The 72,089-nt window shown below is 38.2% G+C and overlaps 1 protein-coding gene across 1 annotated transcript; it reads left to right on the plus strand.

Annotated features, from left to right (window-relative positions):
• The first annotated feature begins 11,123 nt into the window (after nt 1-11,123).
• LOC126463444 (translocating chain-associated membrane protein 1) lies at nt 11,124-23,942 on the plus strand. The gene is made up of 7 exons (XM_050096157.1): nt 11,124-11,383; nt 11,744-12,045; nt 13,864-14,079; nt 14,165-14,274; nt 14,357-14,504; nt 19,919-20,079; nt 23,683-23,942. The coding sequence occupies exons 1-7, from the start codon at nt 11,255-11,257 to the stop codon at nt 23,775-23,777; spliced, it is 1,161 nt and encodes a 386-aa protein (XP_049952114.1). The 5' UTR covers nt 11,124-11,254; the 3' UTR covers nt 23,778-23,942.
• Nucleotides 23,943-72,089: the final 48,147 nt, after the last annotated feature.

Raw genomic sequence — 72,089 nt, forward strand, 5'->3', positions numbered from 1 at the left:
CTTGAGAGGTTAGGTTCACTCACTTGGTTATCGTCTTTATTGTTTACAGTAATAACACATACCTTTGGCTTTCCAACATTTCTCCTTTTCTTAAAAGCCTTCAGAGGATTTCTAATAACTTTACTTTTACTCATTATTATACTTCAACAAAACAGAGACTCAAGAAACAGAATTAATTACGAATATTTTCGAGATAACGACAGAGTAAATAAACATGAAACAATCGACAATCACACCAGCAATATATATTGAACCATCACAGGTTAGCCACAACACATACTTTATCTCACATCACTAAAATGTACCTGATGAACACGGACGTTAATAATAACACCATTTGACAGCAGTTTAACAGCGCCACAGTGGGTCACGCCCATGTAGAACACATTTCAAAAAAAAATTTAAAAATAGTTGTAGTCTTCGGAATTGAATAAATTATATATCTATTAAAAGGTAATAGTCTGCAGATTCAGAAAACGCAAAAAAGTAAAAATTGAACTTTTCATGATTTTGAGCCTTTCCGGAGCCCCTTAATAAAACAGCAGAATCCTGTGGAATAAACAACACATTGTATCATATGCCACCAGGCACTAGCTTCCAAGACTATTCTTGAATGCCCAAATAATACAATGCAGTTGGCCATAAATGTGGTTAATGTTCTCAAATGCAGTGCCTTAAATAAACGCATTTAAAAAAAAAATCCTTACACTGAAATAGGTCCAGTCACGAGACCCTTCTATTTCATATGGGAGTTTCTTGACTGTCAAAAGGTAACATGCTTGGAAGATTATACAAAGTCAGAGGAAAGTCTGAGTTGTTGCTAAGTGGGTAAAAAATAAGAAAGTTACTAGAGCATTTTTCTGATTTGACATCTCAGATGCATTTGGCTTACTTCTGGATATTTTCACACACATGAATAAGTTGAGCTTTCAATTACAAGGTTCCATAAAGATACAATTAAAAGGCACTGCAATTATATTTTTCTTTGAAGATAAATTTGGAGTCTTTGTTTGCAGAGTTCAGTTATGGATAGGTAAAAAATAAGCAAAAACAATTATTCTGTTTTCACGATATTAAAATAACTGGTTGATGATAAAATGAATGAAACAATTAGGGAAAACATAGATGAAAACTTCAAGAGTCATCTGCATATAATGGCTGATGAATTAAGTCATTCATTCAGTAAAACAAACTGCAGTTGGCCAAAAACTGAATCATAACCTTCTTAGCACTTGAGAAGTTTCAATAGAAGTCCAGGAAGAATCTTGTTTTTAGGGTTCCATACCTCAGTCATCAAAAACAGAATGCTAATAGGATCATTTTGATGTCCATCTGTCTGTCCAACTGTAAAAAACAATATTTTCAGAAATGGTTAGATGTATCAAGTTGTAATTTATGTTATATACTGAGGTCTGTGGATCTCATATTTTATTATTAACAAACGTACTCATCAAAACCTATAGATTACTTACTTCCTGTTGGCCTAGAATCATGCAATTTGGCAATAAGTAACGTTTCAAACTACCAAAAGAAAAAATCGGAAAATTGTTAATTTGTAATTATGTCACCCAAAAAATATTTCTTTTGTTATTTATTATCTGACATCAAACTTGAAAGTAAAACAATCAGTAGTTCTCCATTCAGGCTGACTGGGTCAAACATCAGGCAGGTATTGACTTCATTGTTTACATGATGTATTTCAGAATTATCCAGCATCAGAGGTTGCTAAGCTATTACTGTATGCAAATATGATGTTTCATATACAACTTGAAATGCCATATCTATGAGCAGTAGGACTAAGTCTGCAAATGTTTGTTTCACACACAACTTGAAATGCAGTATCTATGTACAGTAATTGGTACTAGATATCTGATGATGTATAAATTCCAAAATGTGCCATCTGAGAAATCAAGTGTTTTCCTGCTGAGGTTTGACTTTTAGCATTGTGACCCAGTCTGTCTGATTGAAGAACTGCTGATTATTATGATAATAGCCACCTGCCTCCTACTTGACTTTATGTCACATTATATATTGAAACTAAAAAGTCTCGAAATCTTGAAATCCCTGGTACCGATATCTTGCCAGTATCAATGTCAATAACAGGCAAAAATAGTAGACATTCTCGATTCCTGGAAGGGACAAACTGTCTATATACACAATTCAATATGTATGGAACCCTCAGTGCATGAGTCCCACTCGTACCGGGCCAATTTTTTCTCACTTAATTAAAAAATGACAGAAACTGTATGGAAGCATTTGAATCTGATTCACTTGAGCCGTTTTGGTGTAAAAAAGCAATTGAATGCACTAAAATTCGAGAAAACATACTGTCTTATGCTTTTCTCTACAACTTATTAATGTAAACAAGAGTTTTATGTTTTGCTAGTAATTAAAAACATGTCCAGTAATCGACTTACAGTAAGTGATGATATCCATGTGGTTTTCAGCTATAATATTTATCCCAGGATTGCCAAGTTTGTACAGAAGATGCAAGGTTAAAAATCGCATTGATGCAAACTGATTTTAATTTTCTATTAAATGTTGTGTTTTCTATTATAATAGCACTGCTGATACATATTGCTTTTGAGTTCAATGAATATGTTAAAAGTTTTGATTAAAGTCAGTTTTCCTCGTGTAACAGTTTATTTTTCTGGAACCTAGTGATCCCTGCTAACAACAAAGAAATCAAAGTGGTCCTAGTTAAAAAATGTTTGGGAACCACTTATATAAGTAATATTAGAATTCATCAGATGATGCCTAAGGAACTGGACATTGCCTATCTATGAGACACAAATGGTTAATATTGTAGTTCATCAAAAAGTATCCCAAAATCAGTAATCCAAAAGTAACCACTCAAATACTCAAAAGCAATGTACAAGTAAAGAGAGATGAGTGAGGATCAGAAGACTATCATGAGTAGATGACTAAGAAGAAGGTATTAGTCATACTTATTGGAAGAATTAATCACCACACATTAAAGCAATGGTGAGAACTTATGATATAGGTTTATTCAGAGTGATAAAAGCAGGGCTAACATCTTTGGATCTTGTGGAATGGACACAATGATGTGCAAGAAGAATATGGGTCTGCTAACAATACATTTAATACCAATTCCATTACAAAGAGGTACATCAGTTGTCGCTTAGTGTTTCATGAATTCGCCCAGAACCGAGAATTCTCCATGTCATTGAAGGAGTTATGACATATATTGACACACTGAGGGTAAACATGCATCAAGTGCAAGAAATGTAATTCTAGAAAGCAAGTGTGTCTTTCAATGGGTTAATGGCGCTAGTCACAGTGATCTTAATGCTAAGATGCGTTGTAGAACACTGAAGGGTCCTCCCACAGTCTCCTAGTTTGAATTCAACTTATGAGAAAGGTGGTGCAAAAGTTAAAATACTAGGTTCTCATTTGAGAGGGTAGCCATTCAAATCCCGATTTGACCATGCAGGTTACTGTTTCTTTGAGAGGGAATTTGTCAGTTTCCTTTCCTTATTCAAGACTGGGATCTATCTCTAACAATCTAATCATTGATATGAAATTAAAATCAATATTCCTTCGTCTCAGTGCCTCTCAATGTAGTTGTTTTAAAGGGTTCATAATATGTAATTCGACAGCTATCCAACAGAGGGTGCTAATATGAAAGCTGCTGAAAGATCACCAGTCAAACCATTGCACAAAGTTGGGAACTACCATAAGGTACTAGAAAACGTCACCTCACTGAGGCTAGAAATCTTTCATGTCATAGAAAATGTAGACTACCACGAGAAACACCACATGTTTTAGGCAAGGCTACTTAACATCATTTCCCATCTATCAACTGGTACCTCAAATATTAATGAACATAGATGACAAAAAAGTGTGACTGTTTGTTGCTGAAACTGTCACATTCATTTCAGAACAATTGATGAACAATTACGTAACTGGAAACTTATGGTTTCAGAATAATAGGTAAAAGTATTTCACAGTTGTATCTACAAGACTGATATCAAGTTACACAATGTGTACAAAAAGCTTCTGAAATTAGTAAGAAGTATAATTATAGACCAGGTGTTCTGTGCCCCAAGGGTCATTTCTGAGGCTCTTATTCTTAAAATTTTACAGGGTGTTTCAAAAATACTTTTACAAATTTTGGGAACTGGTTCCTTACACCAAAACTAGAAAAAAGGTACATATGAATGTATGTCAGAAAATCGTTCTTTTTTGAGCTATTGATCAAAGTTTTCATTCAATGGCCTTTCAGGTACAGCCCAACAATTTGACTTTTATATGCACCTGTTTGACTCATTGTATCCCAGATGGGGTTGTGTTGCTAGGGAGACTTGTCTACATTCGTCACTTGTCTGTCTTCAGTGTGTCCATTGTGTTCATGTACTGCAGGTAGTGAGCTAGCTGAAAGTGCTGCGTTCAGACAGGTAAGACATTCATTTCATGAGCAAGCAGACATGACTTTAATGTGTGGCTGCAAGAATGATTATAGATATGAGACTGCACCGCTGTAGGCCTATTGGACAGTGTTTCCGGATCAGAAAGAGCCTAGTCATCCACCTTTGTTGCTCTATACCATCGCATTACCAAGAGAGGGTCCATAGTACCACAAACTATAGATCATGGAAGACTGCATGGTGTTTGTATGCCTCACCAACAAAAGCTTATTTTACAGGCTGTCGAAGAACAGCCAGGTATTGGCGGATGACAAGTGGCTTTGGTGTACAATGCACCTCAGTGTTCAACATGGAGGACATTTCATGAGCAGCTCGTATTTCCATATCACCCTCAACATGTGGAGGGCTTTATGCCTCCTGATCACCTACCACAAGAGAACTTTTGTTAATGGATTGTTGCACAAACTGCTATTCCATTGTTTGTCTCTTCAGTTTTATTTAGAGATGAGGCAACATTTGGAAAAGCTGGAATAACAAATTTTCACAATCAATACTTAAGTACCGATAGTGGTGGCAACAGAAGTAAAGTAATTCACATATACAGTTGCCTTAGCTTATATTAGGGTAGGTTAGCTTAGCTTAGCTTAAGTTAGGACATTTACAGACTTACAGGTCTAGTATAATAAGGATGGGACAGATAGCTGCCAGTGGCCTAATAAGAGGAACCATCCAACCATTTGCCTGAAGTAATTTAGGGAAATCATGGAAAAGCTAAATCAGGATGGCTGGATGAAGATTGGAGCCTTCACCCTATCAGATACAACCCCGCTCTGTTTAAGACTGCTGCCTCATTCGGATTACCTCTAGTTTGCTATAGTGTTTTACAAATAATTTACACTCCTGGAAATTGAAATAAGAACACTGTGAATTCATTGTCCCAGGAAGGGGAAACTTTATTGACACATTCCTGGGGTCAGATACATCACATGATCACACTGACAGAACCACAGGCACATAGGCACAGGTAACAGAGCATGCACAATGTCGGCACTAGTACAGTGTATATCCACCTTTCGCAGCAGTGCAGGCTGCTATTCTCCCATGGAGACGATCGTAGAGATGCTGGATGTAGTCCTGTGGAACGGCTTGCCATGCCATTTCCACCTGGCGCCTCAGTTGGACCAGCGTTCGTGCTGGACGTGAAAACCGCGTGAGACGACGCTTCATCCAGTCCCAAACATGCTCAATGGGGGACAGATCCGGAGATCTTGCTGGCCAGGGTAGTTGACTTACACCTTCTAGAGCACGTTGGGTGGCACGGGATACATGTGGAGGTGCATTGTCCTGTTGGAACAGCAAGTTCCCTTGCCGGTCTAGGAATGGTAGAACGATGGGTTCGATGACGGTTTGGATGTACCGTGCACTATTCAGTGTCCCCTCGACGATCACAAGTGGTGTACGGCCAGTGTAGGAGATCGCTCCCCACACCATGATGCCGGGTGTTGGCCCTATGTGCCTCGGTCGTATGCAGTCCTGATTGTGGCGCTCACCTGCACGGCGCCAAACACGCATACGACCATCATTGGCACCAAGGCAGAAGCGACTCTCATCGCTGAAGACGACACGTCTCCATTCGTCCCTCCATTCACGCCTGTCGCGACACCACTGGAGGCGGGCTGCACGATGTTGGGGCGTGAGCGGAAGACGGCCTAACGGTGTGCGGGACCGTAGCCCAGCTTCATGGAGACGGTTGCGAATGGTCCTCGCCGATACCCCAGGAGCAACAGTGTCCCTAATTTGCTGGGAAGTGGCGGTGTGGTCCCCTACGGCACTGCGTAGGATCCTACGGTCTTGGCGTGCATCCGTGCGTCGCTGCGGTCCGGTCCCAGGTCGACGGGCACGTGCACCTTCCGCCGACCACTGGTGACAACATCGATGTACTGTGGAGACCTCACGCCCCACGTGTTGAGCAATTCGGCGGTACGTCCACCCGGCCTCCCGCATGCCCATTATAAGCCCTCGCTCAAAGTCCGTCAACTGCACATACGGTTCACGTCCACGCTGTCGCGGCATGCTACCAGTGTTAAAGACTGCGATAGAGCACCGTATGCCACGGCAAACTGGCTGACACTGACGGCGGCGGTGCACAAATGCTGCGCAGCTAGCGCCATTCGACGGCCAACACCGCGGTTCCTGGTGTGTCTGCTGTGCCGTGCGTGTGATCATTACTTGTACAGCCCTCTCGCAGTGTCCGGAGCAAGTATGGTGGGTCTGACACACCGGTGTCAATGTGTTCTTTTTTCCATTTCCAGGAGTGTATTTAGTAATGCAAAGGTTAGTCCTACACTATTCGTTCACTTCTCATTCCCAGTCACTGCACACAACACACACTTTACTTCCACACACTATCAGCTGATGACAGGACCGTTTTGTGCAACACAACTTTTCATTTGCTAGACTAAATACTGAGTCAGCATCCCTCTATAATGAGTGACATACTGATATCAGAAAGAGGATGCATTACTTAGCTTTGGGAGTAACTTTTTCCAGGAAAGGAGAAAAGAAGGGAAAAATATAATTTGAAAGTGGAATGTTAGATGTTTTATTACTATTATTATCAGTTATTTGTGTTATACTTCTTTACCTACTCTGTGTTATCTGAGTAATCCTCCAGTGTGAAGAATGGATTCCTTGACAGATTTTTTAACTGTTTTTTAAATAAGTTTGCTTTAGCAAATTTATTTAACCTCCTACATTAATTTATTGTAGTTTTATTCCTTGATGGAAAATGTTTTTTGAGTCTTATATTTATATTTCAGTGCCACAGACAGAGCTGTTTGTGCAGTAATTATCAGTGTTCTTTTTTGCTGTGTACAGCTGAATGGTACATGTACTTACACAGTGAATCCCCAGTGATTTGAACACATCTTCAAAATGAGCTCAACTACTATTATAGATTATCATCCTTACAGCCATTTCGTGCAGTCTGAAAACTGTGCTCGTATTTTCTGCATTTGTTGCCCAGAAAAGAATACAACAGCTAAGAACTGATATACATAATTTTATGAATAGTGTGTCATTAAAAGACATTAGCTGTTTCACTCTGATGATAGGACTCATGCTAATAACGTTCTGGTTGCAAGTATGCTTGTGTGTTCACACTGCTTCAGCTGAGAATCAATATTTATTCCTAGAAAGTCTGCATTTGTTACATTATCAGATTTTCACTCGCCAGCAGAGTGTGTGCTGATATGAAACTTCCTCACAGATTAAAACTGTGTGCTGGACCGAGACTCGAACTCGAGACCTTTACCTTTCGCGGGCTGGTGCTCTACCATCTGAGCTACCCAAGCACGACTCACGCCCAGTCCTCCCAGCTTTACTTCTGCCAGTACCTCATCTCCTTCCTTCCAAACTTTACAGAAGCTCTCCTGCGAACCTTGCAGAACTAGCACTCATGAAAGAAAGGATACTGCGGAGACATGGCTTAGCCACAGCCTAGGGAATGTTTCCAGAATGAGATTTTCACTCTGCAGCGAAGTGTGTGCTGATATGAAACTTCCTGGGAGATTAAAACGGTGTGCCAGACTGAGACTCGAACTCGGGACCTTTGCCTTTCACGGGCAAGTGCTCTACCAATTGCCCGCACTTGCCGGCACTTGGACTTGCCCTTGCCGGCACTTGCTCACGAAAGGCAAAGGTCCTGAGTTCGAGTCTCTGTCCAGCACACAGTTTTAATCTGCCAGGAAGTTTCGTTTGTTACATTGTCTGTGGGTGTGCCTTCTACATTTAATATGACAGTGTCATTTTCCCTCTTCAAATTAAATTAATGTCATCTGTTTTCTTTATGTTCAATGTTACTTTATTGTTTATTGATTAATTGTAAAGTTCCTTGGGCATATAATTTGCTTCATCTGGTCTTGTTTTCTCAGTGACGATCAAGGCCAGTTCACACTGACTACCACAGCGCCATCATGTCACAGCATTGTCATACCAGGGTATATTTGACTGTCCATCACATCATGTCAAATCAGTTCAGATCATGAGATCTCAACTTGCATGGCTGTTCTCAACTGTTTTCTGTCTATAAAAAAACGAGAAAAAATAACAAAGAACGAATTGCAAAATTGTTTAATACCAACTGATATTGACCACAAAAACGAAGACCTAACGAAAGCACTATGAAAAAAATATGTCTATGAGGAGGAAATGAGCATCGTTGTCACATGATCAACAATAGACAATGACATCATCCATCAAAACTTTGTTCCTGAAACACCCTGATGGTGCCATGATGTGAAGTGATGGCTAGGGTGGATGAGACCATTCTATATTAGCATATTTTGGTACTGATAGGGGGTTTATTAAAAGGAATTATTTTAGATATGTGTTAACTCTACTCTTTGTACCCTACCATTTGGGTTTATTAAAAGTAATTATTTTAGATATGTTGTAACTCTACTCTTTGTACCCTATCTGCTACCGATCCAGGTGGCGCAGTGGTTAGCACACTGGACTCGCATTCGGGAGGACGACGGTTCAATCCCACGTCTAGCCATCCTGATTTAGGTTTTCCGTGATTTCCCTAAATCGCTCCAGGCAAATGCTGGGATGGTTCCTCTGAAAGGGCACGGCCGACTTCCTTCCCTGTCCTTCCCTAATCCAATGAGACCGATGACCTCGCTGTTTGGTCTCTTCCCCCAAAAAACCAACCAACCAACCCTATCTGCTAGATATGAAAAGTGACCTGTTGTTAGTGCTCTCCCCCTATTATTAATGCTTCTGTGATACATTCATTTTGTCAAGAGAACTGAGTGTCACTTTTGTGAATTCCACTATGGTAATTTTCTGTTTCTTCTGTGTTAGCATTCTTTTGTTGAGGAACACCTCATGCCTGTTTTAAATACTCTGGAAATTACCCTGATGTGAAGGATTCGATTATTATGTTCGTTAAGGGAGCTTGTATTCTTCCTATACATTGTTGCAGTAGACACATTAGTACCTCAACTAAGTCTACTGAATTTTTACTTTTTAGTTTTTCTACGGGTTCACAGACTTCGTGCTCTACTCTGCAGTTGGTAGTAACATTATTGTATGTAGCACATAATTATTTACAGGTACTATACTTGCTTTGGGAATTTTTGCAGTAATTTCTTTGTAATACTTGAAAAATTCTAGTTCACATAGTTTCTAGGTAGTATGGATCATCTGTTATTTTATCCTGCTTCCTTCTCTGTATGTTATTATTCCCCTGTTTGTCTCTCCCTGTTTCCGTTCTTTATGAGATCTGAGACTGATTTGCTTTTATTCTGTGCATATTATTTTATCATTAAATGACCTTTTTGCAGCAATTAGCATCTTCCTATAAATGTTTTATACCTATGACAAAAATTTAAGAATTCTGGCTCACTATGACTCTTTCCCATCCAATGGAGGTACTTGAAAGTTTGGGAGGACCTCTTAGTAAGCACCGTTAAGCATTTATTTTTATGAGACACTGATACTCATTCGGGTACTTTTGGAAATGCCTGTTCAAAGTTCAGTTCAAATAATTTTGAGAATTTAGAGTATCTCACATTTGCATTTCTTGCTTGCACTTCATCCCAGTGTTAGTTTGCTGGTTTTGAAACATCAACATTTATTTTCTAGTGAAACTATACATAGCAACATATTAAATAATATTTATAAGGGAAAAATAAAGGCTGTTTATCTTTTCTATTACTTTCTTCTTACATAAATAATGTCATAAACAGCTGCATTTTTCTCCTTCATTATAACTGACTTTTTCACTTGGGGTAGAGGGAGACCAAGAGATGAATACACTAAGCAGATTCAGAAGGATGTAGGTTGCAGTAGGTACTGGGAGATGAAGGAGCTTGCACAGGATAGATTAGCGTGGAGAGCTGCATCAAACCAGTCTCAGGACTGAAGACCACAACAACAACAACAACAACATGGGCATCAACTTTGTTCTATTAATGTAAAACCGAAACAATTATTCGCTTCCAGATACCTGTCATCGCTTTTGGTAGAATACTCAATAGAGAAGAAATGTCCAAGTCTTCATGGAACATTTGCAAGTTCCGACGAAAGCAAAGCATAGTAATGAAGTAAATATGAAGAAGAAACAAAAGCACAAAATCCACTACTATAACTCGAGCGATTGCGGGAAAAATAGGTTACCTCCTTATGTTAGCAGACGACAACACAGTCAAAACTTTTTTCTCGAAAATCTTCACGTGACGTGACGTTACATGACGGTACGTTGACGGCCTGCTTGAATGTTAACATTTGAAAAGCATTGTCAAATATTTTGACGTGACGTGACGCGACAAACCTAATACTTTAATATTCAAAAATGCTAGTGGAATGATTACTAAGGATATCGTAAATTCTGTTTATAGGCATAAAGTAGGTATTTCTATTTTATGGTTATAACAACACCAAGCTAGTACTGTTAGTTATAGGCAGAGGGTTTTGGTATTCATATAATATCATAGATACAATATTTTTTTTTTTTACGTCGACTATCGATACGTCACTCACGTTGACAAACCAATAGTGTTGAAAACTTTTGAGGTGCTTTACCATTGTTGATCTTCTTAAATTGTCTATTAGCCAGCACAAATTAATTTCAGAATTCCAGCCTACAAACTCCGTAACATTGTAAACTGGGACACTCATTTATCTACAGCAGTGCCAACACAACATCCGGTACTGACAACTCGTAAGCTGCGTGGTGTGTGGGGGGGACAACACACAGCTTCTGTTCAGGGGCAGACTGCTACTTCCTTTTGCTGGACGTGCGCTTTGCACAGCTGTTTGGCTGTTAACCAGCTGCGAGTACTGGGTACGCAAACTCGAAGATGGGACTTAAACCAAGAAAATCGTCGTCAAAAAATCCACCAATCTTTAGTCATGAATTTTTCATTCAAAATCACGCAGATATTGTATCTTGCGTTGCAATGGTGTTCATTATTGGTCTTATGATACAGGTAAGTTGTGCTGATTCAAAGTGTTCTTGCTTGTGTTGTAGATCAGTGTGGTATCAGCATTTTACACTCTTTTTGATTGAACTGTTTTACACATTAAGCGTTGTTGGCATAAATATTTTGACTTTTGTCCATAAAAACTCTTGACAGTCGCTGTACATACGTAGCTAGTAGGCACCGATGAAGAATGTTGCAGTAAACAAATGTTGAGAAATTACGCTGTTGTATCTCAATTTAAATTATTTTGGAGCCTGGGAACACAATGAAATGCTGATGTTTTTTTTTATTTATTTAAGAGATATGCAGTTGTCATATATTTCATGCATAACAGAAATACCAAAATTATTTCTTTCTTTGTTATAGGTGACATCACCGTTTGCATATATGTTCATTGCTGTTCATCATAATGTAACGCAGGAGACCGAAACCCCACCTGGTGAAATACCTGTGGTGCATTATACATATGGCTTGAAAGATTTGTGTGCTGTTTTCTTTTACTTCCTTATCTGCATTGTAATGCATGCTATAATTCAAGAATATGTACTGGACAAAATAAGCCGCAAATTACACCTGTCTAAAGTGAAACACAGGGAATTCAATGAGTCAGGGCAATTGATAATATTCTATCTCCTCTCAGTGCTGTGGGGTGGAGATGTGATATTCAGGTTAGTAGTGACAAGTTACTATCTAGTAGTCTGTAGCCAAAATTGTTGTAATGTTACACACTTGTTAACAGTAGATATGCATTTTGCCCTTCAATGTACAATTTATTCTTAAGTGGTCTGAATTGCTTTTGTATTCATCACTTGTGTGTTTCGTATTCCTTTGTAGACTTCATTTGTCCAAGGTGAGAATTGTGTAATTACCCTGCAGATAGAAATAAAGTGAAGCGACCTTACTTGTTTGTAACATAATTTTCAACAGACTTTATTAGCTTGTTGACAGTTTTGAAATCACAGCAGACCTAAGAATGTGAACCTAAAAGAGGTGCGATAAAGAGAGAACTCAAATTGTTGAGGTGTGTTTAAGTAATTGGAGTAGTTAGTCAGTGTAGATACAGAAGAGAGCTTATTTTATTTGAAATATTAATCATTTTAAATTCTTTTTCTTTGATGTTGCAGTATACATAACGAAGCATTTTTCCGTGAGGAAATGTTGATGATGTAATACTGTTGACTTACTTTTGGGCATTTTAAATATGAATGATTGCCCTACCAAATCAGTAATCATTTATGAGATACAACATAATGTTATCAGTAAAAAAACATGGCAAGAGAAGTTCTTGCTTAGCACTCATAGAACTTAAATAGAGTACAGTTCCAATTGTGTGCATTATCTGTTTGGACTTGATTTTACAATCAGCTGGCTATTTGCTTGTCATTGTTTTGGGCAGTTCACATTCGAGGAAAATGTGATATGGTTAATGTTTGTCATTGAGTGTATATGCTTCTCTTATTCCCAAACCACTTGCTTTATTAACTTTTAGCCACTAGTTATATATGTGTTGTAACTAACTGAACGCAGTTAATTTCTTACGTGTATTTGTTACATTGCAGACACGTTGGAAAATTTAGTAGTTTGTATTCATTACTGTTAGCAGTGATGAGAGGAATGTTGTGTTAAATATATAATGGAGTATTTATTCATAATGCCATTTATTATTATGTGGAGGGTGGTGTAAAACCAAGTACCTTACATTACATCAAGCTAGGATGATACAACTGTGGCAACCATTCATTGGTCTTCAGATTAAAGATGCAGGTAAATTTGAAGAAAATATTTTATGAACAAGACATTCTAACCGTGCTGAACTATGGCTCTGAGATTGAACGTTCAGAAAAAGTTGATGGTGCAATGGAATGTCTGTTCAGACACACACATCCAGAGTGTCTTTGGAATCAGCTGGCAGGGAGCAGCCCAAGATCATGCCAGCTAATGAGAACTGCTGAAAGCCTACCTCAACATGTTACGTGAAGAGGCCTCATTGTTTTGTGTCAGAAATGGGTGTTGTGTGACAAGATAGAATTTGTCAGTGGGATATATTTTAAATGAACTTATTGGGGACGGTGGTGTTATGAAATCCATATTGTAATCGAGCCTTGTGGGTAAATTGCCAGAAATGTGCATTATTCAATATAAATGTTGCTCAAAGTACAGAAAATAAAATAAAGTCGAATAAACAAGGTACTAGTGCCACTATATTGACTGTATTCTCAAATCTGGAGCACCAATACTCCAAAAGTAAGATAATGGATTCACATTTGAAAAATGTGAATGGATTTTCTCCATTTAGCAAAATATATTTGTCACATCATTACTGTTCTACCAGAAGGTGCTCAAAATGGAACAGATGTGTGCCCAAGCTAAAAAATTTTTTTTTCATTTTATCATGTTTAAAGATCCAGTGTTTGAAAAATTGGTTAATTTGCTTTGAACGCCTTCCCATTTTTTATACTTTACCTGAAAATTTTGTTTTTTTTTAGGGAGGAGTATTTCATGAATATATCCTTGCTGTGGGATGGATACCCACACAACACGATGATATTCATGTTCAAGTTTTTTTACATTATACAACTTTCCTACTGGCTCCACTGTTTTCCAGAGCTATACTTGCAAAAAACAAAAAGAGAAGATATGCCAGCCCGTATTAGACTGGCAAGCATTTCTCTTGTTTACATTCTTGCAGCATACTTACTAAAGTAAGTTTTTAAATGAGATAATATTTATTTTTTATTTGTGTATGATTTCTGTCTAATTTCTAATGACCACTGTTATTGATTTCAGCTTCTCTCGTGTTGGAATTTGTCTGTTAGTTCTACATTACAGTTCTGAGGGCATGTCACATGCTGCCAAACTCTTGCATTTCATTGACAAAAGTGAAAATGACAACACAGGTAACTATTATTTCGTAGTGTTAACTTTTGTATCACTAATATAATTTGTTGGATTTTAATAACATGTTCATTATTCTTACAGTTGGTTTCATGGTTGCAAATGTGATGTTTGTTATTGTGAGACTGGGTTCCATAATTTTATCGGTCCTGACGTTTTGGTATGGCCTGGCACTCAGTGACAATCAAGGACTCGATATTGCGACAGGAAATTTCAACATACCAGTGATTAGGCAAGTATAAAACAATAAAAGACATATTAAAGATTTGTACTTGGGGATGTGAAGAGCTCATGTCTGTTAGAGAGACAGAAGTGGGTGGTATTTGGAAAACCAGTAAATACGTCTACTGTAAGTGCTTTGTGCTTTTTTTGTTTATTTTATTGCAAAGTAAATTTGATTATCATTGATTGTTCTTGTTTGTATGTTCAATTCATTTTTGTACTTACATTGTGGTGTAGAACACTATTGACATATTTGAATCTGAAGCAGTTGGGATAAGTCTGTTGAATGTTACATTTGAGACTATTTGCTTCACTATCGAATCTCTTTGACACCTACATCAAAAACCTCTGCAAGGCTTTTCTCTCCTACTAAATCGGCACAACTTATATTCAGAAACAAATCTTCCAGGTAGGGTCCTTCACTCATCCTCTGATTACACTCAGCCATTGAAAATCTCTGTGCATTACTCAACCAAGGCTATAACTTTCTAGAGGTGAAATGAGTTTCTCTCTCCATGATACATACGTCAGACTCCACCCACTCTCATCTTCCTAGCCACAGCAACATTCTTCTCAAGCCTTGTGCTTTTATATTAAAGGAGACCACTAACTGAAAAGCAGAAGTGGTGAGTCATTGGTAGGCACACAAGACGAAAGGAAACTTGCTAGCTTTCAGAGTGATCTTTTTTTGAGGTAGAGTGAAATGCAGCTCCAGGGACTGGCAGCAGGGAACGGGTGTGTAGTGGCTTGAAGGGAGGCAGCCAGTTTGCTAACTAGTAATGTGGGATGGAGGGGTGCCAAGTACACAGGCTAGGTATGTGATACATGGTTTTTGGAGCCAGTGGAGAGTGCCACATGCTGAAGGTGATATCAGGATTGAATTAGGTGGGGGACAGGACAGACGAAGGGGAAACTGTTGAGTGGATGGTGTAAGGATAGTGTGTTACCAGAGGTGGAGGACAGTATGATTATTGGAGCAAAGGAAGTGTTGCAAGGTTAACTCCCATCTTCATAGTTCAGAGAAGCAGGCGGCGGAGGAAGAATCCAGATGGCCGGGGGTGTGAAGCAAACATTGAAACTGAGCATCTTGTGCCCAGTTGCACATTGTGCCACTGGATGGTCAGCTTTGTTCTTGGCAACAGTTGGCAGTGGACATTCATCCTGGTGGGCAGCTGGTTGGCAGTCATACCAACAAAGCTGAGTTGTGTTTGCAGTAGAGTTGATATATGACATGGCTACTTTTAAAGTCATCCTGGCCTCCATTGGAATCTGGAGGACATTGGGAGAGGTAGATATGATAGTGGCAAGGCCATGGACATCTGGGATTTGGTCTTGCTTGGGGGGGGGGGGGGGGTTGGTAACATGAACAGTAACCTGTAGGTATACAGAAAGTAAATGGATGGTGATGGTGGAGAGACGGTAAAGGAAGTGGAGTCAGCGAAGGAAGTGGTTGATATCTTTGATGTGGGATGCTAGGTTTTGTGCAGTTGGTCAGAGGTGTTGTCAACACGATCAGAAATTGGTTCAGTTGGAGCCCAATAGCCAGCTAGAATGAGACATCCAAGATTGTTGGGTGTGTGGATTTTGGGGAGGTTGTAGATGATGGATGTGTGGGGTGTTGTTGGTGTGAGAAGGGAAATGGACTTGGGAGAGGCTCTGAGAAGGGCCAAGGATTTCAGTAGAAGGTGGCAGGTGGAGGTTATGCTGGGCTTCTGGGATGGGATCACTGTGGCAGCACTTCTAGACGGTGAAGCCAGCCTGTTAGCGGAGGCCTTCTGTGAAGAAGTCACTGTGTCTCATCACAATAGTAGTCTGCATGGAGGATGCCTTTATCATCTTTGCCACTGTTGAACATGATTTCTCCGAACGTCCTTCAGACTCCAAACCCACCACCTCACTCATTATATAACTTAACAATTATATCCTGACTCTCAACTATTTTTCATTGGAAAGGAAGGTATACAAACAAGTCCACAGCACCCTCCTATGCCAAATGGTTTATGGGCCATCTAGAGGAAACCTTCTTAGCCTCCAAAAACTCCCAACCCCCAGTTTAGTTCAGGTTCAGTGATGATGTCCTCATTGCTTCACAACCTCAACACCACCTCTCCCATCCACTTCCCCAGGTCCTCCTCAGCCCAATGTGCCACGTTCTTGGATGCTGACGTCAACCTCTCCAGTGGCCCCATCACCACCCCTATTCACATTAAACCCACTAACAACCAACAGTCCCTGCATTTTAACAGGTCTTCCCTTCCACACCAAAAAAAATCCCCTCATAGAGCCCAGCCACCTATGCAAGACGTATCTGCAGTAAGGAGAACCAGTATGCTGAACATCTCATGAAGGCCTTCACAGACAGGTGTTAACCCCCTACCCCCCCTCCCTTGCGACCTCCCCCCTCCCACAGGCCTAAGCCACAGATTTCCCATGCCATATCCTTACACAACCTAAATGCGGCCACACCACCACTACCATAAATCAGCTACAAACGAGCAACCCTTCTCCCTCCGAATCACCCAATGTCTCCTTCAACTGGAACAAGTGAACCATATGCCACATCAGGACTTTGATTATCTGTTATCATGCCTTGAAGTGTGGGACATCCTACCAAAGACCCTTCCTCTTGAAGTGATGTTCCATCACATACCCAACCTACAGAACATCTCAGTCCATCCCTATGCTGCTCCCACTACCAACCCGTTGCCACAGGTCCCAAATCCCCATGGTACACCACAGTGCAATACCTGCCCAATAAATCCACCCAGAACTTCCTAATCCAGTCCTGTCACATGCTCATCTCCCCCCCCCCCCCTCCCCTACTCCTCCTCCTCCTCCTTCTCAGTCAGAGGCCGGGCCACCTGTGAAAGCAGCTGTTAATACTGCTCAATTTTTTTATGACTGTATGCCTATTAACCAACTGTCCACCAGGATGAAAGGCTGTTGCCAAATTATTGGCAAGAACACATTTGACCACCCAGTGGCACAACATGCAGCCGATCACAATATTCCAGTTTCAATGGCTGCTTCACAAGCTGAGTCATCTGCATCTTTTCCTGCACTACCAGCCTCTCTGAACTGCGCAGTCGGGAGCTGTTCATGCAATTCGTCCTTCGCTCACATAATTGTCCTGGCCTCAATCTTTGACAAACAAGTGTCGCCACAGCCTCCACCCAACAGTTCGTTTCCTCCGTCCTGTCACCCTCTCGCTGTGGTCGATTTACAAAGTCCTGCTCTTCATTTGGAGAAACCCCCTCAGTAAATTATGAACAAGTTCTGTTTTAAGTCAAAACAGTGATTGCTACCCAGTCCCTAGTGTTTCCTTCATGTAAAAAAAAAAGTCCAAGATATACCTGTTATTGTAATACCCCATGGGAGTTTGAATGTGGTACGGTATTCCATTTTCTTCACCAGGGCTTAATGCTGCACATGGTTGAAGAACTGTGCAAACACTTGAAGATGCGAGAGGTCCACTTTGTACTTGGTGTATGTTGACGGCCTGTCAGACATCCAGGTAGATAAGAGTTGTCATCCTTGCTTTTGAAGGTGTTTGTGTCCTGAGAAATCAAAATCATGGTGTATCATTGTAAAGTGAAGTCATATTTCCCACTCCAATGTGGTGCTTTAAATACCAGCAGTTTGTGTGCATATGTCTTCCAGTTGTACAGAGGACCTAATTTGTGCAGATTGTATTTGACAACTACATGAAAACACGCCATGTGGGCTATTACCTTTCTGTTTTAGTTGCATAGATGACAGCCCTACCTGATCCTACTACCACAACCTTAAGGTCTCTGATAATCTATCACATTTTGAAGTTTGGGAAAGGTACAATCACTTGTATCCGGTATCAGTGGCATTGACTTTTGCCACAATTGTGATAGGCCATCGGCAGTACCTCGAGCATTTACTCTCGGCTTTCTCTCAACATAGACCTCTGGTAGTCACACACGTAAATGAGCCCATAGGGGAAGTAGGCTTTCCTCTCTTGCAGTTCCGGCAGTGCTGTCTTCTGGGACCATCACATCTGGCTGAAAAAGCAGCATCCTCTTCTGTCCTCTATTGGTGACAGGGCTCATGGTATGAAACTTTCTTCCAAGAAATCTGCAGATCAGCAACCCAGCACCAACCAGTGGCTGAAGGAACTGCTGGTGGTGGTTTCTGGGACTGTCCCCTCTTCATTTACTATCCCCACAGCAGATAAGTCCTCCAAAGAGTCCCCACCCTCTAAAATAGTTTGAAAAAAAAAAAAAAAAAGAAGAAGAAATCACAGCAGGAGGCTACTCTGGTGATTGAGGAGGTGCCAGGTCCCCCCGCCAAGCCCCTCCCCTCCCCATCATCACCGTCCAAAGCCCTATTCATCAATGCTGTTCCACTGCCACCGATGACAGACAGTGAACCTGGGGTGAGCTTCCCTACGGGCACCTTTACACCTAACCAGGTCACCCTCAACAAAATAATTAAGTGGAACTGCAATTGATATTAGTCACTTATAAACACAAACAGCAACAACAACAAATGTATCTGGTTCTGTGATTGTGTTGCTCTCCAAGAAAAGCATATTTAACTGATGACTGTTCTCCAACTCTTAGAGGTTACCATGGATTCTGTCTTACTCTCTCCCCTGTCCCCTCCTTTCTATTGAGGATTTCAGAGCATATAACATACTGTGCGGGCATACTGTATTTCCTGGAAGGGGCCTTCCGATTGATCAACATCTTTCAGATCTTTGTCTGATACCCTTTCGTACTGCCCATGAAACTTTTTTGGTTATCAACACTACAATCTTTTCCCCAATCTTGACACTTCATTACAATGGTCATTATATGATTATCTTCGTGACAAACATACGTCCCTTCATCCTAGCTGTGGGCTAAGTTTGTCGTCTACTCTGTCACCACAGAACAACTGTTCCAGGTCTCCTTTGTGCTGGTATTTCTACAGATGCACTGGTTTGGGCTGGATGCTGCCTGAGACTGCAGTCGTTTTAGTGTGTGTGTGTGTGTGTGTGTGTGTGTGTGTGTGTGTGTGTGTGTGTGTGTGTGTGTGTGTGTGTGTGTGTGTGTGTCGTTGACGAAGGCCTTAACGGCCGAAAGCTATAATTATGAGGGTCTTTTTGTTGTGCCTATTGGCAACTCAGCATCTCCAGTATATGGTGAGTAGCAACTTTCCTCCTCATAATATTACAACAATCAGTTAGGTGGTTAAGATGCTTTACCCACTCGTTTTGCAGATATAGGCAGCCCTTTTACTGTAAGCCTCTTCATTGTTTTCTTTTTTGCATTGCTTTCTCAGTGTAGCAAGCCATATTAATTAATTATTTGTGTGTTTATGTATCATAAAAATGTAGTTTGGCAGTGTTAAAATGATGCTCCTTGTAATGGCTAGTAGATATTCATTTTGGATGTCTTCCTATGGTAACAGGATAGCAGCATTGGTAGCAGTTTGCACGCTACAGGCCTGGTTGATGTGGAACTTCATCACACAGCAGCTGAAGAAGCTGCGAGAACAGGCTGCACTGCAGGCCCCTGCACGAAAACCCAAGCAGGACAAGCGAGCTGCCAGCAAGAAGAAGAAGGAGGAGCGTAAGTTACAACCAATTCTTTGACATGTATGATCAAAACGTGACAGGAGTCTTTGTTTTTCATCAAGAATCTTTATTTATTCATCATCAGTGTCATCTTTATTGCCCTTCAGAGTACTCCTCTTTGGATATAATGCACTTGCGCCAGCACTTCCTCCATTCTTGGAAGCACCTCTGACTCACTTTTCATTATGGTGTTCAGCTCCTTCAGTGATTCTGTTTTGATTTGATTAGTAATGGCAAAACAATGTACTTTCATGGTTCTTTTCAGCCTTGGCAATCGAAGGACATGGCACCGGGCCATGCCTGGTGAATACGGTGCCTGAGGCAATATAACGGTTTTGTTTTCTGCCAAAAAATCATGAACAAGCATTGAACTGAGAACAGGAGCATTATCGTGATGCAGTTTCCACAAGTGGTTCTGCCACGGTTCTCTCCATTTTATTCAGATTGCTTCACACAAGCAGTGTGTAACTTCCTGGTAGTATTCCATTTTGACTGTACAACCCTAAGGCAGGAATTCATGGTGCACTATTCCATTGTAATCGAAGAAAACTGTGAGAAGAATCTTCACATGTGATCAAACTTCTCAAATTTCTTTCGCTCTTGGTTCTTTAGGTAGTTTCCATTTATACGGATGGGGCCTTAATTTCAATATCATACTCGAATACACAGGTTTCGTCACCTGTTATAACCTTCTTTAGAAGTTTTGGATCATTGTTGACTTCATTCAGCAATTCCTGTGGGGGTGTCTTCACAACATTGTTTTTGGTCAAAATTCAACAACTTCAGAACAAACTTTGCTGCAACATTCTTTCATGCCCAAAACGTGGAAAATATTTGATTGGCCCGAGACAGACGATATGCCGACATCATCAGCTACCTGCTTGATGATAATTCGGTCATTTTTCCAAAACCATTTTCTTTACTATTTTCACATTGTCTGCAGCAATAAATTGATGTGCTAGGGCATCCAGGACAGTTGTAGTTTTCAATGTTTTCTCGACCTCTTTGAAGCGTATACACCACCCGAAGCGTATACACCACTTGTAAATTCTTGTTTTACTCATAGTAGAGTCGCCAAAAGCACAGTCACATTGTTAATGTGGTGGTGCGCTTTATTCCATTTTTCTAGCAAAATTTAATACATTTCTTTGATCCATCTTTTTTGAGAGTAAAAATTCACTGAGCACTTGAAAACACATGTAACATTTTCGACTGTCAATAATAAGCTGAAAATTCCAAACATTTGAAAATACAAACATGCATCAGGAACATGTTTTACAACAGGATAAAAAAATTAAAAATGGGATGTTTAAAGTTCACAATATTTTAAAAAATCCTGTTAAATTTTGATCACATGCCGTACATGCTGAAATATTTCATGTTTTCACTACTACTCCTCTATCCCTATTGGGTGAGATGGTAAAGTGCACAAGACAAGAATCCTTTTACAGGAGGAGCAGGGCTCAATTTCCTATCAGCCCATGTTGTTTTAGGTTTTTTGCTGTGTCCCTAAACCATATCTGGTTAAATGCTTCTGTCAACTATAACATTTTAAATCTAACCTTCCTTCCTTCCTCTTCACCTGCACATGAAAAACTTTGTATGTTGTCTTACTAACAGACTTATTTCAGAAACTACTTCTGCAGCTGTATCCTTCCAAAAGTATAAAATGACAGCATGATGACATAACAATGATGTTCTAAATACTATTTTGTTATTGAAGAACCAATATTGCATCACTTATCCTGAGTTGATATGCTGCGTGAATGTGTAAGCACATGCAGCCATGGAACACTGTTCTTGCTTGTTCTTATAGCTCAATGTGACAAAGCAGTTCTTGAGTCAAGAAAATTGACAGTGTTCCACAAGGCGTTCTTTTCATCAGAAACAAAATCATTGCTCATTTGAAAGTAAGAACTTGTTTTTGAGATGAACTGATAGCTACCAACCACAGCACCACCACCAGTCTTATGCAGGTCTTCTGGCATTTTGCTGGTGTTGCAACCTCCCTATAGAAAACAGCAACCTCATGGAAGTTCTCACACTTCATTTACACAATGTTTTGTCCTTTCCCAGTTGTGTAGAATGTAAACTCACACTTACCTTATTTGGCTAGTGTAAGTTTTACAGCTTTGTTTTCATTGTAAAGAATTGGTCAATTGGTCATTCACCAAGTGTGCTGAATCAAGTATGCTAACCAATTGGAATCCAGAAAATCAGAAAAACATGTTACATAGTTTTATTTCTTCAATAGTGATTTGCATGTGTCTTAGACTTTTTATTTGCCATCATGGTAGGTTTTAATGTGTTGGTTGTGATTGTACAACTTTCATTTCAGTATAACATAAGAGAAAAGGATAAATTGCTACTGATCTCATAAGAGTTGGTGTTGAATGGCAGACAGACACAATGATAGATTTCAGTGTTATAAACTGGACTTTCAGAATTCCATTTAATATACTTCCTCACTGGCACAGAGTATTTTGTAAAGGTGCAAATTTCTTTTGATATGCAGGATGGGAACCGTCTAATGATGCTTTGGTGTTTGTATCTTTTGTGAAGCCATGTTTCATAATATTTGACATACGATTCTACACATATTTAATAAATTAGATAACTTTAGAATATTGTATTAATAAGAATTATTAAATTCATAATTTAGTACAGAGTTTGGCCAATTATGTTCCTTTGTGCAGAAAGTTCTCATCAAACACAGATGTAATATCAGCCCTGCTTCAGAAAAATACTGTTCCAAATAAATAATTCAGTACTCAGCCATGGAGCTCAACTACCATTTATCTGGATAAATTAATATTAACTGCCCAAAATAGTTAGGAGATTACATAGTATCTTTCCAAGATGTCCTGCCTATGATGGTACAGCTGCTTACAGGGATGTGTCATCCCATTTCTGAGAAAAAGAGGTCTTAACAGATGAACATACAGATAGTCAGATAACAAATGACAATAAAAAATCCATTTAATATAATTACAGATTAACAGTTTTAGCATTTTCCTCCTTTCTTATACTGTGAAATCTTGCTTTTTGCCAAATTTCACAATTCTAGATCAATGGGAAATACTCCATAGGTTTTAATGAGTGGATTGGTGAGTGTATATTACATAAATGGCTGTATTTTTTATTGCATTGACTTAGAAGCATCATATTTTTACTCGTGCAGGGAAATGGAGATCTGAATGTGTGACATAAATTTGTTATCCCTTCCCATTCATGAGAAAAATGGTTTTTGACACACAGACAGACCAAAAAGTGATAGTAGAAGAGTTCTATTGTTATGGATTGAGGTACCAAACCCTAAAAAGAGTAAAAAATAATACTTCCATGTTCAGAGCATTTTGCTCCTAAAGCTGAAACCATTGAAGATAGGAAAATGCAGTTATTTTATGAATGTGGAGTGAGAGCACACTACATTGTGACAGCACATACATTGTTATCTTAAAACTTACATCCATAAGGCATAGGCATAGTTTGTAGCTGTATTCCTGTCTCATTTTATTTTTATTTTTTGTATTCATTTATATTGAACATTTTGAAACAAGTAAGGAAGATCTTGTAACATTTTGTTCATTGTTTACAGACAAACGCAAAGAGGAAGATGATGAACTGCCAGAAGTGGATCAAAATACTAAGAAGTCACTGCGATCCAGAGCTACTGCAGTGAAGTCCAAATGATACAGACACCGTGGTAGAGATAAATCATGAACATCACATTCCATCTTGTTGATAGCAGAAGTTTGCACACATTTCCATACCATCATACGTCTTCATTTGGTTGTCAGTGAGAGTTTGCACAGTTTGTGAAAGTTAACAGGTTAAAAAAAAAAAAAAAAAAAACAAGCTCAGTTATTTCCATGGAATCAAGCAAAGGCAGTCCTTCATTGTTACAGATGCTGTATGTCTTTCGCTCCTTTTCATTCAGAATGAAGTCACTGCCTTTTCACTTTTTTCTGCTGTAATCAGTTTACTTTTCTGTCAGTGGCTATGTATATTTGCTGGAGGAGCATAAGAGACCTGGTTGATTGTGATCATCATTAAACTTGTTCATTAGCAGTGAAAACTGAATTGAATATGAATTCATTAAGTGCAAGATATATCTTTAATGAACACATGGAACATAACTCTAAACATGTGTGTGAAAATTGTTTTGTGTGGAATTCAAGGAGCTTGCTTTTATCTGGTTCACTATATAGGTTTTTGGACAAAATTGTTTTTGTGGTTGCTACATTTTCAGATAGATTTATCTCAAAAGATAAAAAAAATTAAAAACATATTAATGAAATTTTGATGTTAATGCTTCATGCTGAGATCTCTGGATTCTGCGCCTTACTAGCTACATTGGCAACTATTGAAAGTAGCAGTAATGCTTTTGTTATCAAATGTAATGAAATGCTGAGGCATGGCTGGGTGTAGTTCCTTTTGCTCTCTCCCCGCAATATCATGTTTAAATGTTTTTATGAGCTATTATATAGTTCATATACTGCAACTGTGGACTGTGACATTATAGTAGATTTTTCATTGGAAATGAATTAAAGCAAATGTAGAACACTAGCAGGGTTAGTGTTCGAGCTAAAGTAATGTAATATCGTTGTGTTTTTATGAATTGCATGTATGTTAGATTCCTGATATTGATAGCCTTTTTAATGCTTTTAAATAAAATTTTTCATGAATGGTTTCTATTTAACATTGTTTTCATTGGTGTGAATGTAATTGCGAGATACATATCTGAAAATTGTCTTTATATGGCAATGGTGCAATAATGTTTCATGTTGTGAACATGTCTTAAAAATTCTGTTATATTGATTGTAGTTTCATTGTATCTATACAGATTCAGGCTCTCATGACAAGCTGAATAAAGATGCTACTGTGTGAATAAACTGGTTATGATTTTTAACCATCATAATGACTGTTAATAAAATTCAGAATGAAATATTTTGGTCTTGACCATCCTATCATCACATTGTAAATGACATTGCTAAACTCAATGCTTTATACGAGACACATTTAACATTGATGGGTCCAGTACGTAGCAGCCTGTGAAAACATACCACATTTAACAAAATTCAGTAGATTAGAATGGTATTGGTTAAACAAGTGTAATAGTAAAAAAAAAAAAAAAAAAAAAAATCCTGGGTAATACTAGTACTTAGCCAGTGCTGACATAGTAACAGTAATTAGTAAAAGTGAAATAACTCGGTCAGCAGGAGAATATTACCATCACTACTTGGTGAGACCCAACAATATGCCAAATGAGTGTGTCATAATTAATGATGATTCGAATAATTAATAAGTTTTTCATGGCTCTGACTTTAAAGTGTGACCCGTAAATTTTCTAGCAAGCAAACTTCTCAGTAAGACTGTTGCGGTTATTGGATCATTATACCTACAATATTTGGATTTTGGAAAAAAAGTTAGATGAATTAGGAGAGAGAACACAAAATTAACACATATAAGTAAGCCTTCTGGGCACTATAATCATAGTAGGATAGATCTGGTAAAATGTAAATAATTAAGGAGTAAAGGAGACCACTCACCCAAAAGTAGAAGCATTTGAGTTGTTGACAGGCCATACAAAAAAGAAAAATAATAATAATAAAAAAACAAATACTAACATTTGGAATGAATCCTTTCTCAAGCTAGAGTACAGGTAAGGAAAAGAAAGACGCACGTGCATGTGGTGTTTGCAGTTGACAACATGTAGCGGTACAGGTGTGTGCGAGTTTGTGCTCTACCTTGAGAAAGGATTCATTCTGAAAGCTAGCCAGTTTTGTTTCTTTTTTGTGTGTGCCTGCTGATGACTCAACACTTCTGTTTTTTGGTGTGTGATCTCCTTTACTCCTAAACATTTTATATACATATATGCCTTTTATTTTTATAAGGCGTAAGGTAGCCAGAATTCAGCAGAACTGTGAAGGGCATGACTGTAGAATTTTGTGTACTTTGTCTAACAAAACAGATGTTCATTCATTCACTCACCATTCATTCATACACCATTTTCTCTGTTGTGGACTGGCAAGACAGCCAATCCACAGTGACGGGTAACCGAAAGGCATGCGCTTAAACTCACGCAGGCTGGCGTGAGGTCTGAAACAGGATACGTAATGAATGCTATAAAGAAAAGTACGTAGCTACTGGAATACTTAACTTTAATCCACAATTGGTGAACATTGGTCTTGTTACTGTACATGCTTCATTAGATACATAGCAAAGGATAAATGGCGCCTTGCTAGGTCGTAGCAATTGACTTAGCTGAAGGCTATGCTAACTATCGTCTCGGCAAATGAGAGCGTAATTCTCAGTGAACCTTTCCTAGCAAAGTCGGCTGTACAACTGGGGCGAATGCTAGTAAGTCTCTCTAGACCTGCCGTGTGGCGGCGCTCGGTCTGCAATCACTGATAGTGGCGACACGCAGGTCCGACGTATACTAGCGAACCGCGGCCGATTTAAAAGCTACCACCTAGCAAGTGTGGTGTCTGGCGGTGACACCACATTCTCTATATTCCATTGTGAACGACGGCCTTCAGATATGTGGAAGAGTCAAATTACACATTAACAGGCAGAAGCAGTTCCTGGAGGCTGCTTCTGTAAGGTACACTCACAACAAACTGTGATGTATGCTAATCTACTCACATCAATAATTATGGGAATTACTAAGAGATTAGTTTATGAGTTTATTCACACCAGACTAATCAGTTACCTTGAAAAAGCCACTGTTCCTCCTCTTATACTACTCAGTCGGGGTTTTTATGTAATACTTGGAGTATTTGCATAACTTTATGTATAATGGTGTTTCAGCATGTACAGTTCTTACAGTCCTGATATCAAAAAATGTCAATCTGAACAGCGGGAAACAGGTAGGATCGTTGCCCTATATGGCTTGGAGATAAATACAGTAGGGGAGTCAGAAACGAAAGATTACAGGCTTTTTGAGACACTGTCTTGGAGGATAGTCCTAAAGATTTCATTTACAGAGAAAATGGTGAATAAAGAATCCTTCAACCAAAAGGTAGCAGAGACTGTTGTGGGGAACTATCAAGGACTGGAGGGTGTGATGGCTGGGCACCTATACAGACATTGCTCCTTCATCATGATATTAGTAATGACTAATTAGGAAAAATGACTGGAAGGAATCCATGATGACGAAGAAGGCTTCTTTAGCACATTATACAGATAAAAACGAGATCTGAAACTGGTAACATACTCAGAACTGAAGAGACTTGCCAAAGATGGAGAACAATAATTAAAAAAAAAAAAAAAAAAGACATTAGAGCTGTGCAGAGTTTATATCCCTGATTCCAGTTATTCTGATCAGTTGCAGAAAGACCTATTAATGAGATATTCTTGTACTTTGTTTCTGATTGATTGGTGATTTTCAAGCTCCCAGCCTGTTCAAAGTATGTACAGATATAAGGGCATTGTACACTGATATAGCTGAGTGAAGTACTGGCCTCAGTTTTAGGAGGATTATCTCATGCTGCGTCCGACCATCCTAATTTAGGTCTTCTGTTATTTTCCTAAATCATTTGTCAGATGCTGAGAGAGGTTAAATAGTATTCAGCTCGTTTGTTTGATTGTGGTAGTATGAGTTGTGGACTTCTTCACTGATTAATGCAGCTTCTGCTCGAAGACAAGGATTTAGCATTAAATTAATTTCTGTAAATAAATACCAAACTTCTCAGGTACACACATGCAAATATATTCTTCCAGTTCAATACAAGGTTCTTAATACAAATACTATTGGCTTTGTAACAGAATTGCAAACATTACTATTACCTTACAGTTCAAAATCAGAATTAGGAGAATCAATTTGACAGTTCAGAATAATATGACAATACAATCTTCATGTGTCTTCCAAAGTCTATTGTGTCACTGTTCATTTTTGGCTTTAGTTGAGGGCCAATGTTTTCCTCCAATCTGGGTCAGCAGTACTGAGGGTGTACAGAAGTGCCCCCACATGTACTTCTTCTCACCAAGTTACTGTGATCACTGTCCCATCTTGAGGAAGGCACTTGTCATCTGTCTCGCCACACGAAATTAAATAATCAATTTTTCACAGCAGTTGCACTGTCCACAAGTCATTATACTGTTTTAATCATTCGTTTGCATAGAGTTACACATCGCTGTGGCATGGTGCATGTTTCAAATAGTCTTTTGTCTGGATAATGGTACATCTGGATACGGTCACTGACCTGGTGTAGCAAGATACATGATTCATATGATCAATTGACACATTTCCATTGATCCGCAGTCCAACCCCAATGATCCTACATCCACTGTAATCTCAACTAATTATGTTGTTGGGTCACCATGAGAAAACCTAGATGTTGTCTACCGTGGTGCCCCACATTCAACAAGGTGCACTGAACGGCGTCCCCCAAAACACTTGTGCCTGCGTCAACATTGTACTCAGTCATCAGATCCGTCACGGATTGCTGCCTGTTGTGCTTTACAGAACAAACAAGCCTCTGACCAAGTTCTGTGATGAGTCATGGATGTCCAGTATCTTGTCACCTCCTTGCAACTTTACCATCTGTCTACAACATTCAGTAGATGCTCGTGACTGCAGCAGACCAGTTTCTCCAGCAGCAGACCAATTTCTCCTTTTCTGAGATTATTATTCCCAGGTGCTGGGCCATAACAATCTGTGCTTTGTCTAAGTTGCTTGAGCCAGTGGATTTATCCATTTGTGGCCTGTATTGTCACAAGAATGATTCCTCATGCGTCTCTACTCCGCTTATATATTTTCCTTATTGTGTTACATGCCCGCATTTCCATCAGGCAGCATTCAATCTTGCTGTTGGCAGTGCTCCTAATGTTTTCTCTCTTTATGTATGTTGATATTGATTCTTGAATCTGTTTTATAACAACTTCTCACTTTGCCAAGCCTAGCAGTTCTATCCGTCATTATAAAAGGAAATCACTGCTTTAATCTTGGATATTTATCTCATGCTCTTAATAACACTTTGGATTCTTGTTACAAGCGTAGTTTTTAGAGAAAGATGACCATTTGTGCCAGTGGTGCACTTTTTTTTATTTGTCACAGCTATCTCATATATATATTCTGCAGTTTTTCTGTTTCCAAGAGGGAATACATTTGTGCACTAAATGGTACTTCCTCTTTTACCATCCATTTGATGTTATGAAGTGATGGCCTTGCTTTCTATACAGTCTCTATTTCTTTTTTAATATCCCTAAAATATTCCTTTTGCTGCTGAAAGTATACTCATAATTAACAAAATTGTAGCACTAAGAATGAATTATTTTCAGGGCCACAATCTTTAAGACTGTTCACAGTGTAAAAAAAGGAAGACCGGTAGAATTATTCATGGGCTAGTGCTCATGGTAGTATATGGATTTCTTCACAGGATCTAAATTTTACTAAAATATCTTGATTTGTGCATAAGTTTATTCAAAGATTTATTCACTAGGCTCTTATTCTGCAAAGACGTGTTTTGTGTCAGCATATTGCTAAATTTGTGTTTCCATTTAAGTGCAGTTCTCAATCAGATATTTAGGGAAGCACTTAGATAACCAGCAGTGTCCATAAACCAAGCACTCTTTGAGGTTCATGAAAAAACGTTGTGTCATGTTAAACTGTATAGGCAAAACTGTGGTGGCACAGTGTGAAAATCTGTGAGGTCCATGGTATGCTGGTACACAAAAAAGCTTAGTGTGCCTGCAAAGTCTGCAACACTCCATTTGTGGAGAGGTGTTTCATATATTGGTTCTTACTGTATGTTATTTGCATTTTGCACATAGTATTCAAATAATACAGAAGTAACATGGCATAGTTCGATTTCTCAAACTGGGGAACAATCAAGAATGGGCTGCCGCAACGTTCGGTCTTGGGTCCTCTGCTGTTCTTAATATATATTAATGACTTGCCATTCTATATTCACGAAGATGCAAAGCTGGTACTTTTTGCCAATGATACAAGTATAGCTATCACACCCGACAGACAAGAATTAACTGGTGAAATTGTAAACGATGTTTTTCAGAAAATCAGTAAGTGGTTCTCTGCAAATGGGCTCTCATTAAACTTCGACAAAACACAGTAAATACAGTTCCACACAGTAAATGGAATGACCCCATTAATAAATGTAGACTTCGATCAGAAATCGGTAGCTAAGGTAGAATATTCAAAATTTCTTGGTGTATGCATTGATGAGGGGTTGAACTGGAAAAAACACACTGAGGATCTGCTGAAACGTTTGAGTTCAGCTACTTATGCTATTAGGATCATTGCAAATTTTCGCGATATACATCTGAGTAAATTAGCTTACCACACCTATTTTCATTCTCTGCTTTCATATGGTATCATATTCTGGGGTAACTCATCATTGAGTAAAATAGTGTTCATTCCACAAAAGCGTGTAATCAGAATAATTGCTGGAGCTCATCCAAGATAATCCTGCAGACACTTATTAAAGAGCTAGAGATCTTCACTGTAGCCTCACAATATATATATTCACTTATGAAATTTGTTGTTAACAATACAAATTCAAAAGTAATAGCATTCTAAATCTACATTTATACTCCGCAAGCCACCCAACGGTGTGTGACGGAGGGCACTTTACGTGCCACTGTCATTACCTCCCTTTTCTGTTCCAGTCGCGTATGGTTCGCGGAAAGAACGACTGTCTGAAAGCCTCCGTGCGCGCTCGAATCTCTCTAATTTTACATTCGTGATCTCCTTGGGAGGTATAAGTAGGGGGAAGCAATATATTCGATACCTCACCCAGAAACGCACCCTCTCGAAACCTGGCGAGCAAGCTACACCGCGATGCAGAGCGCCTCTCTTGCAGAGTCTGCCACTTGAGTTTGCTAAACATCTCCATAACGCTATCATGGTTACCAAATAGCCCTGTGACGAAACGCGCCGCTCTTCTTTGGATCTTCTCTATCTCCTCTGTCAACCCGATCTGGTACAGATCCCACACTGATGAGCAATGCTCAAGTATAGGTCGAACGAGGGTTTTGTAAGGCACCTCCTTTGTTGATGGACTACATTTTCTAAGGACTCTCCCAATGAATCTCAACCTGGTACCCGCCTTACCAACAATTAATTTTATATGATCATTCCACTTCAAATCATTCCGCACGCATACTCCCAGATATTTTACGGAAGAAACTGCTACCAGTGTTTGTTCCGCTATCATATAATCATACAATAAAGGATCCTTCTTTCTATGTATTCGCAATACATTACATTTGTCTATGTTAAGGGTCAGTTGCCACTCCCTGCACCAAGTGCCTATCCGCTGCAGATCTTCCTGCATTTTGCTACAATTTTCTAATGCTGCAACTTCTCTGTATACTACAGCATCATCCGTGAAAAGCCGCGTGGAACTTCCGTACTATCTACTAGGTCATTTATATATATTGTGAAAAGCAATGGTCCCATAACACTCCCCTGTGGCACGCCAGAGGTTACTTTAACGTCTGTAGACGTCTCTCAATTGATAACAACATGCTGTGTTCTATTTGCTAAAAACTCTTCAATCCAGCCACACAGCTGGTCTGATATTCCGTAGGCTCTTACTTTGTTTATCAGGCGACAGTGCGGAACTGTATCGAACGCCTTCCGGAAGTCAAGGAAAATAGCATCTACCTGGGAGCCTGTATCTAATATTTTCTGGGCCTCATGAACAAATAAGGCAAGTTGGGTCTCACACGATCGCTGTTTCCGGAATCCATGTTGATTCCTACAGAGTAGATTCTGGGTTTCCAAAAACGACATGATACTCAAGCAAAAAACATGTTCTAAAATTCTACAACAGAGATATAGGTCTATAGTTTTGTGCATCCGCTCGACGACCCTTCTTGAAGACTGGGACTACCTGTGCTCTTTTCCAATCATTTGGAACCTTCCGTTCCTCTAGAGACTTGCGGTACACGGCTGTCAGAAGGGGGGCAAGTTCTTTCGCGTACTCTGTGTAGAAACAAATTGGTATCCCGTCAGGTCCAGTTGCTTTTCTATTCCTTGGACACTTATTTCGATGTCAGCCATTTTTACGTTTGTGCGAGGATTTAGAGAAGGAACTGCAGTGCGGTCTTCCTCTGTGAAACAGTTTTGGAAAAAGGTGTTTAGTATTTCAGCTTTACGTGTGTCATCCTCTGTTTCAATGTCATAATCATCCAGGAATGTCTGGATATGCTGTTTCGAGCCACTTACTGATTTAACGTAAGACCAGAACTTCCAAGGATTTTCTGTCAAGTCGGTACATAGAATTTTACTTTCGAATTCACTGAACGCTTCACGCATAGCCCTCCTTACACTAACTTTGACATGGTTTAGGTTCTGTTTGTCTGAGAGGTTTTGGCTGCGTTTAAACTTGGAGTGAAGCTCTCTTTGCTTTTGCAGTAGTTTCCTAACTTTGTTGCTGAACTACGGTGGGTTTTTCCCATCCCTCACAGTTTTACTCAGCACGTACCTGTATAAAACGCATTTTACAATTGCCTTAAACTTTTTCCATAAACACTCAACATTGTCAGGTGTCGGAACAGAAATTTTCGTTTTGATCTGTTAGGTAGTCTGAAATCTGCCTTCTATTACTCTTGCTAAACAGATAAACCTTGCTCCCTTTTTTTATATTCCTATTAACTTCCATATTCAGGGATGCTGCAACGGCCTTATGATCACTGATTCCCTGTTCTGTACATACAGAGTCGAAAAGTTCGGGTCTGTTTGTTATCAACAGGTCCAAGATGTTATCTCCACGAGTCGGTTCTCTGTTTAATTGCTCGAGGTAATTTTCGTATAGTGCACTCAGTATAATGTCACTCGATGCTCTGTCCCTACCACCCATCCTAAACATCTGAGTGTCCCAGTCTATATCTGGTAAATTGAAATCTCCACCTAAGACTATAACATGCTGAGAAAATTTATGTGCAATGTATTCCAAATTTTCTCTCAGTTGTTCTGCCACTAATGCTGCTGAGTCGGGAGGTCGGTAAAAGGAGCCAATTATTAACCTAGCTTGGTTGTTGAGTGTAACCTCCACCCATAATATTTCACAGGAACTATCTTCTTCTACTACACTACAGGATAAACTACTACTAACAGCGACAAACACGCCACCACGGTTGCATGAAATCTATCCTTTCTAAACACCGTCTGTGCCTTTGTAAAAATTTCGCCTGAATTTATCTCTGGCTTCAACCAGCTTTCTGTACCTATAACGATTTCAGCTTCGGTGCTTTACCAATGCAGCTTCGACAGTTTACAGTTACAATACTGATTGCTGCTTGGTCCCCGCATGTCCTGACTTTGCCCCGCACCCTTTGAGGCTGTTGCCCTTTCTGTACTTGCCCGAGGCCATCTAACCTAAAAAACCGCCCAGTCCACGCCACACAACCCCTGCTACCCGTGTAGCCGCTTGCTGCGTGTAGTGGACTCCTGACCTATCCAGCGGAACGCGAAACCCCACCACCCTATGGCGCAAGTCGAGGAATCTGCAGCCCACATGGTCGCAGAACTGTCTCAGCCTCTGATTCAGACCCTCCACTCGGCTGTGTACGAAAGGTCCGCAGTCAGTCCTGTCGACGATGCTGCAGATGGTGAGCTCTGCTTTCATCCTGCTAGCGAGACTGGCAGTCTTCACCAAATCAGATAGCCGCCGGAAGCCAGAGAGGATTTCCTCCGATTCATAGCGACACACATCATTGGTGCCGACATGAGCGACCACCTGCAGATGGGTGCACCCTGTACCCTTCATGGCATCCGGAAGGACCCTTTCCACATCTGGAATGACTCCCCCCGGTATGCACACAGAGTGCACATTGGTTTTCTTCCCCTCTCTTGCTGCCATATCCCTAAGGGGCCCCATTATGCGCCTGACGTTGGAGCTCCCAATTACCAGTAAGCCCACCCTCTGCGACTGCCCGGATCTTGCAGACTAAGGGGCAACCTCTGGAACAGGACAAGCAGCCATCTCTGGCCGAACATCAGTATCAGCCGGAGACAGAGCCAGAAACCGGTTCGTCAGACAAACTGGAGAGGCCTTCCGTTCAGCCCTCCGGGATGTCTTTCGCCCCCTGCCACACCTCGAGATGACCTCCCACTCTACCACAGGTGAGGAATCAGCCTCAATGTGGGCAGTACCACGGGCAGCCACAGTCGTAGTCCGATCGGGGGATGCATGGGACGAGCTGGCCATCCCCGAAAAACCCCCATCCGGACCCCCACAGTGATGCCCATTGGCAACAGCCTCGAGCTGTGTGACCGAAGCCAACACTGCCTGAAGCTGGGAGCGAAGGGATGCCAACTCAGCCTGCATCTGAACACAGCAGTTGCAGCCCCTATCCATGCTAAAAACTGTTGTGCAAAGAATGTCTCAATTAATCTACAGAGAGCACAACAAGTCGACACAAAATTTAAACGGTTATTAAAATACAAGATTGCCTAGTAAATGCAGTAATGCTGCTACTTGCGCACTGCTGACAGACTGCTTGGCGGCGGAAGGAGACTATGAGATTTTACACTATTCAGGTACTAAAACGCAATGCTACAACTCTCAAATACTATAATACGCCCGAAATTTATGAATTTAAACAATGCAAGTACCAAAAACACGCAAAGAAATTAAGAATTAAACTATGTAACAAATGAGTGAGCTAGGAGTATACATGGCTACAACACTAGGAGAAAAGATGATCTTCACTACTCAAGGTTAAATTTAACTTTGGCTCAGAAAGGGTTAAATTATGCTGCCACAAAAGTAATAGCATCAAAAGTCTGACAGATAGCCATATAACATTTAAAAGGAACTTGAAAGAATTTCTTAATGGCAACTCCTTCTACTCATTAGATGAATTTTTGGATATAGTAAGTGGGTAATTTCCCAAAAAAAAAATTGAGTGTATGTAAAGTTTTGTCTAATGTAATATCTTGTATAGACACCTTTTATTAACCTGACATTCCACATCATTACAAAGTTTCGTATTCATGATCTATGGAACAAGTACTAATCTAATCTAATCTCTAGTGAACATATCCGGATCACATTGTGCACATCTCACTTATTCTCATGTAAGAGGCCAACTACAGTCAGTGTGAGGTAGTCTGGAAGTTGATTGTACAGTAGTGTTGTTTCACGGCTGTGGATAGGACTTAAAGAATGGGGAAACTTTCAGCAGCAGTACACAGCAAGCTGACCATGTCTGTTAAATTTTGGGTGCACAATAAATCATACAAATTTAGAGGCTGCCAATTCAACCAAATACCTACCTATTACAACTACAAACAAATGAAATTGGAAAAATCATATAGATAATGTTGTTGGGAAGGCAAACCAAAGACCATGTTTTATTGGCAGAACAATTAGAAGATGCAACAGGTCTATTAAAGAGACTGCCTACACTATGCTCGTCCGTCCTCTGCTAGAGTATTGTTATGGGGTATGGTGTACTTAACAGGGAGGATTGATGGAGGACTTCAAAAAAGTCCAAAGAAGGGCAGCTCATTTTGTATTAACATGAATTAGTGGAGAGAGTGTCATGGATATGATTAGTGAGTTGGGTTGGCACTCATTAAAACAAAGGCATTTTGCACTGCAGTGTGATTGTTTCACGAAATTTCAGTCACCAAGTTCCTCTTCAAAATGTGAAGATATTTTACTGCTGTCAACCTACATAGGGGGAAATAGTCATCATAATGATAGAAGAGAAATGAGAGCTGTAACCTCTCCACACGAAATTTAGTTAAATGTAAATGGAAATGGAGCCAAGTGTAACCTCCCAACAAAAATAATGTTAAATAAAAAAATGTGAAATTGAGCCATGCGTAAACTCCCCACAAAATTGATAAATGAAAATTGACCAAAAGCCCACAATAATATCAATTAATTAAATGATGAACCGTGAACAAAATGTAACCTCCTAACAGAAATAATAATATCTGGTAAATTTTATAAGGACAGCAGCCCTGACCATCGGCCCTGTAATCCGAATAAAACAAGCAAAAATCCTTACCTCAATAAAAACTGCAACTATATCTGCTCTTATTTATCTACACAGCTTCGTGCAATGCTGGCGTACTTTTTTTTTTATTCTTGGAAGGAATGCATAGGAAATATTCTTTAAATTGAAATGAATGCTTTTTCTTCAAAAGAGTGGAAAAATTCTTTAAATTGAAATGAATACTTTTCTTTAAAAGAGTTACTTTATAAAAAAAATATTATTGGGGCATTTTTCCTGAACAAATTAAAATACAATTAACATACATTATTAAATATGCGCAAGGCTGCTTCTTTACCTTCTACAACAATACTCATCCTGCAGAGTCCTGACCAGAGTCGCGACCAGAGCACACAGCCGATGCATGCCGACTTCCTACTACCGTATCCGACTGACTACTACTACTGCAGACTCGCGCAGACTGACTTCTACTGTCGACTCGCGCAGACTAGCGACAAGCAACAACTAACAATAAACTACTCTCTGGTCAGAGATTCTGTCATGTCTCGCCCATCGCCGGCGAAGCATACACCTTACATAACCCTCCACTGGGGGGGCAAAAATTTGGCAGCGATGGTGAGTTAATTGGACTTGCCATGAGCAACAAATTTTTCATAATTAATTAACTTTACAATCACAGAATATGTACCTATATATATATAGGTGCAGAACATGAAATAAAATATAGTGCACATGCACTGAGTACAGAACATATCAGGCAATGACAAAATGTATACACAATGAGTACAAATGAAATGACATATTAGCAAATGGCAAAAGTGCACACGCACTGAAGTAGTGAACATATCAGGAAATCACAAATGTATAGGCAACGAGTACAAATCATATTGAGAAATGACAAAAGTGCACACGCACTGTAGTTCAAAACATATCAGGGAATCACAAAAAATGTATACGTAATGAGTACAAATGGCATAAAGTGCACACGCACTGAAAAACTCTCTAATATTTTTACAACAAATAAACCTAATGAGTACAAATCATATTGACAAATGACAAAAGTGCACACGCACTGAAGTTCAGAACATGTTAAGTAAAGACAAAATGTATACACAATGAGTACAAAACATATTAACAAATGGCAAAAGTGCACACATACTGTAGTACAGAACATATCCGGAAATCACAAAATGAGTACAAATCATATTAACAAATGGCATAGAGTGCACACGCACTGTAAAACTCTCTAGTATTTTTTTTTTACAACAAATAAACATATCAAGGAGTGAAATAAAGTGCACATGCACTATAGAAGTCTTTAGTATTTTCAGGACAACTGATCTTATTAACAAATGAAATGAAGTGCACACGCACTGTATATGTCTTTTTCATTTTACAAGAATTAGGAAAGGAATGGGAAGGATTGTGTCATGGTTGTAGCACTTTAGGTTGCACGCAGCTGCACTGAAAGTCCATATCTTTCTACAGAAGCACAACACCAAGTGAGACAATCTGAAGCTCTTTTCCTTGAAGTATTAATCAGTGTAGCCAAGACACTGAAATGTTGTAATAATATTCCATGCTATCATTTTGGTAGTACACTAGGTACACCAAACAGTGGGACCATAATAACATCTCCATCGCTCAAGGTGGTGGACAGCATGTCGTGTCAACACCATGTTCTTGTAAAGTAGACCAACGTAGAATTAGTGCAAAAACCAAATATAGTGCTCCATGATCATGAGGATAGACAGGACAAATGGATATTGCAGTAATTTCTGGTAATTAGGTCAGAAGGTGAAGGACATTAAGTCACATAGTAGACTTTATTGAGTATTACACTAGTCTAACAACTGATTTGAGTAATTGGTGGCACTCATTGCCCAGTTACTGAACCATGTATATAGTATTACAGAATAATGTTCATAAAATTAACTGAATATAGTAATTATTGGCACTCATTGCCAGTTACAAACCATCAGAAGTCATCATTCAAAACAGAAGCTAATGAATGGCATAATATTAACATAATTCACTTAATTATAGTAATCATTGGCATTGTAGGTAATCTTATTACAATAAACATTGGCATTCATTGGCCACCTACAAAGCATTTTTTTTTTTTTATTATTCAGAAGTCATTACTCAAAATGAGTTAATTATTGGCATAGCATTTATACATAATTAGTCTAATTATAGTAATCATTGGCATCATAGTTAATCTTATTACAGTAAACAGTGGCATTCATTGGCCAGTTACAAAGCATTTTTTTTGGTATTATTCAGAAGTCATTATTGAAGAGACATACTATTCAGAGCTGATCAGTATTATTCAGAACTCTCTTAAACTAGTAGCATTATTTGGAACTGATAATTACTTTGTTTGCTTTTGAGTTATTGCTGCAAATGAAGATGTGTAACGTCATTCGTCATGAGTCAGCTGTAGCAAGGTTATGAAACAAGTAGAGTATATGTGATCACATTCATAAACGACATAGGTTTAATAAACAACTATTTATACCACATTAATTTCATGAATAATTTCTCCTGAAAAATATACAAAATGGATTATGAAACTGAAAGAAGAAACGCATATTATGCTGAAAAGTAATGAACTTCGAATTAACAGGTAGTGAAATGTGTATAAAAATATGTGTGTTCTCTAGCTGTCCTTTCCAAAATCTTCAGTCATCATACCATGCGATATAAAACATACTGTCAAAACGAACTGCAACAAATACTTAAATAACTACATAGCATCTCTTAGCTAACAGCAAATACATAAACTTCATTATTTTCATCTGCAAAGAAAAACTTCATTATCCATATCACCATGTTGTTGTTGTTGTGGTCTTCAGTCCTGAGACTGGTTTGATGCAGTTCTCCATGCTACTCTATCCTGTGCAAGCTTCTTCATCTCCCAGTACCTACTGCAACCTACATCCTTCTGAATCTGCTTAGTGTATTCATCTCTTGGTCTCCCTCTACGATTTTTACCCTCCACGCTGCCCTCCAATACTAAATTGGTGATCCCTTGATGCCTCAGAACATGTCCTACCAACCGATCCCTTCTTCTGGTCAAGTTGTGCCACAAACTTCTCTTCTCCCCAATCCTATTCAATACTTCCTCATTAGTTATGTGATCTACCCATCTAATCTTCAGCATTCTTCTGTAGCACCACATTTCGAAAGCTTCTATTCTCTTCTTGTCCAAACTATTTATCGTCCATGTTTCACTTCCATACATGGCTACACTCCATACGAATACTTTCAGAAATGACTTCCTGACACTTAAATCTATACTCGATGTTAACAAATTTCTCTTCTTCAGAAACGCTTTCCTTGCCATTGCCAGCCTACATTTTATATCCTCTCTACTTCGACCATCATCAGTTATTTTGCTCCCCAAATAGCAAAACTCCTTTACTACTTTAAGTGCCTCATTTCCTAATCTAATTCCCTCAGCATCACCCGACTTAATTAGACTACATTCCATTATCCTTGTTTTGCTTTTATTGATGTTCATCTTATATCCTCCTTTCAAGACACTGTCCATTCCATTCAACTGCTCTTCCAAGTCCTTTGCTGTCTCTGACAGAATTACAATGTCATCGGCGAACCTCAAAGTTTTTATTTCTTCTCCATGAATTTTAATACCTACCCCGAATTTTTCTTTTGTTTCCTTTACTGCTTGCTCAATATACAGATTGAACAACATCGGGGAGAGGCTACAACCCTGTCTTACTCCCTTCCCAACCACTGCTTCCCTTTCATGTCCCTCGACTCTTATAACTGCCATCTGGTTTCTGTACAAATTGTAAATAGCCTTTCGCTCCCTGTATTTTACCCCTGCCACCTTTAGAATTTGAAAGAGAGTATTCCAGTCAACATTGTCAAAAGCTTTCTCTAAGTCTACAAATGCTAGAAACGTAGGTTTGCCTTTCCTTAATCTTTCTTCTAAGATAAGTCGTAAGGTCAGTATTGCCTCACGTGTTCCATAACTCCATAACTCCATAACTCCATAACTCCATAACTCCATTATTATCATCACCTGTAAAGAAAAACTTCATTATCCATAGTAGTGTATTCTTCATCATTATTCATCACCATTCATTATCATCTGCAAAAGAGTCACTTCATTATTCATTGTACAACTATTCCTTATTTCTATCATATTTCATCACTAAAACTAAGATGTGTAGTTCTGTCTGACAGCCTGCATCAATCGCCTCGCATTCTGAAAGAAAAAATTAGTTAAGACTGCTATCATACGATGTGTATAGTATATTCTTGTTAATTCGGATCCATTTACTCTTCATCACGAGGTATAGCATCCTCTTTCATTCATTCCGAAGGTGAAATTCCCATTTCTGTTTAATTTATTTCGTTTACACGTTATTTCTTTCTGAAAATGATGAACAAAGATTAATGTCTTGCATTTAATTCATATACCCATTAGATAAAAAGTGGTTTATAGTAACATAATTGAGCATACAGCATAGCATGACAGAACGTAATATGTCAAAAACATCGACAGTGTTCAGAAGCAAAAATGTACACAGTGTATCACAATGTAGCAGGAAAAAAAAAAAAAAAAAAAAAAAAAAAAAAAAAAAAAAAAAAAAAAAAAAAAAAAAAAAAGGGGGGGGGGGGTCACGATGTTTAGCTATCATAAGGCAAAAATGTTAATGTCAACTGGTGTTTGTTATATCTTAACTACTTCATAGTGCATACAAACAAAACAGGAAAACAATCATACATACATGAAAAATATGCACGGTCTGATGTGTAAGGACAAGAAAAGCGACCTGCTAACCTTACTTTGCCGGGCACTTGCCAAGAAAAAAAATACATCAATCATCAGTAAGTAGTCACATAAATATAATTGCATAAGTGGTCATCAATGTGTAAGTTCATCTGGAAAAATATGCACGGTCTGATGTGTAACGACAAGAAGAGCGACCTGCTAACCTTACCTTGCCGGGCACTTGCCAAGAAAAACTACAACAATCATCAGTAAGTGTTCATGTGGATATAATTGCATAAGTGGTCATAAAAAAATTAGGAAATGGCATTACAGTGTGATAAATCATAAAATATGTTCATTCAATAAAAGGTTTGATGTTGGATATGTGGTGGTTCCCTTTGGTTTTTCTGGTTCTCAAAGTTTCGAGGTGTACTACATTGGGGTGAGGAATGCTGCGAATCCGATATGGACCTGCATATAGAAGTTCAAATTTACTGCACCTACCTTTTCCCCTATTGGATAAATAGTGTGTACGTACTAATATCTTCTGTCCAATGTGAAAGTCACGGCGTATACAAACCTGTTTTTGCTGTCTTCTCCGGCGCTCTGCAGCACGTTTGATGTTGTTCAGCGCAATGTCAATTATTTCATGGTGTCGTAGTCGACGAGATGTAGGAAATGTTACTAATTCTTTAATTTTGTGAGGTGGTTCAACATTTTTCAGTATAACAGACAGAGATAGCATAGTAGATTCATTCGGTATGGAATTAATTACGTCTTGGAATGAGAGTATGTGTGTGTCCCAATCAATATGTTTTTTATGGCAGTAAATTCTACAGTTTACCAATTTCTTTCATTAATCGTTCACAAGGGTTCGAAGAAGCATGGTACCTGGATATACAGGGCTATTACAAATGATTGAAGCGATTTCATAAATTCACTGTAGCTCCATTCATTGACATACGGTCACGACACATTACAGATACGTAGAAAAACTCAAAGTTTTGTTCGGCTGAAGCCACACTTCAGGCTTCTGCCGCCAAAGCGCTCGAGAGCGCAGTGAGACAAAATGGCGACAGGAGCCGAGAAAGCGTATGTCGTGCTTGAAATGCACTCACGTTAGTCAGTCATAACAGTGCAACGACACTTCAGGACGAAGTTCAACAAAGATCCACCAACTGCTAACTCCATTCGGCGATGGTATGCGCAGTTTAAAGCTTCTGGATGCCTCTGTAAGGGGAAATCAACGGGTCGGCCTGCAGTGAGCGAAGAAACGGTTGAACGCGTGCGGGCAAGTTTCACGCATAGTGATGTGAAAGATTCAGTGTTTAAACCTCCTCTACCAAGAAACGTGCCAGAACTGCGAGCTCGCATCAACAATGCTTTCGAACTCATTGATGGGGACATGCTGCGCCGAGTGTGGGAGGAACTTGATTATCGGCTTGATGTCTGCCGAATCACTAAAGGGGCACATATCGAACATTTTTGAATGCCTAAAAAAACTTTTTGAGTTTTTGTATGTGTGTGCAAAGCATTGTGAAAATATCTCAAATAATAAAGTTATTGTAGAGCTGTGAAATCGCTTCAATCATTTGCAATAACCCTGTATATATCGGAGAAATGTTTCTAGCTCGTAACATACGTGTCCATATAGCAGATCGAAACTGTGGTCCATTGTCGGAAATTACTTTCAACACATGCCCTATATGAAATAGAAAATGTTTTACAAATGCTTTCGAAACAGTTTTAGCAGTAGCTTTGCGTAACGGAGTGAAGGTAACAAATTTTGAAGTGAGTTCAACAGCAACAAAGATGTAGCAAAAACCTCTATTAGTTCTGGGAATCGGACCAAAAATGTCTACAGCGGCCATATGTCTCAATTTAACAGGTACAATAGGATGTAATGGAGGAATATGTGAAGTCGTATCTGATTTAGCTTTCTGGCAGATTTTACATGACGCTAAAACTCGTCGAATACGTTTCTCCATGTTGGTAAAATAACATTTCTGTCTCAGTATAAGAAAACGTTTTCTGGTTCCGTAATGTGCGTAACTTAAATGAGTATACCAGATTAATTTGTTAACAAGTTCGTCAGGAATGCTTAATAACCAATTGTTGCTGTCAGGATGAGAGCGGCGAAACAGAATGTCATTGCGCACAGTGTAATGGTTTCTAATGGTAACATTATTCCTATCTTGCCAAAGGTGTTTGATTTCTTTCCATACGTTGTCTTTACTCTGCTCTTGCGCTATGTCTTGTAATGACGACAAAATGAAATTTTCAAATGCAACTTGTTGAATGTACATGACGCTGAAATTTGCTTTGCAGAAGTTGGTTGCGATGTCTTGCTGATTGTTATTAAGAGAATGGGATAGTGCATCTGCTACAATATTTTGTGTGCCGGGAATGTGAACAATTGTAAAATTAAATTCCTGCAAATAAAGTTTCCATCTGCTTAATCTGTCGTGTGTAAATTTAGCCGAAAGTAAAAATTGTATCACTCTATGATCTGTGTAAACTGTAGTGTGTCTACCATGAAGAAAATGCAAAAATTTGGTAAAAGTCCATACAACACATAATGTTTCAAGTTCAGTAACAGAATAATTGCACTCAGCAGCTGACAGAATGCAACTCGCAAAGGCTATGTTTTTAATTACTGTAGAACCATCTTCTTCAATTTCCTGAAAAATATGTACGCCTAAAGCGGTGTTGGAACTATCGGTGGCAATGGAAAATTTCTGGTAAGATCTGGGCGCGATAAAAGTGGTGCATTCAACAAGGCATGTTTCAAATAACATTCTCGTGAACAAGATTCTGCGTGTCAAAAGTATTGCTTGCGTTACTGGAAGATGCAACCTGTATTATATTTAATCAAATTCTATCTGGCATGTTATTATTTTCAAGAGGATGCTGTGGCATTCCAACTATTTGTACTGTTCTGTTATTTCTTCCTGACGTATTGCGTTCTGGATGATACCTACTGTCTGGTTCATTCATGATTATTTGTTGTTGCTGATGTTCTTGCTGCTGAGAAGACCGACTGTTATTAAATGTACGCTGAAAATTGTGCTCATTGTTTATACGTCTGTCGTGATAGCCATTTCTATACGGTGCATTGCGATACGAATTGAAATGGTGTGTTTTCTGTACGTACTGATTTCCTTGTTGCTGTGTGTTACTATTTGTTGGAACTGAGACTATATGTGCATGCGGCGAATTAAAGCTTGGTTGACCTTGTACATTACATTGTTGGTTAGGTATGCTAACCGGTTGGTTTTGTTGCTGCTGCGGTGAAAAACCTCTATTGTTACTAAAAATGTGGTTCCTATTGCTGATAATTTTACACATACTGATGATTATAATTTTATCTGTTATTAAAATTATGGCGATAGTTGTCATTTCGGGAGTGTCTAAAGAGAACTGTCACTTTCGGTAAAATTTGTCATATCGGGTTTTCTTTACACTTTCTTAATCCTAGATAGAGCAGTAGTTGAAGAGCTGTTTTGATAAATATAAAGGATAGTAGAAGAGAAGGCAGCAGTGCAGAAAACTAAAGATGAAACAGCACTACTACGGGCCCTGTGCACGCTACGGCACATACTCATTAAAGCGTAATGAATCCCCTGAGGTCTATTACATGCTACAAATAAATTTCAGCTTTTGCGTTTCATGCAATGCCGGTGAAAATTCAAAAATAAATTGCTGTATCCATGCTAATTGTAGTTTCTGCATTACAGGCAATGCTATTGAAAATACAAAAACAAATTGTCGTATATGGTTCAAAACGTATACCTGTGCTCTGTCATTGTCAAATACTTTAGATTTTTTTTTAGAGATACAAATTGCTTATAATCAACGTTCTCATCACTAAATGTGTGAACAGGTTCACGATTACATAAGAATCTGTTTGTCTGTGTCTTTTCGGATTTTAAGTCGCGTACTCTCTGTAAATTATCCAAGTTACACTGGCTGTGTGAGTGTGACAAATATTCGGAATGTGCCGTATGCTGTGACGTGTTATTGAGTGAAACAATTTAATTTCTGTCACTTTAAAACATTCGTCAATTTGGCTATTCTGTTGTTCACATTTCTTATCTACTTCCGTATCTAGAGTGTGTGAAAGTTCTGGTGACTTTAAATTAAACTCGTCTCGTATCTGTGTTGTGTTTTTAGGACATTGTTCAGCAACTGCACTAATTTCATCTCTAACTGATTCTGTTGTGGCTGCAGGTGTATTATTTAATTCTTGTGCAACAGATGTAAGTTCTTCATTACTGTTCCTAACATGAGTCTTACTTTCTTCACATGATTGTTCTTTTGTGTCGTGACGTTGCACGGTAACAGCTGTAATCTGTTCACTAACTGGTTTGTTCTGTTCGTTAATGTTGTCGTGTTTTTTGTTCGACTGTTTCAAACTTTCATTAATTATTTCGATCGACCTGTCATATTTTTCATTGAATTGTCTGTTCTGTTCACTAAGTTGTTTAATACCTTCATTAAGTTGTTTGTTCTGTTCACTATTTTGTTTGAAGTTTTCACTATTTTCTTGTCTGAGATTCTCGTTAAGTTGTATCATTAATGCTATGACTCGATCCATGTCAAAATTAGCTACTGTATTCTTTGTGCTGTTTAATGGCGTATCTGCAATTGTCACGTTTTCTGTAACCATTTGGTTATTCTGTGATTCTTGAAAATGTTCGCCAATCAGATGTGCACTGTTAGTCCCTAAATCAGAATTAAATAAATCTGACGTACTTGGAGTATACTGATCATTTTCATTAGAAAAATTTGTCTGTTCGTCACGTAAATTTTGCGAACTGGGTGTGTCAAGCTGGGCAGTGCTCATTGCAACAGAATGCCCCGCATTATCAATTGTAGTTAAATTAACAGAGGACACAATCGAATTCGTTCGTTCATCACTAGGATAAAAATCATTACAAGTAGTCGGTACGCACTGATTGTCTGTAAATGGAGGATTGTCACCATTACACTGCATGTCGCAAGTACTATCGGTCAAGTTATTTGAGTCGGCTATTTCACTCATTATATATCGCGATGTACTGTTAACAGTTTTTCACGGCATTTTTCACTAATCAAAATTATCCACAAATGAAACAAACACTATGCAAAAATGCAACAAACACAAATATAACAAAGAGCAACAAATTGCCGATGATCTGTGGAAGAAAGAGTGACAAATTAGTAAATGCATTGCACCAAATACTAATTACATTTAAGTAATTAAGAGCAGATATATGACTACTTCTCAGAAGATTCACAAAGAAATACAATCCTGGTCCGGATGTCGCCAAGTGTAACCTCCCCACAGGAAAAGTGTTAAATTAAAAATGGAAATGGTGCCATGCGTGAACTCCCCACAAAATTGATAAATGGAAATTGACCATAAACCAACAACAATATTAATTAAATAATGAACCATGAACGAAATGTAACCTCCTAACAGAAATAATAATATCTGGTAAATTTTAGAAGGACAGCAACGCTGACCTTCGGCCCTGTATGCCGAATAAAACAAGCAAAAATTCTTACCTCAATAAAAACTGCAACTATATCTGCTCTTATTTATCGACACAGCTTCGTGCAATGCTGGCGTACTTTTTTTTTTTATTCTTGGAAGGAATGCATAGGAAATATTCTTTAAATTGAAATGAATGCTTTTTCTTCAAAAGAGTGGAAAAATTCTTTAAATTGAAATGAATACTTTTCTTTAAAAGAGTTACTTTATAAAAAAAATATTATTGGGGCATTTTTCCTGAACAAATTAAAATACAATTAACATACATTATTAAATATGCGCAAGGCTGCTTCTTTACCTTCTACAACAATACTCATCCTGCAGAGTCCTGACCAGAGTCGCGACCAGAGCACACAGCCGATGCATGCCGACTTCCTACTACCGTATCCGACTGACTACTACTACTGCAGACTCGCGCAGACTGACTTCTACTGTCGACTCGCGCAGACTAGCAACAAGCAACAACTAACAATAAACTACTCTCTGGTCAGAGATTCTGTCATGCCTCGCCCATCGCCGGCGAAGCATACACCTTACAGAGCTCATACAGAAAAATTTAAATGTTCAAGTCTCCCATGCACTGTTAGAAAATGGAATGGTAGAGACATAGTCTGCATCATCATCATCATCATCATCAATGTTCTGCCAAAAAGCAGGTTTTCATTAGGTAACTCTCCATGCTCTCCTGTCTTCTGCCATCCTCTTCAGGTTTGCGTAAGTTCCATTTCCCTTTATGTCTTCTATCATCTTGTATCTCCTTCCTCTCAGTCTCTTCCCACGAACTAGGCCTTCCAAAGTGTCTGTTAGCAAGCTCTCCCTTTTCAATGAATGTTCCATCCAATTCTTCTTCCTTTCTATTAGAACATGTAGCATTCTTCTCTTCTCACCAACGCTTTCATTATTCAGTCTTTCCATCCAGTTTAACCGCTTCATGCTACTGCACATCCATCTGAAATATTTCTAGCCTTTTCTCATCCTCTTGTGTCAGTGTCCATATTTCTGCCCCATAAAGTGCCACACTCTAGACAAAACAACACCAAAGTCTTTTCCTCACACCTCTATCCATTGTGCCACACGATAATCTCCTCTTTCTATTGAATGCCACCTTTGCTACAGCAATGCACATTTTCACCACCTGATGGCATCTCAAGTCTTCAGTCATCATACTTCCAACATGTTTAAATGCTCTTAAAAGGCTAGTAATAACTTATCTTAATACTTGCCAGTCTCCTTCGTTTGGTGATCACCATACTCTTTGTTTCTGCTGTATTGATTGTTATCATCCCATATTCCACACATGTTTCATTTAGATCTTTCAACACTTTATTTACAGTTCCTTTAGTTTTTGCTGCTAATACCATGTTATCAGCACTTTTCCATGGGACTGTAAATCACTGGCTTTGAGAGACTCCACTGCTTCATGACAGATGCATTACTCTCTCAGAAAGCCATTATGTGACTCAGAAAATGTGTTTCTTGAGTGCAATGACTGGTTCTGTGAATGTTGCGACAGTATCGTAATGACAGATAAGATACTGTTGAATGTGGAGAGTGCTTCTTGACATCTGTTCATTTGCATGTTTTTGGAGAAGGGAAATCAATTCCGTAAAAATCAACTGGATTCTGCAAAAAGAGTGCTTTTGAAAATCCAGCTCACTCTGTTTGTCCGTGATCCAGAATGTTGCAGACAATGGCAGCCAGATTGAAGCCATGTTCCTTTATGTCTGAAAGTTATTCAGCACAGTTCCATGCTGTTGTTTAGAGAACAAAATAAAAGCTTACCAAGTTCCAAATTGATTTTTGACTTATTAAGGTCTTCCTAATAAACTGAACACAACATGCTATTCTCAAAAGCACAGCATCTACAGATGTAAAATAAGTACCCCAAGGGGTGTTGTAGGGCAATTCTAGCCTTTGTTTGCAGTTGTAATAGGTAGGTATTTGGTTGAATTGGCAGCCTCTAAATTTGTATGATTTATTGTGCACCCGAATTTTAACAGACATGGTCAGCTTGGTGTGTACTGCTGCTGAAAGTTTCCCCATTCTTTAAGTCTTATCCACAGCAATGAAACAACACTACTGTACATTCAACTTCCAGACTTAATGGCCTAATGGGCAATGTCAGAACCTCTGTAAGGCTGTTTATAGATGATGCTGAAATACCAGAAGTCTGTAGCAGAAAGTAGGAAGATCCACAATAAACCAGAGATTGGTGCTGAGACTGGAAGCTGACCCTGGACGTAGATAAATGTAACAATTTGAACATGAATTAGCAAATTGATCAGTTGCTGTTTGATTATACTACTGATAAACCTCTGAAAATAGTAATAATGGTAAAATATCTAGGACTAACCATCCATTGCAACCTAAAGTGGAATGACTACATAACACTAGTTTTAGGAAAAGCAGATGCCAAGCTGATATTCATCCGAATAATCTTAGGAAATATAATTATAATTAAGAAGTGGCTTATAAAAAAACTAATTTGGTCATTAATTTGAGATCCTTATTAAGGCAGATTAATGGAAGAGAGAGCAAAGATCAAATTAAGAGTTGTGCATTTCTCCTTGGGTTCATTTAGTAAGAGTGAGAGCAGTATGAAGATGGTCAGCAAACTCCAGTGGTAGGTGCTACATGTAAGGCAAAGTCGATCACAGAGTGGCTTACTGTTAAAATTTTGAGAGTGCACATTCCAAGCCAGATATGACAACATATTGCTTTCTCCCACTTCTGTCCTGAACATGATTACAATGAGAAAATCAGGAAAATTAGAACTCATACAAAGTTTTCCCTTCATTCTTTTTTGCAAACAGCTCTCACAAGTGGAAGTGGATTGGGGAGGGGAGGGTGGCTGAGTGGTAGTAAAATACCCTCCAACACACACTTTACAGTGGCTTACAAAGTTTAGATGTAGATGTAGGAACATGTTATAAGCCATACCTACATTGTAGAAACACTCAGTGTGGTGGTGCCTATGCTCTTATCTGCCTTGTGTAATGCCAGACGAAACAGCACTACCTGACACAAGTACTTGTAGCATCGGTACATCTAAAGTGTCATTGAGTGATGTGGCACAGCAGTTAGGACACATGACTCACATTCAAGAAGACAATGGTTCAGATCTGCGTCCGGCCATCCTGATTTAGATTTTTCATGGTTTCCCTAAATCACTCCTGGAAAATGCTGGGATGACTCCTTTGAAATGGCATGGCTTACTTCCTTTCCCATCCTTGTAAGAATCAGAGTTTGCATTCTTTCTCTAATGAGCTTCATGCTGATGGGATGTTAAACTCGGATCTTCTGTCCTTCCTTCCTTCTAGAGTGTTCAGTCCACTCCCTTGACATAAATATGCTTGAATGTGGCATCTCTTCCCTATGAGCAACTTTGACAGGACAGCACATGTTATTAAGTGCCCCTCCGTTTGGATTTCTCCACAGAAAAAGCCACGTAAGACTTGACAAATTAACTTCTAGCAGAATGAAAAGAAGAAAAATAATGAAGGTGGGGGTCTATGACTTTCCCAAAGCCTTTGATTTTGTGGACCATAAAATTTTACATGTCAAACTAAAATATTATGGCATTGATTAAAGCCCTCTTATATAGATGGTATCTTACATTTACAACAGGAATGAAACTAAACTTAACAAGGAACCCCTTGAGTGTGACTTTGCAAGAACCCAATGATATTTACAGCATTCAGTGCCCCACGCATTGTCTACCATGCAACCACAATTTTGGCTGCTAACGCCCACAGGTGACGGGACTGGAGGTATCCCATGGTGAGCACAGCATGAGGTTATGGAGTGTAGCTGAAATGCTTAGTTGATGAGTAACTCACAACATTAGTACAGAGCTAGTGGTGTTGATACAAAATACAGCACTATCAGCGATAAACAAACAAAACATTGCATTATATAGACAACTGCAGTTGCTGAAGTTGGCTTTCATCAGGAAAGAACCCAAGGAATTTTGCAGAGTGAGAAAGAAGTGTCAGATGAAATATTATCGCTTCAGCAAGATGAGTTAATGAAAAGGGTGATGTCCTGCATCTTTGACTGTGTTGACAATGTACATTAAAAAAAATCGACTAAGTCTACAAAAATATGGCCATGTAGTCCGTAAGAGAAACTACAGATATTCAAAGGAAGATACAGCACACTTCTTAAAAAAACTGATGTTTGGTTGGGTGTTTCAAAGATGCTCAATAGAGTTTACAGGATATGCATGATGATAGCATACTATGTTATTTACATCAGATTGCATGTGACATAGATTACAGTGATTTCAAGGGAAGCAATGGATGGTTGCATAACTTCAAACAGTGCTACAGAATTGGAAGATGTAACACAACAAAATTTCAGACAAAGCATCAATAGACAGTGCACAACAAATTGCGGAATCAGTCCAAAAATTTGTTGATGAGATAAACCAACTGATCCCATTGTTCAGTAAGGAATTTCTTTCTAACTTTGACCAATCGGGATTTGAAGAGAAAATGCATATTAAATGAACCCTCAAGGTTAAAGGTACCAAGAGAGTTGTATCAAGATCAACTAACATTTCTGTATCCTACTACTAGTGAATATGAATGTTAGTATGCCAAATGTAGTATCACCACGCAAGTGTAACTAAATCAACCGTCAACTGTGAAAGTGTGGGCCAGCCACTAGAAGCCTGTAGGAAGCATGCACATGGCATGGTTCTGTCACACCATCTACTGGTGACTCGTATCTATACATATGCAGAGCAGTGCTGACTCACTCTCACTATATTCTTTTAGTTTGTATTGCTCAAATCAGTTGTTCTGTGTATCAGCTTCTGTTGCACCTTGTGTATGACTCCTTTGTCTTGTTACATGTGGAGTCATAACAGGCTTATTTAAGTTATTGTCCAGAGGTTTATGAAAAAGCCATATTTGTGTTACTTGGATTGGTTTTGTGTAATACTTGGTTACTACAAGCTTGCTGTTAATGTTTTTAAAGTTTCTTATGATAAGAAAGAGAAAGGAGTGACAGAAATAGCACAAAAATAACAAAACAATGAAGCAAGATGTTAATTAATGTAAATAGACAGATAAAAAATCTACTCTCCAAGCAGTAACAGGGGGACACACACGCAAAAGGATTTAACTTTTACAAGTTTTTGGAGCCAGTGGCTCCATCTCCTGGCAGAAGAGTTGTAGGGGAAGGAAGAGGGGTGAAGGAAAAGGACTGGAGAGGTTTAGGGAGAGGGGTACAGTTCAGAAAAGCCACCCAGAACCCTGGGTCAGAGGGGAATTATCAGACTGGATGAGAAGGAAAGACTGATTGATAAGCAAAATGTTAAGGTTGAGTAAGTCAATGGTGTACAAATTACGGCAGGAGGGAAAAAATATTGAGAGGCAGGGATGTAAGTATCCACTCCAAAGAAGAAGAAGAAGCTGAGTGCACAGAAGAAATATCCCATTGATTACATGAATAAATGTGTCATTTGGCAGTAATTTTTTGTGGTATGATAATTTCAATGAAATACGAAATTTGTGGAAACTACACAGCTTTTATAGCACAGAACTTGATTTCAGGGCTAGCATGATATGTCCAAGAAGCTTTTATGTGACTATGTAATTTTTTTCTAAGTTGCCAGAATAATTTATTCATTTCTTCAATGATGTGGAATGAATCAAAGTACACATTAACAAAAGACAAAGAAATCATAGGCACTTAATCTCTATATTATATTAAGAATAACTATCCTTATTATGTTATGTAAATCCAATCAAATGAATTAGTAAGAAAGTTGCTACCCTGAATAAAGCTATTGCTACCTTAGAGCTGTTGTTTATCTGCTATTAGCAGCTTAATGTTTACTTTTATCTGCTATTAGCAGCTTAATGTTAACTTGATTACAGAGGTATTTTTCAAAGAAAATATTAACCTACATCTGTAGATGTTGAGTTCTATTCACAACATATTTCTACCTGTTAATGTAGCCTTACAATGAACACTGCTGTTTGCCATGTAGATAGAAATTTACAATCCACAAAGCTAAACATTCAAATAATTTGTAGGAAGAGAGGCTATGAGTTAAGTTTCCAATTTCTATTTGAAATGCCTGAGATTCCCAATATCTTGCTTTATATTATGTGCGAACTTCTTGACTATCTTCCCAACAGAATAAGTGACTGTGATGGGAAGCCCAGACAAGGAGACATGAAATTAATTTTTGTGCCTTGTATTGTGACTGCCTGCATCACAGTTTAGCTGAAACAATTTTTGTTCTTAGTAACAAAAACTGTTAAGGTGTAGTAGCTGTATCGGGAAGCATGTCTGAGAACACCAAGATGCTGAAAAAGGCTTGTGCAATATTGCTGCTTACTTCCACTGAATAAACATTGGATTTATTTTAGGTGCACTATCCCAGAAGATAATTCCATGAGACAACAGGAAATGGAAATATGCAAAGTAAGTCTAAACATTCTTGCCTTTAGATCAGCACAATGAGAGATGATTGTAAGGGTATAACACACTGAGCTGGTGACACAGCCATATGTGGGAACATGGGAGTAGCCAGTGATGCATGCTGCATTTACTCCATGCAGGTGCACTGGATGTTAGATACAAGTTTTTTACTTTTTGACAATATGTTCGATGATTTTTCATGTCTGAGTTGGAAAAATAAAGTATTTTGTGCAAAACTGTATGTGTGTTTAATTTGTTGCCTACATAATTGGTAACCCTGGGAAAAATAAGAAAAGCTCTCACAACATAATATTGTGTGACAGTTTTGCTAAAGATGGAGGAATCCCATAAAATTCTTCAAGCAACAAATGACAAGAGATTGGGCTTTTGGATCTTGCAACGCTGAAGAATGATAGCAAAAGAGAATCCATGAATTTGCAAACTTTGTCCTTTGCATAATCTACGAGCACATTGTTGTTAACTGGCTTTTGTGGTTTAGCTACTGTAGCAGATATTCTAACTAAAATATCCCTCAGAAATTGACAATATAATGTCAACAGCAGTTACAATACAAGGAATGTGTTGCCAGAAAAGTTAGGCTAGCACCTTGGAAACAGCAGCAGCTGTTCCAGCCTCTCCTATGGAAATAAGTGAGGAAGAAACAGCACCAGTTGCAGTGTCTAGCGAAGTGAGCGAAAGGAAAAAAAGAAACACCAATAACTTAAACTATATCAACAAAGCAAAACGAGGATAATGGAATGTAGTCGAATTAAATCGGGTGATGCTGAGGGTATTAGATTAGGAAATGAGACGCTTAAGGTAGTAAAGGAGTTTTGCTATTTGGGGAGCAAAATAACTGATGATGGTTGAAGTAGAGAGGATATCAAATGTAGACTCGCAATGGCAAGGAAAGCATTTCTGAAGAAGAGAAATTTGTTAACATCGAGTGTAGATTTAAGTGTCAGGAAGTCTTTTCTGAAAGTATTTGTATGGAGTGAGGCCATATATGGAAGTGAAACGTGGACGATAAATAGTTTAGACAAAAAGAGAATAGAAGCTTTCAAAATGTGGTGCTACAGAAGAATGCTGAAGATTAGATGGGTAGCTCACATAACTAATGGAGGAGGTACTGAATAGAATTGGGGAGAAGAGAAATTTGTGGCACAACTTGACTAGAAGAAGGGTTCGATTGGTAGGACATATTCTGAGGCATCAAGGGATCACAGATTGGAGGGCAGCGCGGAGGTCAAAAATCGTAGAGGGAAACCAAAAGATGAATACACTAAACAGATTCAGAGGGATGTAGGTTGCGTAAGTACTGGCAGATGAAGAAGCTTGCACAGGATAGAGTAGCGTGGAGAGCTGCATCAAACCAGTCTCTGGACTAAAGACCACAACAACAACAACATCAACAATGGCAGAAGCAACACCACCAACCCATCTGAAGGATTTTTTTATTAGTAATTGGTGTGAAGAAAACACTGAGGTAAGAAATCTTTGAAAATCTGTACTTAGACAGATGAAAGAAAGTTAAAAAATATTTAATGCATTAGAATATAAATGGTCTGAAGGCAGACAATATCAAAATTGAAGAACTCCAAATTATTGTAAATCAAAGTGAAAATATCAAAATTGTCTGTTTACATGAGCATTGGTTAACTAGAGACTCCATAAAAATTTTAAATAAACTGGAACATTTCAAAGTAGCAAGCAGCTTTTGCAGAAAAGAAAGATCCCATGGGAGCTCACGCATACTTCTTGATATCCGCATAACATATGAAATAGAAACAGATTTCGATTAATTAAATAAAGAGTGCTCCTTTGAAAGTTGTTGTGTTGAACTAAAAGACATGAACACAATAATCATATCAATTTACAGAATTCCAGGAAGTGCAGTAACTAAAACTTTCTTGTCCAAACTCCAGTGTCTTCTTGATAAAATTACGAAAGAAAGCAGGAAAATATCATCATAGCAGCTGATTTTAATATAAATGTGATAAGTCAAGACAATGCCTCAAAACAGTTTGTTGACATAATTCAGAACTCTGGTTTTAAACTAAATTTTTGTGAATTCACTAGAGAAAATGCCAGTTCAACTACTTGTATAGACAACATCTAAATGAATTATGTGTTTGACAGTGAAAACAAGTCCTGTTTGGACTTAGGAATTTCTGACCATTCTGCATTGTTTATTCAGCTTCCAGAAAAAAAATAAACCAAATTTTAAGAAAGGTTTTATGAAAAGAGACTTTAGAAAAATAACTTGAACCTATTCCATGACAAGGTAGATGCAGTGAAATGGTCCATAAATAATAGTGTGTCAATTACTGAGAACTTTGATAATTTTCTAAGAAATTTTCTAGAGGTATTCAGTGAATCATTCCAACCAAGGATCTGGCACCAAAAAGTTAAAGGTAAACTAAACTGGATTGCTCCAGGCTTAAAAGCACCTCGTGCTCGAAAACGAGAGCTACATAAAGAAATGAAACATAAAAAAACCCTAAGTTTGTTAACTATGTGAGACGTTATAAAGTTGTATTTAAAAGTGCTGTTAGAGCTGCCAAAAGAATGTCAAATGATAAGTTCACTTTAGCACAAAAGAATAAGCCTAAAGCAGTATGTTCTGTTATAAGATCAGAATTAGGTACAACAATTAACCACCAGGAAATTTCAAAAATCAAACAAAACAATGATACTATTTACAGACCCTGCTCAGTCCATAAATGTAACAAAATATGATCTAAATGTGACTGCTTATCAAAACAGTGTGAATTTCTTTGGCCTGGACCAGAATAGTGATCCCCTCGTGACATTTAGTAAAGTCTCAGCCAAAGATGTAAAAAAAAAAATTGTCCTTAAAAAACAAAAACACTGCAGTGTGAGATCAAATACTCACCAAAGTAATTAAACTTGCATATGATAAAATAGCACACCCTTTGTCCCTAATAATCAATCAGTCATTTGAGCAAGCCAACTTCCCTGATGTGCTTAAGTATGCAAAGGTAAAACCAATACACAAAAAAGGATCAAGAGAGGATTTGGAAAATTGCCATCCCATCTCTATCCTCCCAGAGCTATCCAAAATATTTGAAAAAATATTACAGATAACAAATTTTGTTGTGAAACATAGTGTTATTCTTAAAAACCAACATGGATTCCAAAAAGGGAAAGGTACCATGAGAGCTATTAATCAATTCATTGAAAAAATCTGCTCATCACTAGACAAAAGCAACAAAGTAGCAGGTATCTTCTGCGACCTTACAAAGGCATTTGATTCTGTGAATCACTCCATGTTGCTTCATAAACTAGATAGATATGGCATCAGACAAAATGCTCTGTAGTGGCTCAGGTCTTACCTGACAAACAGGAAGCAAAGGGTAATCGTAACAACTAACACCATAAATTATGCATCTCAGTGGGATACAATATCTCAAGGAGTCCCTCAAGGCTCAATCTCAGGGCCAATATTGTTTCTCTTTTACAGAAATGATTTACCTCTTAACATCAATACCCAGCCAGTCATGTTTGCTCATGATACTTCAGTACATGAAAAACAAAATGTGGAAGAAATTCCAGATGGCGTTATAAACACACGAAACAAACTAAGTACATGGTTTCAACAAAATGGCCTTAAACTTAATTTTCAAACACCTTGTTTACACAATTTATAACCGAACAATTAAAAATCAGTGACATCAGAATTGTACATAAAAATCAAGGTATGGACGAAGCTCAGTCATTTAATTCTTAGGACTAAATTTGGACAAAGATCTAAGCTCGGGGGAGCACATACAGATTATTTAACTACAGAATCAAACACCCTTGCCTTTGCAATGGATATACTATCTGGTATAACAGAGAAGTGGTGTACTTTAGTTACTTTGAATCCATAATTAGATACGGTTTAATATTTTGGGGAAATTCGAGCTACGTGGTCAATGATGTTGAGAAACAGCTGAAATCACTGAAACTGAAAAAACCTCCAGAGCCCAATGGAATCCCTGTCAGATTCTATACTGAATTTGTGGCTTGTTACCCTCTCTTATAACTATAATCTGTCATAGATAACTCTAACAAAAAATGCTGTCCAGTTCTTGGATAAAGTACAGGTCAGATCTGTCTACATGAAAGATAGTAGAAGTGATTCATAAAACTACAATACAATATCCCTGACATCCATTTGTTGTAAAATCCTTAAATGTATTCTAAGCTCAAACATAATGAGGTATCTTGAACAGGATGACCTCCCCCTGGCAACCAGTATGGATTAAAAAAATGTTGATCATGTGAAAACCAATTTGCACTTTTCTCAAATGACATTTTGAAAGTTTTGTATCAAGGCAATCAGACAGACACATTATTTCTTGTTTTCCGAAAATGTTTGACTCACATATGATTATTGTCAAAAGTACAATCATATGGGGGTATCAAGCAAAATTTGTAACTGGACTGAGAACTTTTTGATAGGGAGGACTCAGTATATTATCTTGGGTGGATAGTCAGTGTCAAATGAAGTAACTTCAGGTGTGCCCCAGGGAAGTGTGTTGGGACCCTTGCTGTTCATATATTATATTACTGACCATACAGATGATATTAATAGTAGCCTCAGACTTTTTGAAGATGATGCAGTTAGCTATAATGAAAATAGTTATCTCTAATGAAAGAAGCTGCATAAATATTCAGTCAGACCTTGATAAGATTTCAAAGTTGTGCAAAGATTGATAACTTGCTTTAAATGTTTAGAAATATAAAATTGTGCACTTCGCAAAATGAAAAATTGTATTATCCTTTGACTATAATATCAGTGAGTCACTGTTGTAATCAGCCAAATCATACATATACTTGTAAGAATATGAAATGGAATAATCACACTGGCTCAGTCATCTGTAAAGCAGGGGATAAATGACAGTTTACTGGTAGAATAATGAGGAAGAACAATCAGTTTACTAAGAGATTGCTTACAAATCACTTGTACGACAAATTCTAGAATACTGCTGAAGTGTGTGGCATCCATACCAAATAGGGGATATTAAACATATACAGAGAAGGGCACCACAAATGGTCACAGGGTTGTCTGATCTATGGGAGAGTGCTACAGAGATACTGAAGCAATTGAACTGGAACATTGTTGAAGGCAGACGTAAACTATCCCAAGAAAGCCTATTAACAAAGTTTCAAGAACAGGCTTTAAGTGATGACTCTAGGAATATAATGTAATCTCTTATGTATCACTCACATAGGGATCATGAGGATAAGATTAAAATAATTACAGCATGCACACAGGCATTCAAACAATCATTCTTCTTGTGCTCCATGCATGATTGGAACAGGAAGAAACACTAATAACTGGTACAATGTGTTGTACCATCTGTCACGTACCTCATGGTGGTTTGTAGAGTATAGATGTAGATACCAAGATTTTCTGATTCCTTATCATTTCTGAGAACAAATCTCTGCTACAACATAACAGCTGAAACAGTTCTTCATAATTTTCAGTTGCGCCCTTGGTCTGCGACTCACTTTTATTCTTATTTTCTCAATAACCTTTAACTCGTCCATCTTACACTTACAAGGGAACATTTCAATCGGTTGGCTGTATGATTCCCATTGTATCCAAAATCCTACAGTTGCTGAATGCTACCATGTTCAAGATCCCAAAGTGTAAATAAATTACCTTGATGAAACTTGGTGGGTAAGGAGATGGGTCAAAATAATGCAATAAGTGTGTTTTCATTTTTGTTCAGTTTCACTTTTAAGATGTAAAACACACCTTGAAAAATAATTTGGCATATTAGATTTAGAGGCAATGTCTGCAAACCCATGAGATATAAAAATGAGTTTCATATACAAGTTGAAATGTAATTAACATTCTTGAAAGTGGTATAATCAACTTCTGTAATGGTTTTGAGTTTTTGCAAACAACCCCCCCCCCCCCCCAAACACCATTAATCCATTAATTATTTTGAAAAATGAAAACTTTTGTTAAAAAGTAAGTTAAAGAAGCTTTCATGCCATATACATCCAAGTGTATTAAATACCATGTTTTTGAAAACAAGCTGTGTACAGGGTGTTACAAAAAGGTATGGCCAAACTTTCAGGAAACATTCCTCACACACAAATAAAGAAAAGATGTTATGTGGGCATGTGTCCGGAAACGCTTAATTTCCATGTTAGAGCTCATTTTAGTTTCGTCCACCTACGCTCATTGGAGCACGTTATCATGATTTCATATGGGATACTCTACCTGTGCTGCTAGAACGTGTGCCTTTACAAGTACGACACAACATGTGGTTCATGCGCTATGGAGCTCCTGCACATTTCAGTCGAAGTGTTCGTACGCTTCTCAACAACAGATTCAGTGACTGATGGATTGGTAGAGGCAGACCAATTCCATGGCCTCCACGCTCTCCTGACCTCAACCCTCCTGACTTTCATTTATGGGGGCATTTGAAAGCTCTTGTCTACGTAACACTGGTACCAAATGTAGAGACTCTTCATGCTCATATTGTGGATGGCTGTGATACAATACGCCATTCTCCAGGGCTGCATCAGCGCATCAGGGATTCCATGCTACGGAGGGTGGATGCATGTATCCTCGCTAACGGAGGACATTTTGAACATTTCCTGTAGCAAAGTGTTTGAAGTCACGCTGGTACGTTCTGTTGCTGTGTGTTTCCATTCCATGATTAATTTGATTTGAAGAGAAGGAATAAAATGAGCTCTAACATGGAAAGTAAGCGTTTCTGGACACATGTCCACATAACATATTTTCTTTCTTTGTGTATGAGGAATGTTTCCTGAAAGTTTGGCCGTACGTTTTTGTAACACCCTGAATAATGTGCTGCTGGAGTATTTTCAACATTCCTAATTAAATATCCAAGTGTTCTAATTAATTATTTTACTTATTTTTTATGTTTTAAATTATTATTTTACATCCATGTTTTTTGTGTCTTTAGTTTACTATTTCACACACATTTATTTTGTTAGTTGAAATTAATAAGTAACTCTTTATTGTGATATAAAATCATTATAGTAATGATGAACTGTAAAGATGTGCTTAAAATATAACTTGTTTCTTACACTGTGCAGATGAAATGAATGAAATGCTATCACATAATATACACAATGGCCATCACAACATAAAACAAAATTTCAGCAAATTTCAAACTGTGGCAGGCAATTTTCTAAATATCCTGATTTCTATTAGGCAAGTTTCAGGACATTTGAAAACCTTGACAAAGAACTGATTATGTACTAGTAACTGCAGGTTAATTATATTGTTTCCCAGATGAGATTGACATCATAATCATTCAGCAGAACTAGATCTGAAAATCTTCTCACAAAGTTCTTGCAACATTGAAAGCTGTACAAATCCCTCAGCTGTATGAGTGCCATCCCTTTTGGGACCACTAGATGAATAAGTTCCTTGTCCTCAGGTAACATGATCACAACATTTTGTAACACTGATCACCGTCTTTTTCACAGTTTTAAATGAAACTAATGGAAAGTCTGGTTCAATATTTCAAAAATCTCTTACAGATGCACCAAATGTTCTCATGACCACATCAAAATCTGGTGAAATAATGTCTGACCATCTCAAAAAGATATTTGAAAGTAGTTTTCTTTCTCAATGCAGGAGAAAAACCTGTGTTATTGTTAGATACTTGGGGTGGTGAATGTTAATGAACTGTTTAGAGCATCATACTTTAGAACAAGGAACCTGTTCATCTGATGATCACAAAAGGCTAGATGGGACATATGCAGCTGTTGACCATATATGACATTCAATTCTGAAAGAATTTTGTGAGTAGATTTTTGTATCTAGTTCTGCTGAATGATTATGATGCCAATCTCCACTTGGGAAACAATATAATCAAGCTGCAGTCACTAGTACATAATAAATTCTTATACAAATGAAATGACTCAATTTCATAGACTTTACTCATCTCACACAGATATGATGTACATAGACTGTATCAATGAGTGAAAATTTGTACCAAGACTGGAAACTGAACCCAGGTCTCCTGCTTAGTAGGCAGGTGCCCTAGTCACTATGACACCTTGGCATTAGGGTGGCAGTGTGAACTTGGATCAAGGAATTACGCACGCCAGGGTAATCCACGCAGTTGTGCAAACAGCTGTGCCACGGTGGGTTAGTGGCTAGCACACCTGCCTAGTAGGCAGGAGAACTGTGTTTGGTTCTTGGCCTTGGTACAAAATTTTGCTCGCTGCTTCAGTCTGTGTACATAAAATAATCAGTTATCTTCAACAAGGTTTTCCAATGTACTGAAATATGCCTGGTACAAAAAGGATTGCTGGCCATAATTTGAGAATCTTGTTGAATTTTTTTTTTCAATATTCTGTTGTCTGTTGTATGTATTATGTGAAGAAATTTCAGTTGTTTTATGTTTGTGTTGTAAAAAAAATTATTTTTAAGAACTTTTTTACAAATTATGATTGGAATGATTTTGCATTAATTAATGAAATACATGTACATGAAAAAAACATGAATGTTGAAATGTTTAATATATAGAACAAAGATAAGTAAAATAAATAATTCACTGCGTACAGCTCATTTTCCAAAAATAATTTTTCAGAAACCTGCTTTATTACACATGGATGTATGTGGTGTGAAAGCTTCTTTAATTTATGTTGTAATGAAAGTTTTGATTTTTTAAAATTAATTTAGAGTGGTGGATTATTTTGCAAAATTTCCAATTATTTCAAAATTCAGTTATACAGTTTTCTAGAATATTAATAAGCTTCAACTTTTATATGTATCACTTTCTTATAAATCATGGTTTTAAAGACATCCTCTTTAAACCTAATTGAACAAAAATAAAATAGTATGTACTGCATTTGTTCTAACCACAAGAACACTATCATTTGAACTGCGGACAAATATGGGAGGCAACGTACAACAAATGAACAATACACAAGTGCCTTGGTGGAACCTTGTGCTTTGGCCTATAAAGTAATTATTTCCAATAGGGGGGTGCTGTCGTATTCACAGGCTGGGTGGCTTCTAGTGGCTGAATAAAGCACAAACTTCAGAATGAGATTTTCACTCTGCAGTGGAGTGTGTGCTGATATGAAACTTCCTGGCAGATTAAAACTGTGTGTCTGCCCGAGACTCGAACTCGGGACCCTTGCCTTTCGCGGGCAAGTGCTCTACCATCTGAGCTACTGAAGCACGACTCACGCTCAGTCCTCACAGCTTTACTTGTGCCAGTATCTCATCTGCTACCTTCCAAACTTTACAGAAGCTCTCCTGCGAACCTTGCAGAACTAGCACTCCTGAAAGAAAGGATACTGCGGAGACATGGCTTAGCCACAGACTGGGGGATGTTTCCAGAATGAGATTTTCACTCTGCAGTGGAGTGTGTGCTGATATGAAACTTCCTGACAGATTAAAACTGTGTGCCGGACCGAGACTCGAACTCAAAACCGAGTTCCCGAGTTCGAGTCTTGGTTGGGCACACAGTTTTAATCTGCCAGGAAGTTTCACATCAAGCACAAACTTATGCACAAACTGTGAAGAGGCACACAAACAAATTGGTGGTTACAGCACTCATCTTCCGTTGTGGAGAGTTGAGGACTGTGCTCACATGGGTTTCTTCTATAGTTGATGTAGCCTGTTGAGGCATGCAACACTTTACCATCATTCCGTAGGGTCAGAAGTGGTGTCAGCGCAGACAGGTGTGGTGCCCACTCCCCTTGTGAGAGGTCTTATGGTGGGGACACATGATAGTGGTACAGCTTCTATTTCCATGTCTGATACCAAACCCCAGGGTAGGGGGTTGTGGTGCAGGTGAAAGAACAGGCAAAACTGTCTAGGCGAAGACACCATTCACGATATACAAGATGGCAAGGCAGGCAGAGGATGCACGGATGGGGAAGGAGCACCTGGGATGCAGCCACCCATGAGTGGTTGTAGCTGGTCAGTGTGTCACAAAGTCCTCCCCTCAGCCATGCAAACAATGCAAAGGTATCATCCATGGGTGCTCTCAATTTCTGTTGCCACTCATTTCAGCTGGCAACCAATGCTGTGAGCCCAAACAGCTGTGCCAAGTCAGAAGCGATGTGGCTCTGGTGCCGGCAGATGGCCTGGGGTCAGCCGAAACACATGTAGCAAAGTCCAGGGCTGATGACTGTGCAACAACTCTGCCTGACTCTTATCACCAACAGGGGTGAACCAATAAGAATTGAGGAATCAGTCAAGAGCTACTTCTGGCAAAACATCTGAAATGTATTTTTACATCTGAGTCTAAATGTTCGTATTAGTCATTCTGCTTCCCTAGTCAACTAAAGGTGGAAAGGAGAAGCTGTGACATAATGAGCACCACCTCTTTTGCCAAAATCTGTTAATTCCTGAGACATGAACTGGGTACTGTTATCCATAACTAACATATACATAAGACCTTCTACTGCAAAAACTGTGGACAAAGCTGAAATTGTTGCCACCTGTATTATATATATAAAAAAATAATGAAACGAAAGAATGAAGGAAATTTGACTGGTAATTGTCCTTTCACTTACAATGAAAAGAGAATATTAGTACAGTATATATATATATATATATATATATATATATATATATATATATATATATATATATAAAAATAAAAACAAAGATGAGGTGACTTACCGAACAAAAGCGCTGGCAGGTCAATAGACACACAAACAAACACAAACATACACACAAAATTCAAGCTTTCGCAACAAACTGTTGCCTCATCAGGAAAGAGGGAAGGAGAGGGGAAGACGAAAGGAAGTGGGTTTTAAGGGAGAGGGTAAGGAGTCATTCCAATCCCGGGAGCGGAAAGACTTACCTTAGGGGGAAAAAAAGGACAGGTATACACTCGCATGTCTGCTTGTGTCTGTATGTGTGGATGGATATGTGCGTGTGTGCGAGTGTATACCTGTCCTTTTTTCCCCCTAAGGTAAGTCTTTCCGCTCCCGGGATTGGAATGACTCCTTACCCTCTCCCTTAAAACCCATTTCCTTTCGTCTTCCCCTCTCCTTCCCTCTTTCCTGATGAGGCAACAGTTTGTTACGAAAGCTTGAATTTTGTGTGTATGTTTGTGTGTCTATCGACCTGCCAGCGCTTTTGTTCGGTAAGTCACCTCATCTTTGTTTTTTTAATTTTTCCCACGTGGAATGTTTCCTTCCATTATATATATATATATATATATATATATATATATATATAATGGAATGTTTCCTTCCATTATATATATATATATATATATATATATATATATATATATATATATATAAAAAATTGTATTTGTCATCTTCTGAAAGCTTCTCCCTTCTGTTAATTTTACAAAAATAGGACTGTTGGCTTCTTTTCCTCCATTTCAATTGAACATGCAGGCAGCCAACTCCAGGAAACACCAGTGCATCTCAAGATGATATAAAATATGAACAAATTCTTCTTAACTTGGTTCTATCTCACTTTAATAAAAATACTCAATACTGTTATTTAGTTCTCTCTTTTTCAGACACACATATAATACAAAACATCTGTAACCTGTCATACTCTGAGTAATACATCTTAACCCAACTTCTACACATGAGAGATTGAAACTAAATCATTTACAAAAAAGTGAATGCTGTTTTATGGTCATTTGTCTGTGCATTCATAGCTAATGTCTTTGCCGACACTTATAGTCGGTCGTTGATTCTGTCGTTATTGCTGTTTCATTTTTTAATAAATTTTAACTCTACCATATCCTGGGGGGGGGGGGGGGGGGGAAGTGGGTCTTTCAACATGTACCTCCACAATTGTCCCTACACTGTATGTTGACATGGTATGGAGAGGTACAGTGTTTTTGGATGTAAGTAACTTGTATGTACATTTGGTGTTAGGGGTCGATGCCCTTTATTTGTCTGCTTCTCTTTTATTTAATGCAATAGATATGTCAGCTTATCCTATGTATTAGGGTTCTACAAAAAATTAAGAGATTATATACATAATACGATAGTTCATTACATATTGGAATTTAGCATGCTGACAATAATGTTCAGTTTGCTTTGGCCTCTTTGCCGGGTTTTGTGCCCGTGCACTAGTATGTTTGGCAGCTAAGCACAAGCCGCTAACGGTGAACATGCTAGTTGCTACTCTTATATGTGTGTGCACTCATTTCTTATGTTAATTTCACATTGAGTGTCACACTTTCACCTGAGTATTACATATTAAAGAATTGCTGTGGTGTTTTCTTCGTTCTGGGTGCAGTGTGTGTGTGCACTTGTTGTTCAAAATCCGACACTGTGGCAGATCTCCATTCTTATGGCCCAGGCATCATTATTACCTGTCATACTCGCATTTTCAGTAGAGAGAACCCTGGCCAACAGCATTCGTTGATGAGGAAAGTAATGGCTCGAACAACTATAATTCGCTTATTAATGTATCATGCGTTGTGAGACACAATACTCAGAAATTACTTCATTGCACATGTATGTTAATGTCGCCACACTTCACCATCCACTTTGTTGTAAGACTCATATTGCTGTCCAAAACATTGTATAAATTTCTTGTCTTTAAAGTTCACTCCTTTACACAGAGTTTGGTTCTAAATGAAAATTCATACTAGTATTAAGTTACAACATTATATAACATGATAGCTTGTACCTATGGCTGACATTCCATCATCGCTTATGCTACAAACATACATTTCTCATATTTTAAAATGTCATAAATTTTTCATTAACTGGTTTCTGTTAATACAGTTTGTTTGTTAGTTTTAACTTACCTTTGTTCACATCACATATACAAATTAATTACATAACACATTATTATGATACAATATATGCATATGATACATTTATATTTTATTTTGTTGGTATGTTGGTAATGAGGATCACCCTGTGGCTAAACATGCCTTAGTGCACGGCCAGCACATCGTGGCACAGTGTTACACCGTCCGGGTTATCTGGATACTTCCCACTAACACCAACCTATCAGAACTCCGGAGATGGGAACTTGCCCTTCAATATATCCTCTCTTCCCGTTACCCACCAGGCCTCAACCTCCACTAATTTCAAGTTGCAGCCGCTCATACCTTACCTGTCATTCAACATCTTCGCCTCTGTACTTCCACCTCGACTGACATCTATGCCCAAACTCTTTGCCTTTATGTCTGCTTGTACCTATATATGTGCGGATGGTGTGTGTGTGTGTGTGTGTGTGTGTGTGTGTGTGTGTGTGTGTGTGTGTGTGTGTGTGTGTTTCTTAGTGTCTCTATCAACATACCAACACTTTCGTTTGGTAAGTTACACCATCTTTTTTTAGATATATTTGGATAAAGTAATATGTATAGGTGTAAGTAATTCTTTTGGTTTGTACACGTAAGCATAAAATCAACAGGAATGAGAAGTAATACACTGCTTCACATGAAGCAAAAGTATAAACAGAACTAACTTACGGCCCAGCTGTGCATGCTCAACAACACGCACTGATGTCAATAGCAGGAGAGGAGGCATTGGCCTGTGCACATGCGTGGTAGACTGGCAGAAGGCGAAAGCAAATAGGAATGCAATATGTACAAGTACCTAACTTAAATATGAAGTAAACAGAAATACTAAGCAATTACATCTACTGTCTAAGAACTAAGGAACCTATTGATATATGTACAGAAAGATTTAATTAAATACTAAGCTATATACAATATATTTACAAGCAAAAAGAAGCATTATGAAGAAGTATACAAGACGTGTAAGCCAAAAAGAAGTGATAAAATACCATAGGAAATGTCAAATAAGTCTCTTTACAGGGTAAATGATCATAAAGGGTAACAGAATTAACAAAATGTCTATGAAGTTAAATAAAGTATGGAAATATTCTCACGTGGAATGTTTCCCTCTATTATATTCTTACTTTATCCTAAAATACATGCCAAAAAAAATTACACTTAGAGGAATGTACATTATGTACAATTATCTTGTGATAGAAAGAAAAATGCTACCTTGCTTCATCATTCTATAAAAGCTTCTATATCTTCGTGAGGGTGGAGACCCTTGTCTCTCTCTGTTTTCTCATAGAGTAATCTGTACTTTCCAGGGTAAGGTATTTTAGAAATTATAAACATTCCAGAATAGAGTAATTGACACATCTTATTAAGTTTGGCAATTTTTTGTCAATTCAGGGTGCATCTGGAAGGTTATTGACAACTTGCATGAAAAGAGTCACATATTCTACCCATCAGGCGTGTTTGTTGAGGGGTCTATGTCCTAATAAAATGGTTAAATTCTTTAAAGACTTGTTCTGCTGGACTTGCTTCCGGGTGAAAAAAGTTTACTAATACATGTTTTATGCCCAGTAAGGTTATAAATCGTTCCACTTTTGCCCAAAGGAATATGAAGCCTTATCAGTTAGTAGCACCTTTGGTTTACCTGTTCTTCTCAAATAGTCTTCCTTAATTCTTTTTCTGATATTTGTCGCTGTTGCATTTTTAATGGCATACATTTTGATAGGTTTCGAGAAAATATCATATAGTGCCACTATGTATCTTACACCTCCTTTATTTCTTGGATATGGACCAGCTATGTCCAGGGATACTATATCTAGAGGTTTTTTGTAAGTATTGGTTGTAGCTCAGTACATTTTGACACATTGGACTGTTTTGATTTTTGACATATTGCAAACTTTCTTAATACCTGTAGGACTCACCTTTCCAAATTTGCAAAATAACAAAATGTTGCAAGTTTTATAGTGATTATGAAGCTCAAGTGTTAACCCTCTCAGACTGTTTACTACAAAACCATAAAAGGACTGTGACTGGGAGAAGTTTCAACACTCAAAGCACCTGTTATCAAAAGAAATGTGGCAAGAAGTTTCTCAGTTGCATGACATGAACAAAAACATTGAAACTATTGTTCTGAAACAGTATTTCCCCTCAAAACACAGGTGGTAAGGAACACAAATGTAAAAGCGAAGTCATGGAGACATAAAAATCTCAAGCAACTTGAAAAGAAAATTGCTCAGTTACAGAAAAAAACCACAACATATCCCCCTCCTCAATTATTATATCACAAAATATATTCAGGGGTTTAGAAAATTCATATGTCAGGCAAAAATAATGGCTAATGATAAGTTTACATCAGAGTCAGAAAATAAAAGCAAAGCGATCTGGAAAGTAATAAAACAGGAAGGAAATAGTAAAGAGGAAAATATCATATGGAACTGTGACAACAAGAGAATTACTGACCTGCAGCAGAGTGCAAATCTCTTCAGGCAGTACCATTTAGACAACACAAAAAACCTAATAATTAATAATAAGAAAGACAGCCCAATTACCCAACAGAATAAAGTAAATTCTGGCCTCCACTCAACCTGTCTCTATGACACATCCCAGAATGAAATCATTCACACAGCAAAAATCTTCAGAAAAACATCCCCAGAATTGATAGTATTCCAGATTTCATCATAAAGGAATGTATCAAAAACATTACAACACCACTTGCAGAGATGATCAACTTGTCTTTCTCAACTGGAATCTTTTCTGAATGTCTTAAAATTGCCAAAGTGATCCCATTCACAAAAAAGGTGACAAAGCAAATTTGGAAAACTATAGACCAGTCTCATTATTGTCAGTTTTTGCCAAACTCATTGAAAGAATCATGTATAACAGATTAATGGAATTTCTGGATAAGAGCAAAATCCTTGCTAATGCCCAACATGGTTTTCGGAAAAAATAAATCTACAACCAGTGCTTATATAATTTCTTACAAAATGCTCTAGAAACACTGGATAATAAACAAAATGCTGCTGGTATTTTCGTAGATCTGAGCAAAACTTTTGAGAATTTCGACCACAGAATCATGTTGGAAAAAGTCCAAAGGTATAGTATTAGAGGCACCACATTAAAATGATTCTCCTCATACCTGACAAATCGGAAACAAAAAGTAGTGATAGCACTAGAATATATTTTTCAGATGCAGGAATAATCAAAACTGGAGTCCCTCAAGGATCCGTTCTTTGTCCTATTCTTTTACTTATGTATATAAATGACTTAGATGTAAGCATAAAATCGCAACTAAATATTATGTTTGCATATGACGCGAGTATACTTCTTACAGGGGATACATAAACACAACAACAAGAAAACATAAATAAAGTTACTGACCAGCTAAATGAATGGTTTGGAGCAAATAAACTAATAAACACTTCCAGAACAACTGTGCTTAATTTCTGTTTGAAGGGGGAGGCCTGTGGCACTTTTGTGACAGTAAACGCCAGTGGAATTACATCCTCACTCGAAACAAAATTTTTAGGCATGTGGCTTCGAAATGATTTTAAATGGCGGACACATATAACAAAAAGGAATATGACACTGAAAAAGTATGCTACAGCCTACGCTTACTTGCACACAAAGCAAGCTTCCAAACTGTTAGAATTGCATACCTTGCCCAGTTCCACAGTATTCTACAGTATGGAATCATATTCTGGGGTAACACAGCCGCTAGTTCAGTAACCTTCCAGACCCAACAAAGAGCTGTAAGAGCAATGCACCATGCAGAACAGACTGACTCATGTAGGCCCCTCTTTCAAAAGTCTCCCATCATCCCTCTTCCCTGTCTCTTTATTGTAGAAAATTGTAAATATGTGAGGAAAAACATCAAAGAGCTAAATAAAAACTAATGTAGATGAACGTAATACCAGGAAAAAAGACAAACTCCATGTTCAGTCAGTACAGACAACAGCCTATAAAACCTCCAGTACAAATAGTGCAACACAAATGTACAATACTCTGCCACATAAAATTAAAGCTATTTCTTCATTTTCTCTGTTTCACAAATCCCTAATGGCATTTTATTAGATCACTGCTTCTATTCAGTGATAGAATTCTTGAACCAAGTGGAGTACAACAGAGATGAAACAAGACTATGCAAAAATTGCTACTGCTGCTAAAGCAAGATAAAATACAATTAATTTATTGTACTATTAAAATAAATGTTGAAGTTATATGTAACCTGTGTGTGTGTGTGTGTGTGTGTGTGTGTGTGTGTGTGTGTGTGTGTGTGTGTGTGTCATGCAAATGACATCTGACAATGTGTAGAGATTTACTGGATGAATAAATAAATAGAAATGAATAAATAAATAGAAATAAATAAATAGAAATATAATTTTCATTTACTTACAAAACTCATGGTAATCAGACTGTTGTGTTGTACCTTACATTAATAATGTTTTGATTTCTGCATCTTGATCTATTAATTCACTAAAATCATCTAAACCTTGTGGTAACCTAGACAAGGCATGTGCAGTAACATTTTGACTTCTTTGGATATAAATGACATCGAAATTGAATTCTGGTAAGTACAGACACCAGCTAGCTAATCTAATGTGCAATAGTTTACAAGTTACAAGAAATGACAAGTGACTGATGGTCACAGTAAACTTTGGTATTTTTACCTCACAAAAATGCCCATATTACAGCTAAACTTTCCAGTTCTTACACAGCTTAAGGTCTTTCTGCTTCTGATAATGTCCAGCTAGCCAAACTGATGACTTTGGGTACTCCTTTACCTTCTTCTTCTCACATCTGGAACATGCATGCCCCCAGCCCCTCGGATGAGGCATCTGTGCATAGACAAAAATCCTTGGACATGTCAGGGTGGCTAAGAATGTTTGCATTGACTAATGCCTGCTTAATGTCATTAAAGTCCTACTGACACTTATCATCCCATAACCAAGGCCTATTTTTTTTGTAGCACGTTGAGTAATGCATCACTGTTCATCAGTTTCTGTGGTATGAATTTATGAAAAAAGGATGCTAGTCCTAAATAAACTTTTAGTTGTTTTTTATTCCTTGGAACTGGACAATGGCATATGGCATCAAGCTTTTTCAGATCAGGTAATATACTGTACCTTGTGCTGACACATAATGACTTGTTCTTTACCAAAACTAGACTTTTTTTAAAAATTGGCTGTTACTCCATATTCTGCAAATCATTGAAGTACCTGTTCAATCAGCCTGAAATGTTTTAACCAAGTGGGTGTGGCTATTAGCATGTTGACTGCATAAACAGTGACTCTGCTGAGCAATTCTGGTCCTAAGACCTTGTCCAGTGCAGATATAAACACGCCTGCACTAATGTTCAATCCAAAAGATTGAACACAGAATTTGTAACTTCTACCACCACAAAAAAAAGATGCTGTATATTTTTGACTTTCTTCATGGAGTTTTATTTGCCAGTAGGATGCCTAAAGGTGGTGTATACTGAAGTATTTGGTATTGTATAACTTTAGAAGCTGTTCATCCAAATTGTCTGGCTTTATGTGTACTGGTACTATAATCTTGTCCACAGCTTGTGGTCTTGTGGCAGTGTTCTTGCTTCCCATGCACGGGGTCCCGGGTTCGATTCCCAGTGGGGTCAGGTATTTTCCCTGCCTCGAGATGACTGGGTGTTGTTGTGTTGTCTTCATCATCATTCATCCCCATTATGGTTGGAGGAAGGCAATGGCAAACCACCTCTGCTAGGACCTAGTAGGCGGTGCGGGCCTCCTGGATCATCCTCTACGCTCCTCCAAGTATGGAACATCATCATCACTATAATCTTATTGATATCTGTAGCATCAGGAACTAATCTTACAGAACCGCCTTGTTTACTTATTAGTAATACAGGACTACAATAGGGTGAAAATGAAGATTCTATAATTCCCCATTTAATCATATGATTGATATCTTCCCTTACTGCCTCTTGTTTTGACCATTGAGTAGGATATGGCATGACACAAAATGTTTCAAGTGGATACACTTCAAATTTATATTCATAGTCTTTGCTTACTCCTGCTTCCTGACTGAAAACATTTGCATACTTAAATAACAAGTTACAAAGTTCTTTTAATTGCATATCATTAGTATCTGTGATTCACTGAGTTTCTCCTCTATCATTTCATAACTAACATCAGTGTTTGCTTCTTGTTCAGTATCAAATTTGTTTGTGAAATATACAGTTGGAAAGGAATATTGTACTATTACATTTGACTCTGGTTTGTTTTTGTTACTTTTATCAGGTGTTTTGACTAAATCAATAGAAAAAAAATCTGATTCTTTACATAAAAGTGGCATTTACCATTACCGATGGCAATCTGTGTTTTATATGTTCTAAACGTGTTCATGCCAATAAGACAATTAACTATAAATTTGTCAATTATAAGAAAATTGCAATTCACCATAAAATGTTCAGTCTGTAATGGAGTAAGTGACTGGTGTTTTACCAATTTAGTATTACTGCCTGTAGCAGTTTGCACCTTGCAATTTTCAACATGAAATGTTGAATATTAGCCTCTATTCTTCAGTTCAAGGAAAAATGCATTTGACATTAGGTTGGTAATTGA

Source organism: Schistocerca serialis, chromosome 1, assembly GCF_023864345.2.
Source record: "Schistocerca serialis cubense isolate TAMUIC-IGC-003099 chromosome 1, iqSchSeri2.2, whole genome shotgun sequence".
Classification (NCBI taxonomy): domain Eukaryota; kingdom Metazoa; phylum Arthropoda; class Insecta; order Orthoptera; family Acrididae; genus Schistocerca; species Schistocerca serialis.

What these genes read in the sequence shown, in the direction of transcription:
- LOC126463444 (XM_050096157.1), top strand. Translation starts at nt 11,255, where the DNA reads ATGGGACTTAAACCAAGAAAATCGTCGTCAAAAAATCCACCAATCTTT. An exon ending in TTATTGGTCTTATGATACAG is followed by an intron (nt 11,384 to 11,743) that starts GTAAGTTGTGCT and finishes TCTTTGTTATAG; the next exon opens with GTGACATCACCGTTTGCATA. An exon ending in CAAGAAGAAGAAGGAGGAGC is followed by an intron (nt 20,080 to 23,682) that starts GTAAGTTACAAC and finishes CATTGTTTACAG; the next exon opens with ACAAACGCAAAGAGGAAGAT.